The following is a 60,948-nucleotide window of genomic DNA, read 5'->3' as shown; positions in this document are numbered from 1 at the left end:
GATTGTATGGTTAGATTACCATACATGCTACTACCCTTTCGGCAGGGGTATTGAAGCCGATGACCCGTGATGACTATGATGTGACTAAAACTTTCTCATCCTACAGTGGTAGCCAGTCTGTGTGAATATTAAGTGGTCCATTGTTGATCGTGCATTGGTTAGGGTTGGGCTCATGGGAGTCCAAGGAGCGGCTAGGAGTCGTGAGGGGATATGAGAGCATCCGCCCTAACAATATGTGGATGAACATGGTTAGGGAATGGAGTCCAACAGAGGTAGCCAGTCCGTGAGGATTCTCATTCTTAGGACAATCAACCAGGGCTGGGGTTTAAGTCAACACTCTTTTACCACGACCATTGGCAATGAGTAGTGGTGCATGTCGGGGTTTTTAATCCAATGCAAGTCATCTTGGTAACATACTATATGAAGTCCATATACTTCCCCATTGGCACCAACCAACTCTGTTCCATATCCTTCGCAACCTAGGAATGAGAACCCTCACGGATTGGCTACCACTGTTGGGCTCCACTCCCTAACCCTATAGTCATCCACATATTATTGGGGCGGATGCTCTCACTACTCCTCATGTCACATAGGCCGCTCCTTAGACGTCCATGAGCCCAACCCCAACATATGCAACCCTACCATTGCATGAACAATAGTGGACCACTGAGTCTCCGCACGGATTGGTTACCTCTGAAGGATGAAACAAAGTCACATCACCATTGTCACGGGTCATTCGGCTTCAATTACCCTACCGAAAGGGTAATAGTATGTAGGGTACCTAGCCATACAATTATAGATTCCTAGGTATGTCATCTGTCATCCAGTAGTCATGATAGTGCTAGAGGCATTAGTGAACATGTGTCCCATACCACAACTCTCTGATATCTCAAGCAAAGATACCCAAATGGATACCCTTTCCATCATAACTACACCACATCAATCAAGACCATATCATGCTCAATTGTTCAATATCATAAAGCGATAAAGCATATAAAGACATCACAACAATAGGTGTACAATAGTATGATAATGAATTATAGAACTACAACAAGGTACATGATTAATGAAAATATAGGAAACAACTAATTTATCATATACAAATAATCAAGATAGTGCGTCCTTAATTATAATTAAGTAAAAGTTTAATAGAATGCAACCAAACCACAATTACAAGACCTTCAGTAGACTTAGAAGACACCTAAGCATAGGGTTACAAGAAAACATAAGAATCATGAGTCAAATCAGAGCAACCACAAATCACACACAGCTACTGTGACCCAGCTAGTCGCTTGGGTCAGACGACTGCCTTGAGCAACTGTCCCTGTTACAGACAGTTTCCAACTCCGAAATTCAGACCTTTGATCATCCGATTTCAATTCACTTTTGGGATGATCTTAATCCGAATTTCAATCTTAACAAGTCTATAACAAATGAGCAAAACAACAACCTAAAATTGACATTGATCTAACACCCAAAATATCTCCCTTTATTAGGTCCATCATTTATTTGAATGCAGGGATTCGTTTTCGGACAAGATCTTCTCAAGAACATTGAAAAGGGAATAGAACTAGTCACAAAAGGTTACCACCAACAAGAGGAGATGGATCTACATCATTTCAAAATCTAGAATAAGAGAATTGAGTGAAGGGGGTTCACTTACCTCAACCAGATTTGCAAATAGACGAGGGAAACAGATCCATATCTCAAACCATGCTTTCCTCACCTTCCGATACATGTTCTCTGCCTCCTAGACGTCCACAACAACAACCCCAAATATAATAGTGAGTTAAAAATACGAGATTTTTTATTTATAGAGGACGGGGGCAAATTATAGCTAAATCCCACAAGCAGACCATGGTGGTCGCTTGGGGTGGCTGATTGGCCCAATTAATTGCTTTAAGCAACAATCCCCTAGTATATTGTTGCACTTGGGTGTTTTGCTCAAGGGGTTGACTCCCTAACCTCAACCTAACCCTAAAAAACACATGGGGGAGGTCTTATCTTCATTTTAGACATCTCCAAAGTCCAAACACCATTTGCCTTCTACCAAATATCCAACTTCCCACAAAGGAAGGTTCTTCATCAAGAGAATCTAGATTCATGGGTTCAGAGTATGGAGCATAGACTTCTATTCGGACACTCCATAACTTAATCCGACTTGACCTTCGGTTATTGGACCTACAATATGGATTACAGGTTAAAATTACGGGATTGTTACACTTTGATCATTAAAATTAAAGGTAGATTTTATTTCAATAGATCTAAGTCATTTTTAATCCAAGTAAAATTACATTCTCATGAATGATGTTAAAAAAAGATCAACTAAGGACATACTATTATTTTTATGACAAAAAATCCCTTGGCCTTTATCGATTTCATTTATTCAATTTACTAAATATTGAATAGAGGCATGGGGTACCACAATTTGGTGTTGGAGTAATTTTCCTAGCTACTAGTTGATGGAATAAAATTAAAGAAATATAAAACATTTTGGTCATAAGAATGACAATGTGTTTACTGTTATTATATATCTATGTATATATTACAGATGGGACAAATGGAATATGTCAATTTTTTTTTTTAATTTAAAAATATATTGAATCAAACTTGAGAATTTTATCAGGTCCATTTATGTCAGGGGCATGTTCATTAGTTACATCAAAATGCTGATATTAGATTTAGAAGATAGACATTTTTTTTGTTTTAATTTAATCTTAACCATTTGATATGACTTATAGACACGTGTCACTGACCCAAAAGAAAATCGATGGTCTATTTCATTGTCAGAAATGAACCTAATAAAATTCCTAAACCTGATTGGTTCAAATGAAAATTACCTCAATAATTAGTTGGATTCAACATTGTATTAACACGTTTATGTTTTTTTTATGTTATCACATGGCAAAATTAGTTTAAGCTGAAACCTACACATTATTAGGAGATTCTTAATCTACTCTTTTTTTTTTTGGTAAACAATTCTTAGTCTACCCTGACCTCTATAATTTTTTCGAATACGTTTTAGTTGAACTTTATCACATGACAAGTATTTTTACATTTATGCTATGGATAATGGATTCAGGAATTTAAATTGTTATTCTAAGGTGACCGATGCTTGGGAATTATGTTTGTCATTATCAGCCCAACAATACATGTGACCTTATGGATTTCATCACTTGGCCTCAATGCAAACGTGGTTCCCATCTTCTATTGAAAAGTAACCTTTTTAGTTTAAGAAAATTACATATACCTCCTTTAAGATATTAGAAATTTTGTTTTCATCATGGATCAATCTTTAAAATTACATGCACTACTCCCTCATTTTATAATAATTAACATTTAAATACTAGGTGTTAGAATTATAATTTTGTTAATTGATACGTTCTTATTGCTAAAACAAACTTATTTTTCTTAAAATAATTTTATATTAATTAAAAAAATAGTCCATCCATTTTCAATCTCCCTTCCTCACCTTAGCCCCCAATCTTGGCCTCGGCACCAATTTATCTCAGTATTCAGAGGCATTTGATAATATCCAGCTGGAGTTAAATGCTAGGTATCTTGAAAAACAGAAGTGATATATGATTTTAAAACTTTGATGGAGGAAAATGTGATTAACTACTCTTCTGTAATGAGAATCCAATAAAGTCCGTTACTTGCAATACCAGCGTCCGAGTCGGATGCCAGCGTTACACCAAGCTTCATTCGTATTGGCTATCACTATCAACTGGAGATGGGTTCGGTTTACGTGTAAAACACCCATTGGCTGGTTGCCTTAAAAGTGACCCTAGGTCGCGTCACTGATGTTATATCCACAAATGGATTTAAGAAATTTCTGTAAGGTGTCTTATTTTTTTCCCCCAATTAGGTATTGTAGACGTGATAAACGGACGAAATAAACGTCAAATGACCAGAATATCCATAACATTGAAACAAATGACGCGTAAAGGCAAGGGCGTTATTACTCCATTGACCCGTCGCTTGTTGTACTTTCTGGTTCAGTCAGCAGATAATCCGGTCAGCCCAACTTACACCATGCGAAGAACAACGTTAATGTGTGCGATTCCGACATGCATCCTTTAAATGGTGGCGCCACTTGTTTTTCACACTAAAAATCGATCCCAACACATTTTAGAAATTTAGATATCGGGTTTCATACTAGAAATCGGTTCTTTCAACACGTTCAATAGGATTTAAATTGGTTGTTTCAACACGTCCAATTTAGAATCAGTTTCATACTAGAAATCGGGTCCACGAGGATTTAGATACCAGTTTCATACTTAAAATGGGTTCTTCCAACACATCGAACAAATTTATCAAGTTCATACTAGAAATTGGTTCCAACTTCCAACACACTGAAACGGATTTAATCGTCTTGTGGTTAAAAAGTGTGGTATTTTAACGAATAGAGATGGACCGGGTTGGCCACCAGGTCACCCAACCAACAAGGAAGAACAAGGAGGGTAGTTTGGTATTTTGAAGTCACGGTATATTCGGCTTTGTACTATTCTTCGGACGTGAACGCCAATTAAACCTAAATTGATAAGCGAACAAGATCCCGAAAGTTCCACTATATTATAAGCAGCGCCCGATTTACTCTACAGATCTCTGTGTCGTGGAGCGGTAATTCGTTCTCTGTTGTTGCAATGGCGACTCCGGCAAAAAGCCCTACTCTTTTCATTTTCGTCGCACTTACAATTCTCTCAGTTGTTGCCGCCGAAGTGTACTTTGAAGAACGCTTCAAAGGTATAACTGATCTCCGAAATGTCTGATCACTTCTGTTGTCCTCATTTGCTCCGATTTGTTGGCGCATTTTGATCTATCGATGGGTACTGAAATTTCGTGGTTCGTTCTAGTTCTACATTGATCTGGTTGATAGGATCAGTATTATACTTGTATATGGCTATAGCGTTGATTCGGTTTTTAGCTTTATATCTGCGGTACATTTCGTGAAAGCTGTGATTTTGATTTGGTGATCTATCAGGGTTTTGATCCGGTTTATCGTAGTCGACATCTAATTTTGCACTTGAGTTTATATTTCATGGTTGAAATGCAAGATTTAGCATTTATATGCAGACAAAATGTCTTCCGAAAAGAATTGTTCGTACAGAATCGAGAGTTTGTGGAGCAATGCTCTCCAGTTGGAAATTTCGAAGTTAATTTTGAACATTTATCTGTGTTTATATTCTGATTTCCAACTCATTCCATAGCTGCTATGTAGTTTGGTTTCACTTCAATGTTGTTAGCAATTGTGTATGCGTTGGTTCATAGTTTGCGATTGTTAACATTTTTCCGTTTTGTGTAATTAATAATGCTAATGATCTTTGTGAATTTAATGGTATTGGATTCTGGATTGTTTTGGCCATATCTCAAGTGGTACTTCTGATGGGGATTTCCGGATTTGTCTGAATTCTGATTTCCTTACCAATCTTATATTAATTCTTATATATTTCGTACGAAGATTAATTTGTGCATTAAAATTGTGCGGCATGAAGTGTAGGGCAATTAGGAGGCACTAGTAAATTTCATTGAATTAACATCTCCATCAGTACAAGTTGATTGTGTCCTCCATGTTCCTATGGCAGATTAGTATTTTCCAATTTGGTTTTTGTTTGAAAATGTAATATAGGTTTCTGTTTATTAGTTTTGAAAATTTTACTCTAATTGACTTGGATTCTGTATATTTTTACTGATATCGTGGATGAATATTAAGATGGATGGGAGAACAGATGGGTCAAATCTGATTGGAAGAAAGATGAAAACATGGCTGGGGAGTGGAACTACACGGCTGGAAAATGGAACGGAGACCCTAATGATAAAGGTATCCTTGTTACCCTTTTGCTCTAGTCTTTTGTTTTATGGTGTTTGAAGAATTTTATGGGTTCTTTAGTGCAGCCTCTTTAATACTCCTGGGTATTCATTGGCTCTGATATTTGATGCAGGTATCCAAACAAGTGAAGACTACCGGTTTTTTGCAATCTCAGCTGAGATTCCTGAGTTTAGCAACAAGGATAAGACTTTGGTTTTCCAGTTCTCTGTAAAACATGAGCAAAAACTTGATTGTGGTGGTGGCTACATGAAGCTGCTCAGTGGTGAAGTAGATCAAAAGAAATTTGGTGGTGACACACCCTATAGGTAATGAACAACTCTAAACTTTATTCTTATTTTCCCCCCTTCCCATACACAATAAGAATGACATAACTTGCTATTGTTTATACTGGTGAATGGCAGTATCATGTTTGGACCAGATATATGTGGTTACTCCACCAAGAAAGTTCATGCTATCCTCACACGCAATGAAACAAACCACTTGATCAAGAAGGATGTTCCTTGTGAGACTGACCAACTGACGCATGTTTACACTTTCATACTTAAGCCAGATGCAACATATAGCATCCTTATTGACAACGTGGAGAAACAATCTGGGAGTCTGTATAGTGACTGGAGTATTCTCCCACCAAAGAAAATCAAAGACCCTGAAGCCAAGAAAGTAAGTCCTCTTGTAGTTGTCCTGTAATTTTTTATTCCCAAATAAATCTTCACTTTTAGTTACTAGCCACATGTTAATCTGCAGCCAGAAGATTGGGATGACAAGGAGTATATTCCTGATCCTGAAGATAAGAAGCCCGAGGTATGCATTCCTTCTAAAGTCATATGGTTTTTGTGATATCTACTCTAATATATGAGTCAACTCTCTACTATATTGTACTCAAAAGCAGACTGATAAATTTTTTTTTGGGGTGTGCAAAGGGCTACGATGACATTCCAAAGGAGATTCCTGATACTGATGCGAAGAAGGTATCTGATCCACTGCTCTTGGTTTTCTATATATTTTTTAGTATTCGGGAAGCTCCTCTTATCTCTAGGCTTAAACTAAATACCGAATGTTGTGTTCCTCCTTGTAGCCAGAGGATTGGGATGATGAGGAAGATGGTGAATGGACAGCACCAACCATTCCAAACCCAGAGTACAAGGGTCCTTGGAATCCAAAGGTTTGTGTGATTCATTTTGAAATAACTCTAAGCATGACTTATGTTGTTACTGAGCTACAGTCTTTTTTACTGATACTCGTCATCTGCAGAAAATTAAGAACCCAAACTACAAGGGCAAATGGAAGGCACCTATGATTGACAACCCAGGTACTGACCAATCTATGTTATCAGTGTCATTACCTTTGAATGGTCACTTTCCTTGGCACTAACGTTTTCAATCCTTATGCTCCCAGATTTCAAGGATGACCCAGATATTTATGTTTTCCCCAATTTGAAATACGTTGGTATTGAATTGTGGCAGGTATAATAGTACTACTACTTCACAGCAATTCTTCATATTTTTAGAACTAAATAAATGCTAATGAGCAAGATATGTACATTTCAGGTAAAATCAGGAACATTGTTTAACAATGTTTTAATTTGCGATGATCCGGAATATGCCAAAAAGTTTGCTGAAGAAACATGGGGCAAAAGCAAAGATGTACTAAACTTCTACTCTATCTTTGTTTGTTCTTCAAAGTTGTCTCCAAAGAAAAATAGAAATTCACTCTTAAGATGCTTGGTTTTGTAGGCTGAGAAGGCAGCATTTGAGGAGGCTGAGAAAAAGAGAGAAGAGGAGGTATAGTGTTGCATTTAGCATTTGCTGTCTGCATTTCTTTGTGGGTTTTGCCTGTGGCTGCTGTGCCTGTGAATTTAATGAGCAGGAGAAACTTCTACTACCCTTGTTCTGGTTCTGCTGCTCATGCAATAAGTGTTGATACTGGAAACGTAAGTAGGCTAGGATTTGCTTTTAACTCGTTTACCTGACTTCTTTTGATCCATTCTGCAGGAATCAAAGAGTGATCCTCCTGTTGACTCCGACGTAAGCTCTGTTTCTCACTGAAGAAATTCTATTAATATTCTTAATGTATTCTATTTCTGATTGTACCACTGACTATTTTGCAGGATGATAATGAGGATGATGAATCTGATGATTCTGAAGGTGATAAAGCAGATAGCGATGAAGCTGAAGACAAGGCTGAGGATGATGAGGAGGGTGTGCATGTATGTAGCAACCTCCTATTTTGCAAACCTATGCTTATTTTGATCCAAGTTCGTCTTTGCTTGCTTCTGACTTTTGTTGCACATATGTATGCTCTTTTGCAGGATGAACTGTAGCGTGGATCTCTTGAGAAAAATAGTGAAGGCAGTTTATCCTAGGAATGACATCTGGCAACAAAAATTTTCCAGCTTATGATTTTTCTTTTTTTTTTGGTTGTAGTAGTCTTTATAGTGAAGAATGTTTACAGCAGCGTGCATTCATGTAGCTATCATAGCTAATATTTAGCTTTCATTCTTGTTTGCTATTACTATCTAAATTACCATTTAAAATTTCATTTTGATAACCATGTTATGTAGCTACCAAGTGAAATCGCTGCCCGCATATTTATTCCTCAACCCACACTGCCACGCCCTCGTGCCCAATTTGTCTGACAGGTCAGACAAAGGAGGGTCAAGTTCCACGGTCAAGACCTTCGATCAGTCATAAGAATCCATTTACCTCAGCTGAAAACAGTTTCTAGAGTATTTTTCAGAGAAGGTACCCAACCTAAGTAGCACGCAACCCTTCACGAATTACGCTGGTTATGGCTTCAGGTGTGTTCGGATCATCTATCTACAGGAAGAGAGAGGGATATTATAGCATATGGGTTAGCTAAAACGCATTGTATATGGTGTGGAGTTCTCCTTGCTGTATGATGCTGATGAAAGACATACGAGTCAGAATTTACATACCTATTACATTTATATTCCATAGTAATCCGAGATACTTAAATATTATATGCTCGTAAATAATATATCATGCAAAGCTGTAATACAATTCAATATTTTATACAATATATATAACAATAAAAATAATAGTTAGTGCGTATAATGGTTCATATATTTTCTTTCACCATACTGTTGGATCCACTGACTCACATTTTAAAATTTTCTTTCATTCTTTCAATCATGGATAAGAATTAAAAGGTCAAGTTTCTCACGCACTAGTGTTTTACTAGTTTTATGTAAATAATAAGTATAAATAAAAAGGCAGTAGGAATTAGAATGAAAAGTTAATAACAATGACACCTAATAGAATCACATTATCTATTTTTACTTAGCAACAATTAGGGTTTTTTTGATCGGGCAAATATTTAATCATAGAGTTGATAAATCTTTCTGCTTTACATTGAATTGGATTCATAACATAAATAACAATATCAAAGTTTTCTAATTGATTCACCATGAATTAAATATTGAATCCTATAGTAGAGGAAGAACTTTTTGCCCGAATCCAAAGTAGGATCCAATATAAATTTTGGTTGAATTCTGCATTAAGTGAATTTCATTAAAGATAACTTGAACTTCTTTCACCAAGCTTGCCCTATTGTGGGCGTTGAGCAAACAATTAAAAGATCCAACCTCTACAGTTTCATCAATCAAAGAATAACAATAGTCATAAATCTGAGGAGGCTGAAGTTCGTTAATATAACTTTTTAATCTAATCAAAGCATGGATGAAGCAGAGAAACTAAACGAGGTTCTGTGCAGAAATGGAGAAGAAAATTCTTCCCGGTTTTGAAAATAACCGGTTTCTCTTAGTTCAGACCAACTCAGAAGTTATCTTAGTTCAGACCAACTCGGTCCTTTGTGGCCATGGGGACGAGCGCTTCTGTGACTGACCAGAAAAAGTGAGGGTGCGTAGTACGCTCCCAAGTTCCCGCCATTCCTGAGCAACTGAAAGGCTTTCCATATTTCCTTGTATTTCCGTTTCAATTTCCCGCCACCAGTCAAATCGTATATTCTCATTTCGTTCGCCACAACTCGCAAGGCTACTGCTTCGATCTTCTGAAGCGACATTTTCTCATCTCTGCTTCCACAGTTCCTCTTACACCAGAAAAAGCTCCTCTCTGCTTACTGTCATCTGAATGGCGCCTTCACGTCGCCTCAGCAATGGCCGATCTGCGCTGGTTAATCAACAACGCCAAATCACCAGTTTCTTCTCCCCCACCAAGACCTCCACTTCTCCTTCTTCGACCTCTCCTGCTATATCAAAGCAAAACCCTAAGCCTGACCCTGCTAACCCTAAACCTAGCCCTTCTCCTACCACTACTCCACAGACGAAGGAGAAGAAACCCCTTTTAATCATTGGTCCTTCTACTAATCTTTCCCCCCTATGCCTCCTCCAGAGGTGGTGACGACGCCTGATTCTGGGAAAAGATTGTATGGCGATGAGGTTGTCGGGAAGAAACTCAAGGTTTATTGGCCATTGGACAAGTGCTGGTATGAAGGTTGTGTTAAGTCATTCGATATGCTATCTTGTAAACATTTGGTTCAGTATGAAGATGCTGAGGAGGAGGAATTGGATCTTCAGAAAGAAAAGATTGAGTGGGTAGAGGAAGTGCCAAGAAGCTTTCGCCGGTTGCGCCGAAACTCAGTTCCAGAAAATGTAGTATTGGATGCGGAGGAGAATTCGGAACGGATAAGCGTAGGGGATGATTCTACTGATGAAGTTTGGGGGAAGAATGCAGGGAAGGAGATGGTTGAAGATGATTCAGAAGAGATGGATTTTGTTGAAGAAGCAGAAGAAGATGGAGAAGTAAAGAGCTTGATAGTACCACACAGCAGGACTTTGGGGTCGACAAAGAGAAAAATGCTTAAACCGGAAAAGTTGGGTTCTGGTAAGAAGATTAAGGGTGGCGGGAATGTACAGAATAGTGCATCAAAACATTCTTTGGACGACAAGGGAACTAAATTAGCGGAGCCTGTGAATCGTAAGTGGGTTTGATATGGTTAGGATTATTGGGATTAAGTTAGACCATCTTGGAGTTGATTTAACTGTAAATAAGGGTTTGCTTTAGGTCTATTCAAAACAATATTGACATAAGTTCTGATACGAATAATTTTAGCTTTCATACCCCTAAATTTGTTCATGGGCAGTACATGTCGTTTTATTGCTTATGGTCTATGATAACAGTTTAGTGGGCTTGTTGCATGTGCCATCTTTCTCCAGGTTCAGTGTTTTAACCCGATTGTGTTTCAATGACTGGTGCTATATGATAAAAAACCATGATTAAGGCCAGTTGCTTCCCACTTGTATGTGTTAACTTGATTGTCTCATCTCATGTTGCACCTCCTTAACTTCTATGGTGAGGAGAAAACCCTAAGGAAGTCCCGAACAGTCATTCTCTGAAGATGATATAGAGATTCTTGTACAATATCAGACTAGAGAAGTAGATTTGGTATTCCAGCTTAGCTGGGAGAAAACTGCTCCTACTATTGAGAAAACAAAATTAAATTATGAAGAGATATTAGAAAATTCTAGCTTAGAAAATTAGTGCATATCCTTTATACCTTGAGCTGAGACGTCACTGAATTCCTTTTCAGATTTCTCTACTTGAATTAATGCATCCAATTAATTTGGTCATCCAAGTATCCTTTATACCTTGAGCTGAGAAGTCACTGAATTCCTTTTCAGATTTCTCTACTTGAATTAATGCATCCAATTAATTTGGTCATCCAAGTTACAAAATTTAATCTCTATGCTGTTGTTTTTTGTACTTGCCATCCTACAAAGCAAAAGATAAAAAAATGTATGGTGTTAAGGATCATAAAATGTGGTTCACTTTTGTTTGCGATGCACAGAGTTTTACACTTAGCATAATTAAAATACATGCCTTCATGTTTTGGAGAGCCCTTTTGGCATTGATAGAATGGGTGCACGTGCCCTCCGTTATTGGTCCACTTAATATGTAAATGTATCCATCCTTTTGGCATTGATGGAATGTGTGACTTGGCATCCATCATTGGTCCATGTAATCGTCTTTCTCTGTGACTGATTTTGAAATGCTTTACTGCAGGGGAACACATGCCTGATATCATTGACAACAAGTTAATAGGTGATGTTGCAGATCGATTTGGTGCAAGGGAGGCAGAAAAATTTCACTTCCTAGGGAAGTAAGTTTTATTTATCTTAACTACCCTTCCTGCGCCCCTTCCATGTTCTAAGGCTCTTGGATTCCTTATCTTTTCCCCCCTGTTGATATTTAATGTTTTCGTATTCTCATTTTTATGAAGGTTTTGAAATGGTAGTTAGACATCATTAATTCATTACTAGTCTATCAATTTAGCCTTAGGTTGCTTTGGTATTGCGGTAGCTTGAGGGTCATCAGTAGCAGTTATATCATTTGCGACCTGTCTGCAGAGGAAGCAGAGATGCTAAAAGGAGACTTCCGGGGGATGTAAATTATGATCCAAGGACTCTTTACTTGCCTCCGGATTTCTTGAAAGGTTTATCAGGTGGACAGGTAATTGATTTCCATAGAATTTTTTAGGTTCTTTTTAATTTTTTTTTTTCTAGTGGAGGAGGGAGGGTGAGGGGATGACGGGATTTTTGCTTTCTATTTTAATTTACCGTTTAACTTGTAGAGGCAATGGTGGGAATTCAAGTCAATGCATATGGGCAAAGTTCTTTTTTTCAAGGTATTGCCGTGCTTCATGTAGCTTGAATTGGATATGTTGTTTAGTCTTAACATAAGTTCTATTCAAATGGCAGTTATCTTAACTTTTCATCATTTTGGACCAGATGGGCAAATTTTATGAATTGTTTGAAATGGATGCACATAGAGGAGCAAAAGAACTTGATTTGCATACTGAGGTCACATGAGCATGTGACATATCCTTTTTGTTTCTGTGGTTTCCTCAATGATCTCTTGGGTGACAGTAATCGGTAATTAGCTATTTATGTGCTTTTCTATTTTCAATTCTTTGCTTCCGTGAAATTGACTCCATGGACTCCCCAGCTCTTTCTGTTTGGCTCTATCTCTTTCCGTTGTCCTCTTTCCCTCCCTTCGCAAATTCTGGTTATGTTGGAAGGGGGTTTGGAATGTTTTGTATGTAATTGCCTCTTGTTTTTAGCCCCCCCCCCCCAAAAAAAAAACCCTAATGTAGGTCTAGACCAGATGCTGCTGAATGAACCAAAGGGATTACCAAGGGCATTGCGATTCTCAGCAGTGGGATCTCAAGGATCTTTACCTCTCTTTGCTGTGCTGTTTGGTTCCTGGAGATGTGGCGTAGTCTCCAAGAAATCAATGGATAATCTGTTGAGGGAATCCCAAGTTTAGCCCCTGCTCAATTTGCTGATCTATGTAACCCAGGTTCTGGGCTTTTTTTGGGTTTTTTTTTTTGTTTTCGCTCTTAATACTTTTTTTTTTGATTTTTTTTAATTTTAGGGACCTTGAATGATGGGATAAGATTGGGAATTTGGGATTAGGTGTTTAGTTATAGCCAAGATGGGAAGGGTTAGGAAGAAAATGGGGAAAGTTTAGGTTAATACAAATTTGGATGGCTCGGAGAAAATCACATCTTGGTTATGAAAGGGTTAGGTAGAATTAGGGTTTTAACAAAACCCAAGATGAATGAGATGGGAAACTAAGGCTTTAGTTAGATAAATGGGATGGAGTGGGGTTTTAACAATTTAGGAAAAGGGTTGGGGAAAAGTTAGGGTTTTAACAAAACCTGAATGGGAAGAGCTTGATAGGTTTGTGGTGATGTGACCACGAGTCTTACCCTTGGTCGAAACCCTAAGTGGCACCCACTTGATAGCTCTAAGAAACCTCCATAGGCTGGCCGAACCCCTAGGAGGGGGTATTTTGGGCATTTTCAGCCCTATTTTATTGCGGGAATTAATTCCAGATTTAGTCCTAGAGTCCAATCTGGTTAATGCTTCTTCACTTGAGTTAGTAGTTAGTAGTTTAGTATCCTAAGGAGTTCTTTTTCAAGTAAACTTCCTTAGAGTTTTATCTAATCTTTCATTTTCAGCATGTGTCTTTTATTATTTAGATTCTATTTCAAGGGTCAAGATTATGTGGTGGGATCCTAATCTATAAAGAATGCCACTTAGACTCTAGTTCTTATAGTAGGCTATAAATAGCCTATTCTTTCTTTGTAGTTCTTCAAGTTTGATTGAATACAATTAAAGTATTTGCGAGGCATTGGGTCGTGGTTCTCTTTGGGTGGGTGAATGGCAGATTTTGAAGCATTCATCCCCTACAATCATGGTGGGAGATCTCGCAAGATATCTCAGTTTTTTCATAAATCGAGACTAGATCTGCAAAATGGGATATCTCGCTCGATATCTCGCCATATCTTGCCCCAGATATTGCCATATCTCGCTGGAACTCTCGATTTTTGCCTTTTTTTGCGGATTTCAGCCAAATTTTCACTTGCAACTACTTTTAGCACGTCTACAACATCAAAGGAAATCAATCATTCTCTACTTGTCTTATGAACTTATGCGTTAATGACTTGTATAGAACTTCTAACGGTTGTATAATTTTATCATTCTATTCTTGAAAGTCAAGATTGTAATACTCATATGGATGGAATCTTGATGATATTTAAGTTATTTGCTGTATTTGATACACTTGCCTTTTTATTTTTATGCCTTAATGGTTTTTTATTACATGATATATAACCTTGCATCCTCTAATCCTACAGCATTTTGGTTTCACACTTTGGGTAGATTTAGAAATCATACTTAGGGATGTTTTCTCACAACTCCAAGGCCACCAGTGTGTTCAAAATGCCTTAAATAGACTAAATACCAAGTTTTAGCCCAAATGGGACCTTAAAACCCACCGAGATGGGCTACCGAGTTGACGCCAAAAAATGGGCATATGTCGACGAGATCTCACTGAGATGGTCGAGATCTCGGTATTTATGGTGTTGAGATCTCGCTCGAGAGTGAGATTGATAGGTCCCTAGTATCACAAGTCTACACTCGACAGGGAAAGTAAATCCCTAAATTCTAGGGAAGGAAACGATTGGCAGATTTGAAGAGTCTTATTGTATTCAGGTTACTTTTTAGGATTAGATTGAAGAGTCATATTACATTCAGGTTACTTTTGAAGAGTCCTATTCGAATTCAGGTTACTTTTGAAGAGTCCTATTCGAATTGGGATGATTCTGTTAATTAATATTGTAGGAACGTAATTGCTATAAATAGGGGGAAGGAAGAGTAGAAGAGACATGTTTTGAGATATAGAGAAGTTTATGTGAGAGCCATTGCTCTTGGGTAGCCGTAGGAATCACCTACTGCTGGTAGAATGTATTGTTTCTTATTCAACTTTATTCAAATTCCCTTTTTTCTTCTTGAGTTATTCCACCTTGTTAAGTAACCTCATTCAGGTACCTAACAGAGATCTTCTACCATGCCTACAATCAGCAAGCATTCTCAAGTTCTAGCAGCTATTACACTATCACAGCAGCTCTCACCAAGTAAGTAAACACCCCAGCCACTTTCCCCCTCTTCTGTACCCACACAAGGATCCCCTGATCCCCTCCCCCTTGCTGCCACAACAGAGCAGCAGCCCCTGCAGCACCTCTTAGCCCCTGCCCCTGCCCCTGCCCCTCACCCCTCACCCCTCACCCCTCACCCCTACAACCCTCCCCAGTTCAATCCCCACTTCCCCCAGCATCTGCAAGCTTCCCCACGGCAACACTAAACCCCCACTCCCCGCAATTCCAATTCCCCAGCCCCTTGACCTTCTCCCTGTAGGATCGTGCCAACCCCTTGGCCATAGTCCTATTGTTAGTTTCCTAAATAAACCATATTCATCTTCTTCCCGAAATTTCTGCAATTCATCTTCAACATCTAGACCTAACTCTAATTCAACCTAAACCCTCACCAACACTCTAAATCCTTTAGGAATAAGTTGAAAGTACAAAACTTAACAGTCCCTTTCCCCCATCCACCTGAAACCCTAAACCCTTATTTTCAAACTTAAAATTCAGATCTGGAATCAACATTACAGCAAGGTTTCAAGTCCTAAAACCCTCTTCCCTTCCACCCTACCCTAAATCTCTTAGAGTATTAGTTTTCTTTGCTGGAAGATTCTGGGCAGCCCCTAGTTTTTGGGAAAATTCCACAAAATCCTTCCCTCAGCATCTGCAAGCTTCCCCACGGCAGCACTAAACCCCCATTCCCTGCAATTTCCAATTCCCCAGCCCTTCTCCCTATAGGATCGCGCCAACCCCTAGGCCATAGTCCTACTGTTAGTTTTCTAAATAAAACCATATTTCCCTAGGTCTGAAAAATTCCTGCAATTCATCTTCTTCCCTAAATTTCTGCAATTCATCTTCAACATCTAGACCTAACTCTAATTCAACCTAGACCCTCACCTTCACTCTAAATCCTTTAGGAATAAGTCTGAAAGTACAAAACTTAAACAGTCCCTTTCCCCATCCACCTGAAACCCTAAACCCTAATGTTCAAACTTAAAATTCAGATCTGGAATCAACATGACAGCAAGGTTTCAAGTCCTAAAACCCTCTCCCCTTTCGCCCTACCCTAAACCTCTTAGAATATTAGTTTTCTTTGCTGCAAGATTCTGGGCAGCCCTTAGTTTTTGGGAAAATTCCACAAAATCCTAACCCTAAAACTGGGTTTACATCATGCGGTTAAGGGGAAAAGGATAGGGAAGCTTGCGGTTGGTCTGGGAATGGTATGGAGGCTTTCTTGGCTTTTATGATCTTTCTTTCTTGGGGGTGGTTGCACAAGGGTTAGGGGAGGGAATGGGAATAGGGAAGGGCCTGGGTTTTCACTTACTTGTTGATAGAGTGGACTGGTTCACTCTGAGCTTGCTGTTGTTGCTCTCACAAGGTTGCTGCTACAAGAAGAAGAAGAAGAAGAAGAAGAAGAAGAAGAAGAAGAAGAAGAAGAAGAAGAAGAAGAAGCTTAAACATCCTCAGGTGTCGGGATCCCTCTTGGAACCCACTACTCCAATTCCTTAAATGGTAAAATTTTATTAATCCCGTCTAATTTTCATACAAGGTATGGGGGCTTTTAGATAGCCTCTTACATAGAAGGAAGACACTTGGACTTGGATTCTAACTAACAAACTTGGATTCTAATTTAGGAAACCAATTTGGATTGGAAATCCCTTCACAACTCAGCAAGTAATCAACAACTAACTAACAACTTGGAAAATGGTGCTCTTAAGGACCCGCAAAGTAATCCAAAGTAGAAGGAATCTACTATAAAATTGATTCTAACTAGGTCTCCGACATAAACAAAAACTCTTTATTAACTTGACCATGACGAGATCATCTTAAAAGTTTGAAATAGGTTTTGGCTCTTGACACCACAAGGGAACTAATTGGACCCATGAGACCCCAAGGAGGGGGTGTGAAAATGACCAAAATATCCCTTGGTTCATTTGGTGCCCTTGCTACTGCATGCCAGAGGGCTGTTTTGGGCCCAAATTTTGGGATAAAGTTGGCACAGGACATGGTATTGATATGCTGCTTAGGAATAAGGGTTCCTTAGTCACCTTTGGCGCCTTTTTGGTGTTTGCCTTGCATCCAGGCCCCTCCAATGCCTTTGGTTGCCTAGAGACCGTGATAACTATGCTCTGGTTCCACCCTAAGAAATGTTGCCCGATATAAGGAGCAATCTGGTAACTAACCAGGAATTACAACAGACCACTTTGTGGGTTAGTAGAACAAGGATATGAGTGAGATTTGTAATTTTTTAACAGGGATGAAGAGGGGCAAAAGTAGAAGGGGTTGGTAACTTGGTGGAGAAAAGAAGAAATAGTGCTTAGAAAACAACCTATGATTTGAGATTGTCTTCAACCTTTCAAGTCCTTTACCTGCAGTGAGTTGATTTAAAAAAAACTGAAAGATTTCTCCTCATTTGATCATTGAACGTTGTGAGATTTCTGGATTAGATAGCTGATCTGATGGACTCTAAAACTCAAGGAATGATACTTAGAAACAAATCTTTGGAGTTAGCAAACCAATTCTGAAACTAACTCAGGTGGACCAGATTGTGGGGTTTAGGATGCCTATTGAAAAAGGACTACTGCTGCCAAGCTATTGAACTATAGTAACCAGTGATAGTGTGCTGGAAATCAAGTTTTTCAAGTGCAGCAGTTGCAAGTTGCAGGAAATAAAAAGAATGATAACAGAAAGAAAATCTAGTACAAAGAACAGAGGGATTAAAGCAAGGAAGAGGGGAAGAGAGTGCAACATGAGTTAGAATTGCACAGGAAGGGTTTTTTTTTTTTTTGGGGCGGGGGGCGAAGGGGACTCCACAGCCAACTGCCTGCCCTCTGGCCTTACAGGATTCAACTAAACAAATAAACTCAATTTCTTCCAATCTTCCTTTACGTAGAAGTTACTTATATTTATAAATGAACTCAGAGAGAGAAGTAAAATCATTTCCTAGGTCTTAGTTTCTACTAACTTACCCAACTTCCTATCAAAATAACACAGAAATAAAATAATCTAAATACCCAACTCAACTGCTATAGCATCTAAAGTATGTTAATTTAACTAAAGATTGACCTTTTGCTTGTTTCACATGCTTGTATTCCTCCTTCCTGATTATCTTTTGAATTATGTTTCTAGGGAGAGCAACCTCATTGCGGATTTCCAGAAAAAAACTTCGGAATGAATCTGGAGAAATTGGCTAGAAAGGTTTGTGTAGATAGCTTTCCTACTTTTGTGTTTTATTCTATTACCTTTCCTGGGAACTCATTCTTATTAAGAATTTTCCTGGAGACCTAGCATTACTTTTCAATTTGATGGGACAACTTTGTGGACTAAATTGTACTACTGGGGGAGTGCTTTTACTTGAACTGTTTTGACAGAGCAGGGTTATCGAGTTCTTGTCCTAGACCACCGAAACGCCTGAACAGCTGGAACTCCGTCGCAAGGAAAAGGGTTCTAAAGAGTTCTTTTCTTCATATTTTATCATAAGGAATCTATAGATGCTTCCATGCACTGACCTTTCACCAAAACATAACTGGGCCATGCAGGTATATCTACGGTGTCTAATTAAAAGGCCCCCCCCCCCCCCCCCAAAAAAAAAAAAAATAAAATAAAATAAAAAATCACTGTATCAGATGATACATTATCTGAAGGTCACGGTTATTCATGATGTAAAGAATGTTGGATCACTATACGAGGTGATACATCATTCTAAGGTCACCATTATCCATTATTTAGAAAATATTTAATCTGGATCATGTTTTGGTTGTGAATGGACCTTTGTGCAACGGTAAATGAGGGCCATTGTGATCCAGTGGTTGCAGCTTTTAGCCGGAAGACAGCCTTTTGGCAAGGTGGGTGAGGCTAATGTATAGAGGACCCTCCGGACACCCTACAGTGCCTGGAACCTAGTGCACTGGGCAGGCCTGTTGTATATGTCTTGGTTTACGGAAAGTGTCCATAATTGGATAATTAGGATCACCTGCACAGTTCTGCTGCTCCTTACCAGTAGATTCAATGGCATGTGCAGGCCCAAAGCCCTTAAGTAGCTTTTTCCTCAATCACCTATTAGTATCACTCCTAAGTTACTTCAAGATTGTTCATTTCTTATTTAATCTTTTTGGTTTTTGTTATTCGTCCATCTCAGTGCTGTTGTCTTGATACTCATATTTCATTTATATGTGTTTTCATCATGTGCAATATGACCATAAGAAAGTTGAATGAAAAATCAGTTCAGCCAAACCATTTAGTTGGGCCTCGTTGAGTTGAGTTGTTTCTTTGTGAGCATATTCTCTACTGCAACTGTAGGGGCTCAATTTATTTTTATAGTTGATTCATGACCTAGTGTTGAAATATCTCGCTTGTGAGAAAGTTAATGTTCTGTCGTCTTTAAAGGTTGTGAAGCGTGAAATTTGTGCTGTGGTTACGAAAGGAACACTGACTGAAGGAGAGATGCTGTCAAACAGCTCTGATGCTTCTTACCTGATGGCAGTGACTGAAAGCCAAACTTTGGGGAACAAAGAGGGAATAATTATTGGTGTCTGTTTGGTTGATGTTTCGACAAGCAAGGTTATGATTGGACAGGTAGGCATTCTTCAGTTTTCTCTCATGTATTCCTTTTCTTACTCTTTTGCTATGACATATGGCATTCTTAACATGGAGTGGCAATATACTTATATGGTTCTGGAAACAAGAACTGCAGTGATGAGGTACGCTTGCCTGAAATAACAGATGCTATCTAAATCAGAATAATACTGAACCAGAGTTAGAATTAACCAACCTTACATTTGACGGAGGTGAAACTAGTATAGAATAGATTCCCTGATGGGGATGACCATGGTCAAAAATGTCAAAGCAAGATGATGGTGGGAGAACAAGCAAGGGCAGAAAATACAAACTATAAGTTCAAACTAAAATGAGCTCACAAGTGGCTTGTCGGATGAACACCAAACTTGGATTCAGCGTAGAGGGAAGGAAATCTAACAACAGATTAAAAGTTGAAGGTCAACCCATCATGGGTTAGAGAGAAGTGATCGTCTGAAGCAGGTTTTAAGGTATCTGCTGATATGATATGATATGATACGGGCTGATGCGGTACGATATGTAGGATGCATCTCGATAACATTGATACTTTCAATATGGGGTTCAGTTTCTGCATTATATGTATTGATAAGTACCGTTCTGTACATGCTTAGTATAACTCAATACATGTCAATACTATTGATTCATTCCATCTAAAACCATTTTTACTCACATACTCATTGCAACTCCTGTGCTCATCGGGAAATGAAGAAAAGCTCGCAACCAAGAGTCTAAATGTTCCATTTAATCTTGGTTTCACAACTTTAGACTACAAAACTAATTAAGGAGCTCCAGAATATCATCTTATGCATGATCAGAGCTTGTGACTAAGCTTCTAGGCAGACGTTGTCAATCCTTCTTTTTTTTGCCTTGCATAACGTAATGAAGACTGACTATCGCAAGGCCTAAGAGAGAGAAAGAAAGGCCAGTGACGGTAGAGCTTGAAGTAAGTAGAGGGGTTCTACTTCCTGGTTATTTTACCAGCCAGCCTATGGCACCTGAGCATCTGCACGACGTTCTTATATGATCCAACGACATTCTGTTATACAGCTACTTAATAGTACAACAATTTTCATACTGTACTACTACTTACCCAAGGATTAATGGTTCCCTTTGTTTGAATAAACGCTGCCTATTAGTTAGTTTACATTACAAAGTCTGTGAACTAGAGCGCGCGCGCTTATTTCCCCTTTTGTAGGCTATAAACTATCACAACATGTAAGAAATGTCCTCTTTTATAGCAATATCAATTTGATGAACTTGTTTGGTTATACGTTAATCTTCATCTTGGTGTTTTTGCATGAAACTTGTTATATGTCGTTTTTTGTTCCAGATGTGTATTTTTTTTTTTAATCATTTCCATGCGTTTTTTGCCCATTCAATACATAATCTGATACGGTATGATATGACACGTCTCTTAAAAACACAGGACTGACACGATGCTCGATACCAATATTTCAAACCTTTGTCTGAAGTTCTCTCGAGAGAATGGATGGAAGAGAATTCATATGATACTAAAATTAAATAAAACCTGCAGAATATTATGTGGAATTAGGCAACAGTATAATAACAGCGAAACACAAAAGAGAGATCAGAAGTGGTCCAGAATAGGGCTTGGTTTGACGAGGAAGCCTGCTGGAGAACTCTGCAGAATAATAAAGAAGGATCTGATTTGGTTGCACTTGCTTAATTAGAGAGCTACTCCTTTCTCTTTGTCTTTTTTTTGGGGGGTGGGGTGGGGAAGGGTTACGAGAACTGCTATTAGCATCACTACTGAAGAGAAACATTTAATTGAGCAATAACCAATATCTTTTGGGAGCATTGTGCCTCCCTTCTCCCTTTTATTACTATGATAGCAAATGAAGCAGCCACCTGAAATATACTCTAGTCGCTACTACGCTGCCAAGCAAACACTGAGATGGAATCTTTCTTGGAAGTATCCTTGGCTCTAAGTAAAATAGAAATTAAAAAAACTATAAATATAGACGATATCCTTCTAGAGGATCCATCTATATTACATGAAACAAAAGAAATAAGGAAACTAGAACATTACATGTAATTAGAAACAAACTCCTTGTAGAATGGGTCCATTACAATTGGAAATTCAAAATCACTTGTTCCATGACAATATAATCCATTGGGGACTTTTATTTGAGCACAACTTATTGAACTTGGTTTCCAACTTGGCCCAAAAAGTGTACCAAAACCAAATCCAAAAAGTTCTTTTCCAAGGGACATGAATTGTATCATAACGATTAAACATCCATTTGCACTATTGAGATAGTGTTAAGGCATGTCCCTCAATCCAATCTGATGTTCCAACACTTCGATTTTATAAGGTGGCTCTCATTTAGCTATGTAAAGTATAATTTTTAATTGAATCTTGTTATCATATGTGTATTAATTAATTAACAAATATTTTGGTTTGGATGGTTTTGTTTGTTACTTTTAATGAAGAAATGTTTGTATGTCTCTTTGTAGACCGGATGTGCTTTGACTAATTATCTTTTCTTTTCCAGTTTGGGGATGATTCAGAGCGCGGTTCCTTATCTTGTCTACTGTCTGAGCTAAGGCCTGTTGAAATTATAAAGCCTGCTAATTTTCTTAGTCCTGAGACTGAGACAGTTTTAATGAAACACACAAGGAGCCCCCTAGTCAACAATTTGGTGCCGATCCTGGAATTCTGGGATAGCGAGAAAACCATTGTAGAAGTCAGAAATACTTAAAAGCAATTTAATGATCAAACAACATTGGGATCTGGTTCTGATGGTGTAGAGGCATCAGATTGTTTACCAGTTGTGTTATCTGAGTTAGTGAGTGCAGGCGAGAATGGGAGCTGCGCAATTTCTGCTTTTGGAGGGTGTGTTTTCTATCTTAGGCAGGCTTTTCTGGATGAGTCATTGCTTAGATTTGCGAAGTTTGAGCTACTTCCGTGCTCCGGTTTTGGTGGTATTCTTCAAAAACCATATATGGTACTTGATGCAACTGCCCTTGAGAATCTTGAGATATTTGAAAACAACCGAAATGGAGGTTCCTCAGGGTAACTTCTCTGTTCTTATGAATAATATTTCCCTCTCTCCCTCTCTCACACACTCCCTCTTGTATGACCTTCTAAGATGATTATAATTGTCATGTAGGACACTTTATGCACAAATTAACCACTGTGTTATTGCATTTGGAAAACGGTTGCTCAAACATTGGCTTGCAAGGCCGCTGTATGATGCTGGCTCAATTAGGGATCGCCCGGATGCCCTAGCAGGCCTAAAGGTGAGTTGCATAGAAATGCTTTTGTTTCAACTATTGTTAAGCTTCATGGTGAATGAGCCTTTTGCAACAAATGCTTGTGGTCCTAAAATTCTCGTTGACCCCTTCCAGCATAATCCATGATATGAAACTGATAAGCTTGAGCATAGCTGTGGGTTCCTTCTACAAAATTTATACAAAAATGTGATGCTGGAAATGTTTTACTTTTTTTTCCTTCTGATTACTATGTTAGGCTCCCATATGGAGACCATGCTGCTAGTGTGTTGGCCTGCATAGTTTGTTAGATCACTCCTTCATGTAATTTTAGAGCGTTTAACCAAATTCTGTCCTGATTTTTATGAATGAGGTACGATAATTTGTTTGATGTCTCATGCTCAATGAATGACTTTTACCTACTTGTGAAAATTATGGCCTGGTATTTATATGAGTATTTGGATTAGATGGATATTTGCGTGATTTTCGCAAACTTGACGGTGCCTCCAAATGCCTCTTAAAAATTGTTAAGACTCTTGATATGCTCATTTTATCTCTGTGTCTCAATGGGTAATAATTTACTGACTGTGATATCTGCTAGTTTTTGAATTTCGTGTTCAGTTATTGGATTTGGAATTTTGTAGAGCTTTAATGCTTGATATAATTGTACTAAATGAGTTATGCTATACCGTGGAGGGAGTCAATTTGCCGTCTACGCTTGAATTTCTTAAAGAATTTTCTAAACTTCCAGATATGGAAAGGTTACTAGCACGCCTATTTGCTAGCAGGTAAATGAAGCAGAAAGACTGAAGGTCTTATTTGGACGGGCACCCAATTGAGTGGTTCAGCTAGCCAGTTGCTCTAGATGGAAGAAATGGGTGGAGGCAAAATCAATTTACTCTCAAAATGGAATTGCGACTTTTTTGAAATATTATTTTGATTCAGTTAAATTTGTCCAAATGAGTCAATGGAGGTCCTAGAAGAGTTTATTTTGGCCCATGGTTGGATCCTACAGGACTTAGGCTTGTTATTTTTGATTTTGTTAATGTAATGGGCCTTATTTATTGTTAGTACATGGGATTAGTAGTTACGAAGATATAATTTTTACTGCTCTTGATCCATTCAAGCTGTTATTCAAAGTGTCTCTGCAACAACTATAAGTTTACAACATATCTAGTCCCGTACTTTTCTTTCTAAACTATAATTCCTGTTTTTAAATTATTGTTTTCTATAAGCCCTAGCCACTAAAATCCTTCCACAGGCGTATTTCACTGGTAGAAACATTCAAATACTGACCACAACCCTCCCACACCAACCCACTTGATCCATGTTACTGCTCATTTCCTCTGTTAAAACCCTAGATTCTATCAACCTTAGCCTCAATTGGAAACTCTAATTTTCTGCCCAATCTTAACCACCGGTCCAGATTTTCTATACAGCCCATAGGCTCCTCGTCACTCAGCCCAAGCCCCACCCGAATTCAATCGCAAACATTAGTTTCACCCAGATTCTTTTCCAAAACTCGAAACCCTGACCGTTGTTTGCTGAAAACTTAAAGTTCAGCATTTGAAATTTTTCCATGGAAGTGTAAGACTTCATTGCTAGCCTACCCATCATCTAGTTGACTAGATATAACCTCCAAGCACATATAATAACCTAGCCCTAGACAGTGGCCCATGCCCTGCGTTGACCTACTTGAACTTGACTGCCTTGTAGTAGATCCTGGATATTGGATCCTAGTGTGTCTACCAATCTAGGACTAGATCAGGTACTTTGGTCCAAATGAACTGAGTGGGGAGTGGATTCTATAATTGCTACTGCACTGAATATCAAATCACAGTGGTAGCACATAAAAGATCACAGTTGATGAGTTGAATCCATTTGCATTAAGCCTAAACAGCAGTAATATTTTTTATAGATATATTTTCAGTAAGACGAGATATAAGTTGATGATGCCATTTTCTGATTATTTTTCTTCTTTGGGATCATCATTTGAATTCGACGCAGTGAAGCTAATGGAAGGAATGCCAATAAAGTAATTCTTTATGAAGATGCAGCAAAGAAACAACTTCAAGAGTTCCTTGCTACTCTTCGTGGTTGTGAAGTGATGATAGAAGCATGATCTTCTCTTAGTGTTGTATTGGAAAATGTCAAGTCTAGAGTACTCCATCTGTTAACACCTGGTATAGACATTTCTGTAGTCTTTATTTTTGGTATTTCTTTGATTGTGTATTTGTATCTTATGGTATTTGTCATTAAATGACAGGTAAAGGTCTTCCTGACTTGTATTCAGATCTAAAGCATTACAAAGATGCTTTTGGTTGGGCAGAAGCTGATTGTTCTGGACGCATTATACCTCATGAAGGAGTTGATATGGAATATGATTCTGCTTGCAAGCTAATTAAGGATATTGAATCTTGTTTGGCAAAGCACTTGAAAGAACAATGTAAAATACTTGGGGATGGTTCAGTAAGTACTGCTGGAGTAAAATGCATAATCTTATTACTGGGGTTGACGTGGCTTCAATGATAATATACCTCTGGTTCTTGTTATAGGTTGATTATGTTACAGTTGGAAAAGAGTCATATCTTCTTGAGGTACCTGAGAGCTTGCAAGGGAATTTCCCTCGGGATTATGAGTTGCGTTCATCAAAAAAGGTACCGGAATGTTAAGTGTAGATATGCCTCTTCTTACTGGAAGACTTCTTTTTGTACTCCCATCTAGTAGAACAAAGTGGTAGACTTCCCTTGCTTTATATGTCCTTAAGGTAGGGATTGAAAATTTTCACCTGAATTTGTAACTGTAACTATAGCAGCCGTCATTATTTGGAAATGGTTGGGAATTATCTGGGTATTTGCCTCTGAATGTACTCACATGCTTGTTCTATGTTACTTATTGTTTATTAAATGGGATCTCATGAAGATTTTAGTTAGATGTAACATGGGCATAAAGCATGTTTTGGTTGTTGGACTACTACTCTCAGTAGCTCAACATTTGTAAGGGAAGTGAGTCCAAGTGCAGAAGTTTTTTTTGGCATGGGTGAGTAAGGGAAATAAATCTAAGAGCACAGTAATTATTAGGTTGTAGTTTGTAAGGGAAATGAATTGGTAATATCTCACTTTTTTTGGTGATCCCAAGAATATCTTGGATTTCTTGGTCCTCTATGATTGCATGGGTTCCCCAAAACATGGTTTTGATTTAACCATAAGAAAGCGCACCAGCTAGGCGAGATCTGGGTCGGATCTAGATATTTTGGCTGGCCAGGTTGGTTATCTAATCTGAGTTCTCAAACTATGAGTCTCTTGGTTTGTAGCTTAGAAGAGGGTTATTTGGTAGAGATGATTTAGAGATTGGTTGCATTTGAAGCTTTGGAAGGTGTTGAAAAAACTAATAGTGGTAGAATGGCTTATTGATTAATGTGATCACAAGCCCTCTATTTATAATTAAGTAGAAAGTACACTATTACATGAATACCCTTACTTGGGTAATAAGAACTTGACATGAATAAAAACTCTAATAGAGTTGGACTCCTTGTAGAACTCAACCAACACTCCCCCTCAAGTGGAGGCATAGATATTAGTCATGCCCAACTTGCCTACAATAGGAAGGAAATCTCCTTCTTTCAAACCCTTAGTGAAAACATCTGCCACTTGGTCTCCGGACCTCACAAAAGGCATGCAAAAAGCCTTTGTTCCAACTTTCCTTTGACAAAAAACCTGTCAATTTCAATGTGTTTAGTTCGATCATGTTGTACTGGATTATTAGCAATACTAGTAGCATCCTTGTTGTCACAATATAACATTATAGGGTTTGGAACTTGGACTCCAATATCTTGTAGCAAGCCTTTCAGCCATAGTAGCTCACAGACTCCACGAACCATAGCTCTTTATTTAGCTTCGGTACTGGATAAAGCTACCACATTCTGTTTCTTACTTCTCCAAGTAACAAGATTACCTCCAACAAAGGTACAGTAACCTGAAATTGACTTTCTGTCTGGAGATCCTGCCCAGACAACATCAGTGTATGCTTCTACTCTTAGATTATCTGTGGGTGACAAAAGTATTCCTTTTCCAGGAGTTCCCTTCAAATAATGTAGTATTCTAGTAACAACTTTCATATGAGATGAATATGGATCATGCATGAATTGGCTCACTATCCCCACGGCATAAGCGATGTTTGGCTTGGTGTGGGACAAGTAAATAAGCTTCCCTACTGGCCTTTGGTATCTTCCTTTGTCCATTGGTTCTCTCTGTTTTTCTTTAAGTTTAGCTTCAGCTTCAATAGGGGTATCAACAGCTTTACACCCCATATTATAAACAATGTTTGGAGTTAGTGGGAAACAAGAACATGTCTTCTGGTTGCCTTTTCGTTTCACATGATATTAGCCTTGTAAGGTACACTCATTTTTGCTTACTGTTACAAGAAAAAACTGAAATCTTCTCTGATTCACTGTGACTCAAGGATAACTTGCCATATTGTGTTTGCCACTCTAAACAAATTTTCTTCTTCCTTATTATATGACTAATTTAATTTTAAGTGTGCATTCATGCTTATTCTTGCTGTCATTTAAATCTCAAGTGGTTTTCATTAGTTAATTTCTGTTTGATGATATGTTTGTGTATTTGTGGGTCCAAAATGTACACACCAACATTGGAAATGCAGGGATTCTTCAGGTATTGGACTCCAAAAATTAAGAAATTACTGGGAGAGCTTTCTCAAGCCGAAACTGAGAAGGAAACTAAATTGAGAAGCATCCTACAGCAGCTAATTGAAAAATTCTGTGTGCATCATATACAGTGGAGGCAGTTGATTTCTGTAACTGCAGGTATTTCTATCCTGTCTTGGACATTCTGCAGTCCCAACCTGTTCTTACATTCATTTGGTATTCTCTTTGCTGACCATATAGCTACATCTGGTACAGTTTTGTAATATGCAATTAGAATACTATATGTGTGTTTGTTGCAAGGCCTTGATCCTCAAATTTTGTATTGTTTTCCTAGTTCAGGTACTTCCTTAAGGCTTTGAAATAATAATAATAATAATAATAATAATCTCTGACCGTCACTATCTGCATTCTCAGACCTGTGTTTCCCCTATTGATTTAACAATTCTATTTCAGAAAATTACAAGTTTGATGTGATGTTGAGAATGGAAAGTAATGTCTTGCATTTAAGATTCAATATTTCACTTTTACTGTTTTATTATATTGTTGCATCACGGTTTTTATCCCACATCGGTTGTTTCTGAAAGTTAATATATATTTTAAATTCTCCTGTTATACAACAGTTGTCTTGGCTGTATGGACAAGGAAGGTATACGTCACATAGGTGCTGTCTCTTTAGTGCTGGAGACTTTTGGTTTTATTTCCTTTTGTCCCCATGCTTTTATGGCATGGTATTATGTCACATGATGCTTTTGGTATTGCAACCTGTTGATTGCAGGTTTGAGACTCAGAAATAGCCTCTCCTTTATGCAGGGGGTAACTCTGCTAGAGTTCTGTTCCAGACCCTTCAACAGTTGGAGCCTCATGAACTAGGATGCTCTTTTTATTTCCTTTTGGGATTATAAAAATAAAATAATATCTTGACCATGGTTTAGAGTATGAGTGTTGGTTATTATGTCATTTTGTTTTTTTAACAGACATATTATACCATATTGGAGAATATGTTTGAGCTCAATTGATATACCTAGGAATGGTCAATATACATGAAATACATTTTTGGAATAAAAAGCAATATAAATGGGCAATATTTAACAAATATAATGTATAAACACTAAATGAAGAGTAATGTACTACCAGGCAAGTGCGTTAAATTGAAATCGTTATAAAGATTAGGTTTCTTACATGTTGTAGTATTCTGTAGTCATGAAAAGTGTTTGATTATGTTTTTGTTTTCCTTCATTCCTTTTTGAATTTGAAGTGTAAAAATCAAGATTAAATTCCAGATTTTAGACTTTTGATTTGAAGTTTTCCTTCATTTTTCTGCCAGAACGGTAGTTGTGTTGAGTCTGATATAATTTTTTGCTTTCCCTCTCTCTCTCTCTCACTTGTCAGTGGTATCAAACTATCAATGGTTACAGTATGTATCAATATTATCAAGCCATATGGGCTGATACATCTTTATTACCAATAATGCACCCTCAAATCCATCTATCAATCATATCAAGGTATTGATGGCCAATGTGATCTGATACAATATAATTACATATACTTCTAAAAAGAGATGGATACTACTGATACGATATGGTCTGATATCATAAATGCTGATATTAACAGTATGTTCTTGTGAGGAAGGAATCTACTGATTGAGTAGTTAGAGATATGGTATAATTTTTTGTGCCTCCTTGTTTTCTTTGTTGATGTACTTAGAAGATATATGTAGCTTGAAGTTTAGATGGACCAATTAAAAGAGGTAACTGCTGATGCGGAAACAGGTATTCCCTATCTACTTATCTTGGATGACTGACGTTGCATTGGCATTTTGTACAGAACTGGATGTTTTGATCAGTCTAGCTGTTGCAAGTGACTATTATGAAGGAAATGTTTGCCGGCCAGTTATTTTAGCTTCATCATGCTCAAGTCAGTCTCCAAGCTTGTCTGCAAAGAGTTTGGGACATCTTGTTCTTAGAAGTGATACTCTAGGCAAGGGTACATTTGTACCTAATGATGTTACTATTGGTGGTTCTGAACATGCTAGCTTTATCCTTCTCATGGGTCCTAACATGGGTGGAAAGTCAACTCTTCTTCGTCAAGTCTGCATGGCTGTGATATTGGCACAAGTAATGTTCTTTGCTCTTCTGGAACAAAAGCAGAAATGGATTTCTCTGCATGATTCTGTATGGTTTATGTATCATCAATCATTTTCATACTTGGTTGTTCTATGACAGCTGGGAGCAGATGTCCCTGCCGAAAGCTTTCAACTGTCTCCTGCTGATCGAATCTTTGTTCGAATGGGTGCTAAAGACCATATTATGGCAGGACAAAGTACATTCTTTACAGAACTTTCATAAACTGCTTCTATGCTGGTAAGTTTTGGAGGAACACATTTTTGAAAACCTATGGCTTTTGCTTTAATTTTTTTTGGGGGGGGGGGGGGGGGGGGTTTGCCTCCCATTTTGATTGGTCTGGCGTTGGTTCACTTACATTAAAAAAAGGAAGAAATTATGAGATATGTTAACGAAAACCTATTTATAAGTATGATACATGCAGCTCCTATTGAACCAGGGTGCTTATTTTAATCCATCTTTAATGGATGGGTAGTTTTCTTTATAGCTTATTCAAGATGGCCCACCAAGTGTTCATGTCCAAAATTTCAGGTGGGTCAAGATTTAAAATACAAGGACACAACTTGTATCTTCATTTCAAAAATAGAGTTAGCAGTATATATTTAGTAGACCTATATGTCACAAACTTAGTAGGTGTAATCCAAGGGTGATTCCTCTGTTTTTTATCCATTGGGAAAGATGTAACATTGTTCTTATGTTATTGTTTTCCAATTTATGCAAGATGGAAATGCTTCTTTAAAAGACAAATTTACTGAAATAGAGTCTCCATTACCACATGGAATCAACTCTTCAATGGTCTCAACAATTGATAAAAAGGAGGATTCAAATAGATTCAAAATGAGACAAACAAGGTGAAATGGAGATGTCTCAATAAATAAAATACCTAAGCATTTTCTTTTCAGCTCTTTGAGAATTATCAAACTTGAGTTATGAGTACAAATGGTTTTCTTTTCTTTTTTCTTTATTTTTCTTTTTCAGGAAGGAAGAATTAAAATAATAACTCAAAGCATTGTGGACTCCTAATACTCTTCTCCTTTTTATGCGTAGCATAATCCTTATATATTGCATAAATAATTTTTTCCTTGAATTGCTTTTTGCAAGTACCCCTCACATCTCTGTGCTTGGATAGAATACGTCTCTTAAAATCACCCTTTTGATTTGATGACTGATATAATAACTTTACAAAACCCCCATTTCGTTATTGCTTGGATGAAAAATAATAATAAAAAAAAGTAAGAAATTTCTCATTTTGTTCAATGTTATGAGCTTCTTTTCCATTGATTACCACAGTCATCAGCAACCCGAGATTCATTAGTTGCATTGGATGAACTTGGACGTGGATCTTCAACTTCAGATGGGCAAGCCATTGCGTGAGTGTCATTGCTTGAGAATGTTCCTGCAATGCATTCATTTGTTTACTTTCATGGCCTCCTTCAAGTCCTCTCTTTTTTGATGCTTCTGTTTAGTTGTTTGTGAGCCCTCTCAGGAAATATCATGCTTATTCAAGCTATCCATCTCAGGGAATCGGTTCTGGAGCATTTCATCCATGGGGTAAATTGTAGAGGACTATTTTCCACTCATTATCATCGTTTGTCAGTGGACTATCAGAAAGATTCCAAGGTACTATGCTACTTCTTGTTTTGCATAGTTGGTTATCTATTTGCATAGATGATATTAATGTCTGGGTGCATGCGGTCACACATTGCAATGTTTCTATGTTTGGAATGCATCTAATATCCCAAAGGTTTCAGAATATGGATCTATTCATAGCCTATTTCAGGGAATTAGTTCTATAGTACAACTTTTGATAGGTCACTGTGTCTATTGCTGGTAACATATGGGAACTAACATCCTCTTAGAGAGGGAATGACCATTAGCCCTAAGCTTGGTGTTGCTATGCAGTTTTAAATAGACTGTGTGCTCCCTCTCAAGTGAAGTGTGTATTCTTTGATAATTTGGTGATGTTTTTTTCACTTGTTCTTTCTTTCTGCTGTCCGGGTTGTTATAATTTTAGGCCCCGTCATGGTAAAGTGAGTTCTAGATTGTGACATGGCCCCAAACTTTTATATGACCTCTGAGTTTGTGATTGTGGCTTGTGGATGACAACATACCAGAGATTATGGTGTAGAGGGAACCCTAGGGACTAGGGATCCTACAAGGGTAGGTTAGGTGTACTCTAGGTGGGAGTAAGCCTTCATAAGAAAATTTCAAAGAGAGTAGAATTGCAGCAGCAAATAAAAGATCGACATGCAACTTGTAAGAAATCAGAATCTATAACCAGCCAACAGTAGAAAGCTCGAAGAAGAGAAAGCAAGAGATGAGAAGGAACAGAGTCACAGTTTTTTCCAGAAAAAGAAAATAGTCGACAGCAACTCACCAAACAATCTTCATGTTGAACAAACCATCCAACACTACGAAAAATAGGTAGCAGTGAAGAGGAACCATATCCATTAGTATAGCAGCAACAATTAACATCGAGGGCACTATCCAAATAATGCCAGTATGGGGAAAATGCAGCTCCTTAGAACTTGAAAGGCCAATTGTTGAGTAAGAGAGGGGGGGGGGGGGGGGAGAAAGAAGACCCAGGATTGAGAGGCCAGCCAAGTCAATTGGGGAATAGAGGAGGCGAAAGAAGAGGAGTTGAAGCAGGAGGAGATCTTGGAGATTCCATAGCTGTATAAGAATCAAATAAGGAGTCCACTGCTAATCTCAAGGGAATCACGAGATGGAAGGAACACTCAGAGCTAAGGGTAGCTAGGATTGGCCACATAACTGCACAAGTAGGTAAAATTGCAGCTCCAACATCTGAACTAGTAGGTAAAAAGTGCAGCTCCAATGTGCGCGCAAGTTGGTAGAAAATCCAACTCCAATCTTTGCACAAGTTGGTAAAATTGCAGCTTCAACATCTGCACAAGTAGGTAAAAAGTGCAGCTGCAATGCTACGCAAGAAATTTCATAGAAGTGTAGCTCCAATGACTACACAAAAGCCGGAAGGCACTCCAACAATTCGACTCACTATTGACTCAAAAGATCTAGACAAAATCTGTTGCAGTAGACATCTTCAATCTCCAATCAGGGAAGACCAAAGAGATGGCAGAGGAGCAATTGAATGGGCCTATGATAAAACCTAGGAAGGGTAATAGAGAAAGCCAAGTGAACCATTTTCCCGAATTTCGATACAGAAAATTAGAAATTATAGAAGCAAATCAACCATTGGATCAAACCAGCAAAGCAGAAGAATGTGAAGAAACCAGCAGTTAATACCTCGTGACAGAACTTTCTCATTCGGCTCACAATCAACCAGATATTTAGGCGGCGAATCACAATCCAATACCATCTTGAATGTAAAAGACAATCAGCGGAATCAGCAAAGTGACATTGAAAAAGAAAGCCCTGAAAGAAGAGCTCAGATATGTAGGCCAGATCTGGAACTCAAATAGGCACGTCTTCAACCACTGGACTGATGTGGAAATAGTAGCAGATTAAATACCAAAAAGAAAAAATCTTTCAGTTCAGAATCTTGATTCAGCAAGTCAAAATCCAAATGGACAAACAACACATAAGAGCAGCCTTTGGGTCTGTAAGACAGGGTGAATTGATATCAGCCACTGTTCAATTTATAACTTCATCGACCTTCTTCAAAACCCTAGTTCTTTTTATATGAACTAAGGTTTCACCACAAAGAGAGGACCTTGAGACGACTCTCAAATTGGCAGGTGAAAAATAGAAACCCAGGAATTAGATTAATGCTCTGATACCATGTTAGAAATCAGAATTCTATAAATCTGCCAGTAATAGGAAGATCGAAGAAGATAAAGCAAGAGAAAACAAAAGGAAGAGAGTTGTAGTTTTTTTTCCAGAAAAAGGAGATCCCTGCAATTGTGTATGTCCCAACCACAGGTCTAAGATTTTATAATTTTTAAGAATAATAAAAAATGATAGACATGCCCCTTATTGAACTGGCGGCAGAGCATACATAGTAAACAAAAAGGAAAAATCAGACAACCTAATGCGACACTAAGACAAAAGTACCCCTAGTGTTGCTGCTATTTCTTAACACAGCTAAGGCAAAAATAAATGAGTAACACTCAATAACAGCCTAAACTAACATACTAAGCCAAAACTGAATGGGGATCATAGCAAACTACTAGTTGAGTGCAAATTTATCAAAAGTTCCAAAAGTGTATTTGCTGTCCGAGTCCAAAAAATCCTACAACCATAGTTGTCAAAGCGGCAAAGCGACCAAAGCGATTGGGGCTCCGCCTAGGCAATTAGGTGACAAAGCGGCGATTAGGCGACCAAAGCAGTTGGGTCAAAATTGTTTAATATAACTACTTTTAAATTATTTTCAATACAATTATTTTCTATAATAAGCTAAACAAATATTCAATTGTCACATTTATCCAAAAAAAAGCATTCAAGAATCATAATTATGAAAAATTATTCAAAAAAAGAACACAAACATAAGTTCATCTCATCAAACCATGGTTGCCAAAGCGTTCGCCTAGGCATTTACTGATTCATTGATTCTTGATGTTGAGTATGGGTTATGCTTCACATTCTGTTGCCGACGGGCATGGGGTCACGCTCCGGCTGGGGTGTGGAGGCAGCATCCCCGAAGCAAAAAATAGGTTCTATGTCACTATCCTTGGAGTTCCTTTGCAGATTGGGCGTCAATTAAGTGGTTCAAAACAAAGCGGTTGAAAAACCGCTATGTCGCCTAGGCGGACGCTTTGACAACTATGCCTACAACCAATAATAAAAATCAGCAAATAACAATGTGAGAGGATCCTATAATTTAATGCAAATAAATCTACTGGAAGAAGAGAGAGAAACAAGCTGGTTTAAGGTAGAAAAGTTAAATCTTTTAAACAGCAGCATGTGCAAGTTACCTTATCAAAACAGGGGCAGGGGTTTGGAAACAAAACGGAGAAATAAGTACCTGCTGGACCTGGTATGGCTACATAACATGAGTTAGAAAGATAACTGAAAAAGGAAACAAAGGGTGTGGTTAAAGGAACCACAATAACCAGGTGGGATTTTGGCTGTGAGAATAAGTAGAAAAAATTGCGGCAGACATTGTTGAACAGAAAAGAAAAGAGAGAAAAAAAGAAAGGGAAGAGGAGGGAGCAAGGAGCTGCCCCAAAGAATGCAGGGGATGTGCTTCTGCCAGGAAAAAGGCTTGGGAAATGGAGAAGAAGAGAAGAAGACGGACACCGGGGGGCTGTTGACAGGGAGAAGAAAAAAAATGAAAGGAAAAGAAAAGAAGGAAGAGGGTGGGTGGGTGGTTGGGGCAGCAAAGACTGCCGGACATTAGAGGAGAGGGCATAGGATTTAGTTTCACGGAAAGAAGAGAGAGGAGGAAGGAGGGAATGTCTTTTGCAGAAAAAAACCTTCACTTTTCATTCATTGTTTTCCATTACGATTACAGTTCTTATGAGAAAATTCAAAATAAAAAACCTGAATAATCTTCCTACTAATATTCTAATACTAGGTTCAAACTGGAAATCCAAAACAGGTACAGTTAAGCAATCCATGGCTATCAGCCCAAAGCCTATTTAATGTTAGGTAAGCCAAATAAGAACCCAAATGAACCAAATAAAACCCAAAAAAGACAAAATAAACGCAAATAAAAGACTATTAACCCAATAAAAGACAAATAAGCCACATTATTAGCAGTGCTTCTAGTCAAACGAATGGAATACGATAGTCTCTGAACTCGTCGTCTATCCATATAATTACTGCAGTAGGCTGATCTCTACACTGGTGCCGCTGGTAAACTTGAAATTGTCGCTCCATAAGAATAATGTCCTCATCAAGTTAAGAGCAAACTGATGGGGCCATTGCATCTCTTTTCTAGTGAATCGAATGACAATAGCCATCCAATGGTTAGTTTTGATCTTGTCATTACATTGATTTTTACCTAACGAATCATATTCTGTGACCTTTTTTTATGAATTAATTTCCCTGGCATTTGATCTATGGTCATCTACATTTTTCCATTTCATACTCATCCGTTGTGAATTTCTGAAATTCTTTCTGATACCTTTGATCTTACAATTTTCTAGGTCTTCCTTTTCCATATGGCATGTCGAGTTGGAAAAAGAGATGGAGTTGAAGAAGTGACTTTTCTTTACAGGCTAACCCCTGGAGCATGCCCTAAAAGTTATGGTGTCAATGTTGCACGGTTGGCGAGTTAGTCTCTTCATTATATTATGTTTTTCTTTAGGACAGAAACCAATTACTAACCCAGTGGTACTGAACCTTGTAACCTAATTGAGTTGGTAATGCAATTCTAGTCACCTAAAATCACTAGGTCACTGAAATCCAAGGAACAACAGAATTAGGACCCAGTATAAGAGAAGTTTGATATTAGAAATTCAAGGGCCCTGACTTGGTTAAAAGAATGGTTAGCTGCCTTATTCCAAGTGATGACTGTCCTTATAAATCCAGATGGAATTTGACGGTTGGATTGGAAGGTATGAAGATTTCTGACTTGAAGTAGGAAACTAAAATTGTGCACTAAATGCAGCCATTCAATGGCTATTTTTTAAGCTGCTTTCTATCTTTTTATTTTATTATATTTTTATTGTTTTTATTTTATTATTTTTTTAGGTGGTGGTGGTGGGGAAGGATGGTGTTAGGTGGGGTGGGAGAATGCCAATGTGGCACTTACAAAATTTCCACCCCAGCCTTTTCTTATTCCCACCAGATTAATGGAAGTTTGAATAATATTCATGGTGAACTAGCTTTCCCTCAACTTTTCCTCCCACTTACATGTGGATGTCATCTTCCCAACACTCCCACCTCCCTTCACCTATAGATGAACAAAGCCTTAATGACTTCTGTTGAAGTATACGTAAATTTGGGAGTTTTACTGTTCACGTGAACAATATTATGCTATTGTTTTTATTATATTTTCTATTTCTAATGTGGGAGTCTTGCTACATAAGTTTTGGGAGTTTTTAGAAAGCATAGTTTCTATTTTCAGAACTTTCTATTTTAGGAGTTAGGAAGTTACTAAAGCTGTAATATTTTGTTTCCTTTTTCTAGAGGACAATTACTTGTCTCTCAAGTTGAATTAGATTCATTAGAAGCTATAAATAAAAGTGCTCTGTAATTCTAGACTATTTAAGCAAGAATCACAGGCCTTCTTCTACTTGTTCTTCATCTCTCTTCTCTTCTTCTTCTTCTCTCTTTTCTTTTTTCTAGTTCAGCTGTTGTTTTGATTATTTAATTCTTGTTTTCTAACATGGCATCAGAGCATGTTTAATCAACCTAGGGATTGTTTTCTCTCTCTTGGCTGCCCAGTTTTTTTTCTTCCTTTTTTTTCTCTTATCTAGTTCAGCCCCAACCTTCGCTGCAGTAATTGTGAATGGCTGTCCTTCTTCTTTGACTTTTGAAGCACCACGTATCTATATATTAATACTACAAAAGGCTCCAAGCTTTCTGGGGATATGTCTACCTATTTGATTCAACTGAGGTTGCTACTACCTTGTTTTTTTTGTGCAAATCTGAAGTTTGATCTGCACTATACTGATGTCCTAGGATTCCTTTTGATTCTTGCGAAGATATGCCAATAATTCGGATTGTAAGACCTAAGTATTGTCTTCTATTGTTTGTGCTATAAGTTCTGCTGCAAGTCGTATACTAGTACCCTGTTTCAATGAATTTCTCTATTCTGAAAAATTCTGCTGCTATCGTCTTGCTTTACTACTGCTTCCGTTGTTTATTTCAGAATCAAGTATAGCCTTCTTTTTATCTAAAACTTCTACAAAGACCTAGATGACTATTTTTCCTTCATATCAAGATCTGTTAGAGTTTCAAATCTAGCAGAAGTTTGTTGCTATGGTCCGAGATCTGATATTATTTGCTACTGTAACTACTGTTATTGCACTTCTTCTGAGTGGATTGCTGCAGCGACTACTGCAATTTTGAGATTCCAAGCTGGTTCAATATTTTTTTTTTCCTGATCTAATTTGCTCCTGCGTAAGGGTTAGCAGTGGTCCAGAGTTTTTTTCCCCCTTGGTGCACAAGGCTGTCCTTTGAGACGATTTTCTGCTACTTGATCAACTTTATTGGTGAATAATACATTGCTCTGTGGCTGCTACTTTTCCTTCTTGGGTTTCTTTTCTGTTCATATTTTAAGATGCTTGTCACTGGTCATCATTAATAGTCCACGTGTAATGCTACACGTGAGGGGGAGAATGGTACATTATTCTATATCTACTCAAGATGTGCTGATGGATATTATTTGTGAAGATCTTTGTCCTCAACTTATGGCATTCTACAGCGATATCATTACATGTCTTTACCTATATTGTCCTTTACCTAACTACTTGGGCCGTAGTAACCCATACTACCTTACCTACTTAGTCCGCAGTAACCCATATTGTCTTTTACCTTACCTACTTGGTCCGCAGTAACCCATACTGTCTTTTACCTTATCTATTTGGTCCACAGTAACTCATACCGTCTTTTACCTTACCTACTTGGTCCGCAGTAACCCATACTGTTTTTTATCTTACCTACTTAGTCCGCAGTAACACATACTGTCTTTTACCTTATCTATTTGGTCCATAGTAACCCATACTACCTTACCTACTTGGTCCACAGTAACCTATACTGTCTTTTACCTACCTACTTGGTCCACAGTAATCAATATTGCATTTTACCTACCTATACTTTGCCTATTACTTGCCTTCTTGTAAAGCATTTATATGGACATTGGAGTTGTAATTTTGAAGATTTAGCATGGATATTTCTCTCGACTACCGGCATTATGTGGATGGTGTCTTTGATCCTGCTATACTTATGGACATTGGAGTTACAATTTTGAAGATCTAGTGTGGATATTTCTCCCTACTACCGGCATTATATGGATAGTGTCTTTGATCCTGTTATACTTGTGGACTTTGTTCGTCTTCAACATCGTCGATTGTTCTCAATATTGGATGGTTCTATTGACATGAAGAATTAAAGTTTTTTTTAAGTTGGTGATTGATTATCTCCTGGGTGAGGTTTTCTCAGTGTTTATTGACATCTGCCATTGCTACACGATTCAAGATTGGTGCTACTTTTCAAGTTTATTCTTATTATGCAAGCTAAGTTTTCTTTGTGTACACTTCAGCTTGAGGGGGAGTGTTGAAGTATATGTAAATTTGGGAGTTTTACTGTTCACGTGAACAATATTATGCTATTGTTTTTATTATATTTTCTATTTCTAATGTGGGAGTTTTGCTACATAAGTTTTGGGAATTTTTAGAAAGCATAACTTCTATTTTGATGGTAGTTTCTATTTTCAGAACTTTCTATTTTAGGAGTTAGGAAGTTACTAAAGCTGTAATATTTTGTTTCCTTTTTCTAGAGGACAATTACTTGTCTCTCAAGTTGTATTAGATTCATTAGAAGCTATAAATAAAAATGCTCTGTAATTCTAGACTCTTTAAGCAAGAATCACAGGCCTTCTTCTACTTGTTCTTCATCTCTCTTCTCTTCTTCTTCTTCTCTCTTTTCTTTTTTCTAGTTCAGCTCTTGTTTTGATTATTTAATTCTTGTTTTCACCTCTAGATGAACAAAGCCTTAATGACTTCAAACAGAATCTAAGGTGGAGTTTATGTAATGTAACAGTAGCAATATGAAAGCTTATAGTGTTCTTAATTCATAACTTGAAAATAGAACATCTGAAGTTATAAACTTATAATTATTTCAGGTGGAAAACCTGACAATTGAAACAGGAAAACTGGGTTTCCAGAACTGTAATAAATTAGAAATTAAGGATTTTAAGACTAGAACAGAAACTAGAAGATACAAGGGAAAAATATACGAAAAGAAACCTGCAAACTGCAGGTAAGGAACAGAAAAGAAGCTGGGAAAATCTCAGGAAGAGATGAGAGAAGATAAATCATGGGGAGGAGAGAGAAAACTGAAAACTTGTAACAACCAATGATTCAATATTAATTTCTATCCATTTATCAAAATTCAGGTAGGAGTGGAATACTACTTATAAAGACCAAATAAACTAATTTTAGGACTCAATCTGATAAGCAACTTTACTTCAACAAATATTTGGTCTAGAAGACTACGGAGAAAAAAGAAACTTTCAAAACCCAATTAAACAACTTATTTGCATTGGTTAGGCTTCATTGAAGGATGATGAGCTGGCTCCAATTCTGGTCATCTTTATGATTTATGTATATGCGATTCGACATCCTCAATGCAAATCTTAAAACTTTGAATGCCACTGTAGAGCTGAATTCTTGAATTCACCCCCCCCCCAAAAAAAAAAGAAAAAAGAAAAAGAAAAGGCATTTATTACTTTTGTTTGCTCAACAATACGTTCATCAAGCCGTATGTGCTTCCCATAACTAGCATCGGTAACGCCATGTGGGCCTAGGGAATAGGTGCCATCATGATGATTTTAAGCTCAAACCGTCGTTCATCCTCGTCCGTTGATTTAGATTAATCTGGTTCGTTGGATTAGGCCTCCAAACGTCGCTCGAGCTCAACCATTGATTTGAATGCATCTCATCCATACATGATCTTACCTATGGTCTATTTAAACCCTTTCACTCTTTAGTTCTAACTTTAACTGCCATTTTCGTGAACTCTCCTGCGATTGAAGTCCTCGGAACTGTAAGTATTCCAGCTTCGATTCACAACTGCCAAACCTCATCCGCAACTCGCTCTAGAATCACGTCAGTCTCCTGTTCTTCTACTTTGATTCTTCTCAATTCCCCTCTTTCTTTTCTTTTTTGGTTTTCGGGATCTCTACCATAGGATTTTAGCATTCTTGTTTTCCTTAGAAATCTGTAGAAGCCCTTCCTTCCTCTTCAATGGGTAGCGACAAAACATCAGACGATGATTCTGTTAATCATATCGTTGAAAGGGAAGATTCTGGTAACCAACCTACCCCCTTAAGTTTTGGTTGAGCTATCGGGTGACAAGGGTGAGAGGATAACCGATCGTTGGTTATCCTCCATCCGCTCAAACCCTAGGAAACAACCTAGTAATGAGATGGAGAGTAGAAAAACTACTTCTCCTTCAATTTTCCGAAAGCAAAAGGCCTCCGAACAGGATGTTGCAGGAAGTTTGCAACCGTCAAAGAGACCAGCCAAGGGCCCTGGTTTATTTGTCTCTCACTTTAATGGTGATGAGTTACCCTCTGCTTCGGATTTCTATTCCATGCCCTTCTCCTATCTCCTTAAGGTTCCCAACCCGAACGAGAGGGTTAATTCCAACCATCCCGAAGAGCTTTCCATGTATCTTGACACTTTAAAAAGTGGCGTCAGTTTCCCTTTTTACTCTCCCTTGTTTTCTAAAATTCTGAATCACTGGGAAATTTGTCCAAAGATGCTTCTCCCGAATAGTTGGTGTCACACCCCACCAGCCGGTCTCGGTTATCCGCCCGATAACCCGTGGGAGTGAACCATCACAGGTTCCACGGTCTTACCCATCAATAATAATAAACACAAATATAGACAATCAAGAGCAAGAATAAGTGCAATAATTAATAAAAAGGTTACAGGAGTCCAAATACTCTAATAAATATTCAAGAAAGAATTAAGAATCAAATGTAATATCGAGTTCAACAGAAGCAAGATAAATAAACTAAATAATCATCTTTCCGGTTTTCTTTTCTAAATCTAAAAATTGGTTTTTTACATTAGCAAGCAAAGGGGTCCCCCAATCTTTCTCCATACGATCATCAAAATCCTGGCAATCTGCCTTCTTCAGTCATCAATGGGAGCTATAAGCGCACTCCAAGCATCCACAAGAAACTTCGTACAAGCCATCTTCATCTCCCACTGACGGTGCCTAGCCTTCTTCATAGCTGAACTGGACCCATACGGGTACTCTCTAATTTCCGATGTCGTGCCACCATCTGTACAGCTCATATAATATATGCAATGAAAGGAATGATTTCTGACGAACTCAGTAAGGAACAGACAATTCTCATATATATGTCAATACAATCCACAAATGCACATATGAAATGATATGGATGAAATGCAGAAATATGAATGTTACTAAGATCTAACTATGCAAGTCTCTAACAACTGACATGCTTTAAGATATACACCAGCCCTCCTCTAGGTAGGTCTAGTCACTCTGATCTGGCAAGGACTGGTTACCTCTGTAGGGATCCCGGGCAAAGGGGTAAGTCCACACTGGCTCTCAAACCATGGCTGGGGGTTAGTCAACACTCTCTCACCACCACCATTGGCAATGAGTACTGGCGCATGTCGGGGTTTCTAATCCAATGCAAGTCATAATGGTAACATACTATATGAAGTCCAGATACTTCCCCTATGGCACCAACCAACTCGGTTCAGTATCCTTCGCAACCTAGGAGTGAACCCTCACGGACTGGCTACCGCTGTTGGACTCCACTCCTTAACCCTATGGTCATCCACATATTGTTGGGGCGGATGCTCTCACGACTCCTCACGACACCCGGTCCACTCCTTGGACGTCCATGAGCCCAACCCTACCATTTCATGACCAATAGTGGACCACTGAGTCTCCTCACGGGACTGGTTACCGCTGTAGGATGAAACAGAGTCACGTCACCATTGTCACGGGTTACCCGGCTTCAATTCCCCTGCTGAAAGGGTAATAGTATGTGGGGGTACCTAGCCATGCAATTCTAGACTCTCCTAGGTATGTCATCCAGTAATCATGATAATGCTAGAGGTATTAGTGAGCATGTGTCCCATACCACAACTCTCTGATATCTCCAGCCAAGGTATCCCAATGGAATACCCCTTCCATCACAACTACACTACATCACTCTTTATCATACCATGAACAATTGTGCAATATCATAAAAGATGAAGTACATCAAGGAACACCACAAACAACAAGTATACAATAAGATTCACATTCTTTATACAATTACAGCAAGTTACATGATCAAAGAATAGTAAATAGAACAGCTGAATCATCATGTATATGTAATTGCATATAAATAAGAATGTATGTCCTTACCTTGTAATTTAGTAGAACCTCTTTAAGTTGCAATCCAATAATAATTATAAGACTTTTAGTAGAAACAAAGGACACCTAGACATAGGGTTACAAGAATGTATAAGAGTCAAGAGTCAAAACAAATCCAAAATCAAACCTACACAGTCACTGGAAACCAGCCGGTCGCTTAGGTTGAGCGACCACCACTAGTGACAGCCCAAAAAACAAAGAATTTCCAACTCCGAAAATCAGACTTTTGATCATCCGATTTCAATCCGTTTTGGGATGATCTTAGTCCGAATTTCAATCTGAATAGGTCTATAACAAAGGGGTGAAACGAAACCCTAAAATTATCAAAGATCAACCACCCAAAATTCCCCTTGATTAGATCCATCCATTTAACAAATGCGGGGATTCATCAGACACCTCATGCCTTGATCCAGAGATCCAACTTCCCAGCAAGGCAGGTTCTTCAACAGGAGAATCCAGATCCATGGGTTTAGGGTATGGATCATGGACTTCTATCCGGACACTCCATAAATTAATCCGACTTGACCTTCGGGTTCTCGGACCTGCAATACGGATCCCGGGTTAGAAATACGGGGGTTTTTACAGCTGGTGTCACATCGTCGGCTTCCTTGGGCTCTGCTTTGAGCTTGAAATCAATCCTTCTCTTCGGCTTTTTCCTCGTTTCTATTACATCAGTAAATCCAACCCTTTAGGTTGGGTTTTTCTTTCCAAAGGCCCCAAAATGGAATTGGGGTGGTCCGGCTATATCCTTGCTGAGGGTACTTGCCCCTATAACCATAATGGGTGGCGCCACTGGAACTTTTTCTGGCAAGCGCCCCCATTCGAACTCAGCTTCTTGATCGCCTGGAATCAGTTTGATTCCTACACCCAGGCGAATCGTGCTCTACCATTGTCTCCCGACAAAGAAAGCGTCGTCAAGAAGATAAAATATATCAAGGCATGTCAGGAGATCCATAGTCTAACCATCTTGAACCTATTCTTTGTTAAAGTGAACATGATAATCTTGTCAATGCACTGCAACAAGGTTAAAAAGGCATATCAGTTACTGCAAACAATTTACTTTTGTATCTTCAATATATTTGTGGACATAAACTAACCTAAAATACATTGTTGCAGTTGTAAAAGAACTTTGCAATAGGTCTTGCATGAGCTGACTTCATATGTTGGTCGAGAGAGATGTATAGTGAAGCAAAAAAAAAATTGCATTAAGTATGCATGTTTGTCATTAATACGAGATTTTCTAGTTGTCATTCCCATGAAAATAAAAAGCAAAATACCAGTTAATATAATAAAAGGAAAGAAGAGTAAGGATATTTCTTTTATTGGTAAAAGGATATTACTTTTATTGGTAAACAAAAGATTTAGAAAATGAATAAACTTAAACTTTGATTAAAGTAGTAGAAAAGTATAAAAATTTGAAACCGTAGAGGGGTGAATAAAATACTAAAAGAAAAATTTCCAAGAAATGGTTAGATTTGGTGAACATTAACTTTTAAAGAAGGTTACTGAAACTTTCTATGACGATTCTTAAAAAAATATTAAAAACTAAGTTACCAAGAAAATCTTTAAAAAAAATAGTAACTAAAATATGAAGATTGTGATTAAAAAAAATTAATGTAATAAGAAAATAAAATTAATTAAAATACATTTTTTTGGGTAGAAATTAAAATACATTTTAAACAAATTTAATCAAAGTTATCTTAATATTTTTAATATAAAAATTAGATTTTAACAGTATAAAAGAAGAAACTAAATTCACAAGAGTTGGATAAAATTTAGGAAATTCTTTTTAAGGAAATATGAACTAAAATACCAATGAGGATTTTTTTTTTAAAATTGGGGAACAATAAATATGATTAGAATTTAGTTAAAAAAAAGAAGAAGCTAAAATCGTGGAAATGGTATAAAATTTTGAGAAATTTTTTTCTTAAAGAATAAAATAAGCTAATAAGAAAATAAAAGTAATTAAATTATATTTAGAAAGAAAATTATGCAATGTACCAAAAAAGAAGAAGTTATTCAAAGTTCTCGTAAGAATTTTTCCATATCTATAAAATTTTAGAATTTGAAGGAAACTAAATTCACGAGAGTTGGATAAAATTTTGAAATTTTAAAGAAAATTGAACTAAAACACCAATGAGGATTTTTATTTTTTTGCTAAATTAGGAAACAATAAATATGATTAGAATTTCAATTAAAAAAAAAAAAAGAAAACTAAAATCGTGGAAAGTATAAAATTTGATTAACCAAAAAAGGAAAGTATAAAATTTGAAGAAAACATTCTCTTAAAAGGTTGGCATAAAATTTTGAAAATTTTGTTTTTCTAAAAAGGAAATTATTAATTACTTGGGTTTTATAAATTTAAAAAAGAAAAGAAAATAATTAAATAAATACAAATAATAAGTTAATGAAGGTACAATTTTTGTGACTCCATATTTTTTCCTAGTTATTCTTTCTTCTGCTCTCTCTTTTATTATTTTAGTTAACTTCTCACTGTATTGTTATTCTTTCATAAATATTCTATTAGAATGCCAAATTATTTTTTTGTTGGGTCCTGCTTGATCCCGTCCTTTTTACCCAAAAAAAAAGAGAGATTCTACTAGAACAAATGGAAACAAAAACCATTGAAGGAATGATAGAATTTAAGAGAAGATTTTATTCAACTTCTTTTGATAAATAGTGATTTATAATTTTTAAATAATAAGTAGACAATTTTTTTTTTAAATACGATTTTTTTTTTTTTAATATGAGACAAGTTATGAATGATTTTATTCAACTTCTTTTTCTAAGTTGTGATTTATAATTTCTATAAAATTATTTAGTTTATTTTTCAGATTGGATTTTATAAATTTTATAAAATCAAAATATCATTTATGATATTTACAAATAGGAAAACTTAAACGGACTTTTTTTTTTTGATTTCCTAATTCCTAACCTGTGATTTGTAGTTTATTCGAAATTAATTATAAAAATTATTTTTCCTATTTTTATTTTATAAATTTAAAAAATAAATAAAATACAAATGGTACCAACCAGACAAAAGAATAAAATGGTAAAAAAACTAATACAAAAAAGATGTCATTTAAATAAAAACAAGATACAATAGCCAAGAAAAAGATTTGCGACAAAAAAGGAGTAGATGATTTTATATAATAGTATAATATATATAGGCTTTTTCTTTTAGAAAATTTTTTTTGTTTATTATTATTATTATTATTTTATCTCTATTCTATTATATATATATATATATATATATATATATATAGTAATATATATATATATATATATATATATATATATATATATATATATATATATATATATATATATATATATATATATATATATATATACTAGTAAAAATGCACGTGTTTTGTGATTTTCTAATATAACATTAACCATAATTTTTTTGTCAAATATTTAGTTGCATTTTGGAGAACATACTTATTTCTATAAAAAGTTTAGCATATTGAGATCTTAGATAATAGTTGTAGTTTTATGAAGAGCAAGTTAGTGTCAACAACCACAGTTTTGCATCAATCAGGACCAAGTATCAATTTATTATTATTTTCATTATGATATATATGATTTGGTAAGAATGATTCTAATGGAATGTTGGAATATGAACATCAATTGAAACATGTAGCGGATTCAATGATTCAGGACACAATTGGTTTATATGTCCTCAAATTTGACAAGAAAGTTCAGCAGAATAATGGCTATAGACTAAAAGCAGGTTTCATGTTATGATATATTATTGAAGGGCACTCCTCCATATCCAGCTTGAATGATATTACTTGACTTCTGAGATAAACTGTCAACATTTATTTTGAACCAGCTACTGATAAGATGATCTCATTTTATATGAGATAGACTGCGGATCCTATTCGCTGATGTACTGCCCAAATTAAAATTTTCATATTCTACTGCTTGTATTCGAGATAAATATACAATTTGGTGAGCTGTCAAAGCATTTCTTCCATAAGATTTTTAATTGAAACTTTTCTAAATTAACCACATTGCGTTGGAGATTATAGCAATGATAAAATTCCTCTGATCTTGATTGGAGCTTGAATAACTCAATAAATCTTGAATGTGTTATTGAGTTGGTCTATGGTCTACCAACAGACCAGGTAATAGACAAAAGAAACCAAATCTTTTCTCAAAGGGCATTTAAAAATGATGTGACCTGGGGTGGTTATTTAGAGTTTGCAAAGAGCACACATATCTCAAACGTTACAACATTTTCTAGCCAAAGGATTTAAATATTGTAAATTCCGTAGCATAATTTTCCATAGAAGCTAGATCCAAGGGTAGGCTTTTGTATTCAAGCTATCCAATCTATAGGTTGAAGCCACTGAAAAGTTACATGAAAGAAGTGAGATGACAAATAACTTGATCTTCTTGATAAGAAAAAGGTATTTGAATATTTCAAATTGTTGTGATATAGTCAGGTGGCCACCACTTCATAAGCATATCTCTTTTTCATTTCTCATTGCTATATGTGTTCAATGAACTTTGTTACAATGTTGGGTACTGATGATGAACTTTGAGCTGGTATAGGGATTTGAGAAAGGTTGGGAGTCCACCATTTTAGCCAAGGTGGATATTTCCGCCATTGCCCGGGCAACAGCTTAAGTATATCATTTTTAATGAAGTGACAAGCCATCTGAATAGATTCTCAGGCCCAAGATCTTGTTGACTTGGATGTAACTAAGGTAAAAGATTCACTCTTTTAGATATTTTTGACGCGTCAACCTACATAAAGATTGAGAATGAGTGTAATTTGAGTATAACTCCCGAGCTTTTTAGATAGTAAGGCTAAATCCATCCTACACAAGCTCTTAAGATTAAGCCTCCACTTCTCTTTGATGAAAGTACAGATCATATTACAATTAACAGCATGAACAAGGGATTTGTCATTGGACGACCCGGAAATGTTTCTTTCAAAAGAAACATAAAATAGAGATCACTCATTTTTGTCTCAATAAATGCATGATTAGTTTTTAAAATAATAATAATAAATAACCAAAAAAACTAATCGTGCAAAAAGAATGTCACTTTTATGCTTATGTCTAAGCCACTAAATTGAGTTATGAAATATTCCAAAAGCAAAAAATTCGATCAAGAAATGAATCGTGCATTAAAATCAGCTTACTACTTTAAATATTCTTATTTAATAATCAAATATTAAACAATTGAAATGGATAGGTTTTAGGGTAGTTGTGCTGCCATGAATTAATGAAATCATTAAATGATGGAGAAGAAGCAGGGGGTGGCACAAAACTTAGATTACTTCAAGGGGTGAAGATTAGTTACGTCTTAAAGAGTGGTAGAATTCAAAAAGTAGAAAAATTGAAGAGACCGAGAAGATAATTTAGAATTCAAAATATATCTAATTAGTTTGAATCTCCAAAAAAAACAAAGAGACATCCAATAACATATTAAGTAATTAATGATTTCTTAAAAAAATGAGTAGAGTAGAAATTGAGAATTAAAATTAATTCAATAATTTGAATTACATTTCTAGATATCATTTATTAATGAATAGGGTATTTGTGGAAAACAAAATGTAGCCGTGTCCCGTGTCCCTTGAGTTCATACCTTGTATGATAATAGTATGATAGCATGATATATATATTAATTAGTTTTCAAATATTTGTGTAATTCATATATAATAGATCTCATAATACTCTGCCTATAGAGTTCGAACATTCGATAAAACTTGTCAAAAACTAAATTGGATCAGCTCTTAACCAAATAAACCAATTACAATAAATACTAATATATGACATTAGTTATAAGGTTGTTGGATGTATCATGAAGTCAAATAATTTTTCGAACTTTATAATGTGAAATAGTGAATTAAATGAACACAATAAAATGTTTAAAATTGTGATATTATAAATGCTAATCACGTGAGACATTTTAAGAATATATCATTTTTTTTTTATTGTTTCTTAGTAATTTTGAACTACTTTGTTCATACATTATGCATGATATTTATTGAAAAAATTTTAGGGACACTCCAAGGTAATTGGCGAAAAGCATAATACCCCAAAACTATGCCAAATTGGCAATGACTTTTTTTTTTTTCTTCTTTCATTAGAAACATTGATTAGTTAAAATAAATGACAAATATACCTTAGTTGTATTGTTCTAGATCTTATAATATAAAATGAAGAATTAAAGATAAATCGACAAGATGAAATTAATGATTCAATCTTTTTGGGGGCAACATTGTAAAGTAGCAAGATATTAATAGTAATGCATGAATTATGAGATTATCTAAGGATGACTTAACGAAATTCGCTAAAGGGAGTGTACCATTGTGAAAATTTAAGAAACATCTTTGGTTGTTTTTGTCAAGTTGATATCTTTTTAGGGTGTCCATCATTTTTGCGAAATATTTTGAGGTTTCTCTTAATTATTTATTTATTTATTTATTATTATTTTTTAAAGAAATAGATTATGCATGATTGAAGATAATAAACAATCATACAAGAATCATATTGATAATCAAAATGTTTGCGGCTATTTTATTTAGTTATAATTCAACACAATGATTTTTCATTTATCTTTTTTTGAATGATATGATTGACATACTGGAGGAAATTGAAATACTACTAACCTATAAGAAAAAAATCTCAGGTAAGTTTTTATTTCTAATGTCATAACAATATGAATTAAATTATACTATTTATTTTCATTAGTTGAACAATTTTTCAAATTCTTCAATTACAAAGTAATGTATTTCAATATATATATATTAGGTGCTTTTAGCCTATTCTTTTTATGATGAATTATAACTTTGAAGTTTAACTAAAATAGAAAAATAACTATAATTTAAAGTATTATTATAGAAATTTGATGAATAAAGTTAAAAATTTGCAATTGTGGAGTAAAGTTATATTGAAATTGTTGTGGTATAAAATTAATTTGATATATATATATATATATATGGAGTAAAAATTTATACGTGCAACTATATATATATATATATATATATATATATATATATTTTTGGAGTAAATATTTGTACGTGCAACTAATATAAGAAATATTTGACTCTACCAACTCTATAAAATCAAAAGCCAGTTCATTAATCAAATTTCTCTACGTGAATTCTTACTCAGATGGGGACAATTTCATGTCTGAATCAGACAGATGGGGCGAAGATTTATCAATCAAGCCGCCGGATAGCGTGGACAACCGCCCGGAGAATCTTGATTTGCGCTCTTCATTGACTCTGCAGCAGCTCAATAACAATGAAGAGAATAATCTTGATTCTCAAGTACCTTCTCTGTTCGACAACCGCCCATGAATCTGGATTCTCGACCTTCATTGACTCTCTAGCAGCACAGTAGTAGAGAAGAGGGCCTCCGTATTCTTGATTGTGGCCCTTCTCTGATTCTTCGGCGCAGTAACAGCGACCAGAACCTCCATAAGCTTCATCCTCTGCGGTCTTCTTTCGTCGACGATAGTGGCCTGAATATTCCTTCTTAGCCACATTCCAAAAGCAGCGACCAAGATCCAGCATCCTGGTTTGCAGGTATGTTCTGTAGCCAGTTTTGTTTCTCTTTTCATTTGAATATTTTTCTTGCTAAATCTTGAGTTTTGTATTTGTCTGTGACTTTTATCTTTTCTAACCTCCAAGTTTCTATTATGTTTAGCATTTATATTATTCCTTAGTTAAATAGAAGACTATTGTGGCATTAATCAATGTGATTTCAATTAAATGTCATGGTTAGGTTCATCTGCATATGTGAATTTTGTTTCTCTTTTCATTTGAATAATTTTCTTGCTAAATCATGAGTTTTTTTATTTGTCTGTGACTTCTTTTCTTGCTTTAATTCTCTTTTTTCATATGGGAATGGGGTTCTATCATCTTCTGAATTTTACCTGTACTATATTTAAAGTACGGTTTTTGATGTTATGATGAACACTTGTATTAGAAACAATTAACACGAATCTTAGAGATATCTATATATTTTGTCAATCAATTTGTATTTTGTTCCAAAAGAAGTATTTGCTAGCTCACACACAGTCAATTCACTCACTGCAGGCACCTGGGCCATCTGTTGTTCGTAAGTTCTGTGATCACTGCAAAACCATCAGCGGCACACATGAACACTGGCGCCGGCACACATGAACACTGGCGCCTCTCGCCTGGAAAAACGGTAATCTCCAAACAAATAACTTCTTTTAATTAATTAACTAAAAAAAAGTATTGACTACTGATATAATTGAATTCGTTTCTTCTATATATTCTAGCATAGGTACTGCAATGCGTGTGGTCTACACCTGAATAAGGATCGCCAGGGCAGCTCATGAAGACCTCTAGTGTCTAGTCAGTGAATGTTTTTTTTTTTTTAAACCGTAATGGGGGTGAATGTATTTTGGTGTGGTGTAGTTTTATAAACTTGTATTTTGTTCCAAAATAGCTGATACTATCGGTCCCTTGTGGTCCCTGACGATTTGGCCCAGTACACCAATTTCATTACATCCCTTAAAAGAAGCATACTTGTGACCATTCGACATGAATTCTTACAAAGTGATTGCATGCCTGCCTCGTCGTTAGTAAGAGGCTACGGCAAAAACCTTGTAGCTCCTTGGAGGTATCATGGTCTACGTACTTTTTACAATGATGAATTGTAAATCAAAGTTGAATCTACACAAAACAAAAATCATCCCATACGTCGTGCTCGACGGATTATTTTCAATCAAAGTTAGAATGAATTGACTGGTTTAATAGTTATATTTGAGGGGGGAAATCTGATATAGAGTGACATGTATCACTGTTGCTTATATCCAATCTGTTACTATCAACCAAATAAATCTAGGCTTACCTAGTATCTCATTATCTAGGCAACTCTCTGGATCTTCCATTAAGATCTAACCATTCCCATTAGATTAGCCTGTCCATATTATAATTATATTTCACATATCCGACGAATTTAAAAATCCAATAAGAACCCCACTTTCTGTGAAATATTCTAACAATTCAAACTTGACCACAATAAATTTCACAGGGGAAAGACCAAAAAAAAAAAAAGTCATCTGACTTGGTATGACTTCCACTCCAAATTGAGGTATGGGCTCCACCACTCTGAAAGCCCCTGAGCACTCAAACTCTGTTGGTGGGCTCAAGTTAACGGCGAGACTTGAAATGTTGCGCATTTGACGTGCAACATCTGCTGCCGACGATGGCAGCACAATGATGCGTATCAAATGCGTAGCACTGAAGTTGAACCGCAAGTTAACTGTAAGCTAGATTAGCAGACGGGAGGAAGTGCAAAGGTTTGAATTCTCTCTAAAAAAGGTCCCTTTATAATTCTAGGCTGCCAGTTTTCCTATTGTAAAACCCAGCCCTAACCTTGACCCGGAAACCTTGTTATTTGTAGGTCCGATGACCCGTAAGTAAGAAGTCGCTTTGGGCCATCCCGGGGCTTGGTGTCGGCTTTGAATCCATGAAGTTGATGATGAGGTTCTATTTATGGCTGAATCCGTGGATCTATTGTTGATGGTTGGGTGCTCTCTTCTTGGTTTGAGGATTTCTACCTATTAGGTAGTCCTTGCTTGTGTGAAACCTTTGGTTGGTTTGATCCGGACCTTCAATTCCCGTTTGGTCTTCTTGCGCATTGGTCGATCGATTGGTCGACTGGACCAGCGACCAATCCACTCGACCAATGAGTGCCGTCTTTGGCAATTAGGTTGTTCTTGCTCTATTTAAGTCCAATCTCGAGTCCACTTCGTATTTGCTGCCTCCAAACCCTCCGGAGCGAACCAAAGACCTCTCGCAAGTCATCTCTCTTGCATCCTTGGTGTTTTCTTGACGGATCTTCGTCGAAACTCTTCTTTTGCATCAAAGGTATGTCTACTCTCTCTTCTTCTCCTCCATCTTTGTTTTTCTTTCCTTTTGAGTTGAGACAGAGAAGAGATGCTGCATTCTCTCGTTGCAAACATCTCCGAACAAGTTCTCATGATCATCCTAAGGATTTGAGGCTAGAACAATGATCTTAACCATGATCATTGCAAGCTTTTGAAGGAATCATGATCAAACCATGATTTAATCTCTGTTAAACTTCTAATCTGAATTCTGATCTCTTTGGATCATCTTTGATTGATCATGTTAGTAGTTAATTACTGTGTTTTCTTTCCATGATCCATAATCTATAGATTCCTAGTTGTTCTCTTCTACCATACTATGTGTTCTTCATGATGCATGATAGTTACATATATGGTAGGTTTTATTTCCTTATTTAGATTTATGCTTCTAAGCCTTATGCCATGAAGACCTATGTATGTTTTCATGTTTCATTACCGAAAGCAATGATCCATCCTCCTATTGTTCTTGTCTTTGTTTTCTATTTCAAATTCATCAAGATCCATGGTTGATTTATTTATGGTAACTTTTTGTTTCCTAATTTGGATCTTGATACCTTGATTTGATTAGTGTTTTGAGGTCCCCTAATTGTTAGAATACTACTGATGTAGTCTACCCCTTGATTAGTATCCTTTTGAACCACCAAATTCGGATTTCATATCTTAAAACTCTGATTTTATAGGCTTCTGTCCTGATTGGTCGACGGCCACTCGACCAATCCACTCGACCAATGAGTCAGCAACTCCGTTTGGTCTGTTTCGGATGTTTTGATATCTTTTCTGTAGGGATCTTTCCTAATATGTTGTATATACTTGTTTAGGACCTTCTTCTCAAGTTTGCCAAGATCTTACTTGATTTCTTGGGATTCCTTGCGAGTTATAAAGGTAAGGATGGTTATTTCCTTAATTACATAGATAGCATGAATCTAGTTTCTATATTTGAATATCATTAATATGTTTCCTAAATTAGATTCTTACAATGATATTCTATTGTTGCATAACTTTGATTACAGTAGCATTACTTATTCATATTAAATTGATTCATGTATGATTTACTTACCAATGTTATACAAGTGATTGTAATTACGATTTCTTTCCATATATGAAGATTACCATATATATGATGATATGAATTGATGCATGTGTATGCTTATGTATGGTTTGGAAAGGAGAGGTGTCCTTTCGACACTTCGTCCTTGGACTACTACGGGAATATTATGGGATGTTTCCGGAGATGCCCTCTGGACACCTTCCTAAACCGTTGGATGACATATCTAGGATTGTCTAGTAGTGTTTGGCTAGGAAGTCCTGTTATGTCGGACCCTAATCGGAGGGGCATTGAGACCGACGACCCGTGGTAGCAATGGGGATTCATGGGCGTTCAAGCCGGTAACCAACCCGTGAGAGGCGGATCACATTGTGGGGGCCATTTATTGGTAGGGTTGCATATGGTTAGACTTGGGCTCACGGGCGCTAAGACCGGTAACCACCCGTGAGGGCGTGAGAGCTTCCCGTTTACCATTGTGGATGATCAATGGGTTGATGGTCCGTGTCCGGTTGGTCGGTGCCATAGGATACGCCGACTCTGTGTGAAGGATACCGGAAGGATCGTCGGTGGAGTATCTGGATCGACTTGATGTAACTAAGTAGAAGACTTGCATTTGGCTAGGTTTACCTTGACATGCGCCGCTTATCCAAATGGTTGTGAGAGGTGTGTTGCTTAACCCCCGCCATGGTTTGTCCCGGGATGAGGACCCTTCCTCGGCTGCTCAAGCCGGTGAAATGATCCGTGAGAGATCCGAGATATCTTAATGGTTGAGGATGTGAGTGGACTTTCCTAAAGAAGTCGGTGCTATGCTTAAGCATGTCCGCCATAGAGACCGCATACATAGGTTAGATTCATTCATTCTTGTTTGTCTCATATCATTTGCATTTATGTTTGTTCGTCCCGCCATTTATGTTATTATGGATTTTACGCCTTCCGGTTTCTTTGAAACTCATTCCTTTTTGTACAATGTTGTTAGCTATCCCGGCTGCTATGCGGTCCCTATGAGAGCGCGCAGGGCATATCTCCGGAGGTGTTGCGGTTCCACAATTACTCGAGTCCCGCGTGGTTTGCTCCGTCGTGCTTGTCCGCCTTGGTGGGCGTCCTTGTGCTATTTATGAGTTTACACTTACAGGTGTTGTCTATAGTGGAGAACTTTAGTTCCCAATGTACTTGTTTTGGGATTAGATTTTGTCTGTTTATTCTTTTAGAGCTACTTTTCCGCTGGTTGTGTGTTTTGACTCGCTTTACTTATCGTTGTCTCGTTATATCTATTATTCGATTCATTTATGATTCATTCTTTCTTTGTTGGATCTATGATTTATCTTCCGCACTCTTGTTATGTTGTTCTGTTTGTTTTGTTTTGTGGGAGGTTGTCACTCGATCCGATCTTGGGCGTGGATCACACTCTCGGGTATGCCGGTAGGGTCCGCGGGGGCGTGCCCTATGGCTCCGGCTCCATGTTAGAAATGTATCATATGCTAATGAATCAGAAAGACAAGAAATTAGCTACCAAGGCTTCCTCATTGAAGGTAAGGGGGTGGGATCTAGTGAGGGATGAGACGTGGGAGGAATATATGGCACTATCCCATGTTACCGTGGACGGCACGTTGTGAAGCTTTGGCCATAGGGAGGAATTGTGCCCAAAAGGGGTATGAACACTGAGGCTAATTGCCAACGTTGTGAGGCAGAAGAGGAGGATGTGGACCATATTTTTGTACACTGCTTGTTTACAAAAGCAGTGTGGTTAAGCTCTCCTCTTGGATTTCGCTTCACAACCGGGAATAACTCATCCTTAGCACTTTGGATTAGCTCATGGGGGATCTTTGCAAGCTCAGAAAAGAAAGAGATCGAGAAGATGATTCTGTGCCTCATCAGTTTCTTACTCTGGTATTTGTGGTGCTCTAGGAACTAAGAATTGTTTGGTGAAGATGGTTGGAGTCCTGTGATAGTCATAGAGAGGGTGAAGGAGGCATCCAAAGAATTTCTTTCCTTTTCGTGGCCTGAACAAGGTTTATCAACAAGGCATGCTGAGATAGCTCAGGAGGTGTGGCGACCACCTCCAAGCAGTGGACGGTCAGATATTAATTTTGAAGCTTGGATTAGATATGCACCGTTGATTATTAGCATGTGCAACAAAAGTTATTTTAAGTGGATGTGACTCGGTTTAAGTGGTTTTAACTCGGACCGTAGGGTCTGTTCATTCCGAATAACCAAACGAATCATATGCTTCCCTACGAGACCGTTAGCTGAACAGAAACCATTCTTTCTTTCTTCATACGCCAAAGACGATCTATACTCCCCTGCAACCTTCACATCTCTGTTCATATCTGTAAAAGCTTCAAGAGAACACAAGGGACCAAACTCACCATTACCAAACCTTAGAATACGCATCACTCTCCAAAAGCCAGATGGGGAATAATCTCCATGGTTATGAGCGTGATCAAGATGACAAATTGAAAGAATGCAAAGAAAACTCTGTTTTTGATAAGTAGGTTATTTACCTTGATGGGTAAGTCTTATGTATTTATAAATAAACATGGCTGTTGTACAAGATTCGTTTACAATATTCAAATTTGAATTCAAAATTAAAAACTTGAATTCAAATTTAAAAATGAATTCAAAACTTGAATTCAAAAATCAAATTCAAACCATAACAGATTCGTTATGGTCTTTCATCCCCCCTCAAACTCTGCATTGGCAGGTGCAAGAGTTTGTCTCTATGCTTGAAGAAAGTTTGTGATGTTAAGCCCTTAGTAAACACATCTGCAATTTGATCATCTGACCGAACAAAGTGCACTTTTATGGTGTTGTTCTGAACCAAGTCTCGGACAAAATGATAATCCACTTCTATATGTTTTGTGCGAGCATGTAGCACTGGATTTGCAGCCATTTGTGTTGCGGACACATTATCACAATAAATGTCCATTACTCTTGGAAGTTGTACTTGCAAATCACGTAGAACATAAGAAAGCCATAGTAACTCAGATGCTGTGACAGCAAGGGATTTGTACTCAGCTTCCGTACTTGATCTAGATACTGTAGGTTGTTTCTTGGAAGACCATGATAACAAATTATCCCCAAGAAAAGTGCAAAACCCACTAGTTGATCGGCGTGTGTCTGGACATCCTGCCCAATCTGCATTAGTGTAAGTAGTTATGAAAGAAAGTTGGGTTGGTTTCAAGAGAACACCAGCTCCAATAGTGTACTTGACATAACATAAAATACGTTTTGCTGCTTGTAGATGATCTTCTGTGGGAGATTGCATGAACTGACACACATGATTGACTGCATAGGAGATATCTGGTCTAGTGATCGTCAGATATTGTAAGGCTCCTACTAATTGTCTGTATGGTGTTGGATCAGGTAGAGGATAACCTGTTGTTGATGATAACTTTGTTCCAACTGCAATTGGGGTTGTGCATGGCTTTGAAATCTCCATTCCTGTAGACTTTAATAAATCAATGGAGTATTTACTTTGAGTGAGTAAAAGACCATCTGAACTTCGATTAGCCTCAATTCCCAATAAGTAATGCAAGTGTCCCAAATCTGTCATTGCAAATTCTTTGCTCAGGCTTTGAATAACCTCTTGAATTGCAGCTTCATTGGCTCCTGTCAATATTATATCATCTACATATAACAACAATACTATCATTGTACCTTGGGTTTTGCGTGTAAACATGGAAGAATCTGCCACACTTTGCTTGAAACCTTCTCTTTGTAGGTATGTTTTGAATCTGTGAAACCAAGCTCGTGAAGCTTGCTTGAGACCATAAATTGCTTTTCGTAGATGACAAACATGTGTTGGTTTAGATGTGGAAACAAACCCCTGTGGTTGTTCCATGTAAACATCTTCTGCTAAGTTGCCATTCAAGAAAGCATTTTTCACATCAAGTTGATGTATTGGCCATGACTTTGAGAGTGCAATGGTTAATACTGTCCGAATGGTGGCTGGCTTTACAACTGGACTAAATGTTTCATGAAAGTCCACTCCTGCCTGCTGGTTGAACCCCTTGGCAACTAATCGTGCCTTGTATCTCTCAATGGAACCATCACTTTTTGTCTTAATCCTGTACACCCACTTACAGCCTACAATATTCATACCCTTGGAATAAGGCACCAAGTTCCAAGTTTGATTATCCATCAAGGCTTTGTATTCTTTTGGCATTGCATCAATCCACTTTGGGTCTTTTGAGGCTGATTTGTAGGTTTTAGGTTCAGTTGGGATGTTGGAGATGGTGGTAAGAAAGGTTTGAGGTATTGGGTGTCTAATAGTGAGTAAAGAGAGAGGGGTTTTTGGTTTGGTGGAATTTGTTTTACTCCTAGTAATCATAGGATGAGATGGTTGGGGCTGTGGTTGGGGCTGTGGTTGGTCTATTGTTGGTGGAGATTGATTAACATCTTGGGTTGGATTTGCCATTGATATGGCTGTTGATGATGTTGTAGGGGTTGTTTGTGATGGTTGGTTGTTTGAAATAGGTGAAGAAGAATGAGAAGTGAGTGGAGGCACATTTGGTGGGGTGTGTGGGATGAAAACAGGTAGAGAAATAAGTTCAACTGGTGGTTTGTTTGATGATTGGTGTGATGGGTGATTTGAAAAGGGAAATTCCTTTTCTTCAAAAATAACATGTCTGGATAAATATACCTTGCCAGTGTCCTTATCTAAGCATCTATAACCCTTGTGATAGAGACTGTAACCAAGAAAGACACAAGCCTTGGACTTTGGCGATAATTTGTCTTCTCTGTAGGGTGTTAAGTTGGGGTAAGAAAGGCAGCCAAAAACTCTCAATAAGCAATAATCTGGTTTGAAGCCAAACAGTGCTTCATGAGGAGATTTTCCCTGCAATACTGGTGTAGGTAACTGGTTTATTAAATAAACAACAACAGTAAAGGCTTCTAACCAATATTCTTTAGGCATGTGAGCTTGGAATAGAAGGGATAAACCCATCTCTGTAATGTGTCTGTGTTTTCTTTCTGAAACTCCATTTTATTCTGGAGTATGAGGACATGAAATCCTAGATACAATGCCACATTCATCAAGATAGTTTTTGAAAGCTCCCCTTGTTAACTCTAAAGCTCCATCACTTTGAAAAAAATTAATAGAAGTAGAAAGCAATTTTTAGCCATATTTTTAAAATGCTTGAAACAATAAATTGCATCAGATTTAAATCGCAAATGATAAAACCAAGTAAATCGACTGAAATCATCAATAAAAATAATATATGAATTGAATCCACTAATTGACAAGTTTTAGTGGGACCCCACAAATCACAATGAATAAGCTGTAATGGTTGAGTAGTTCTACTAATTGAAATAGAAAAGGGTAATTTGTGATGTTTCCCAAGTTGGCAAGCGTCACAAATTTTATTGGATCTAAGTATTTCAAAAGAATTAAATAAGACACTATTTCTCAAATGAGTAAGTACTGCAGAAGAAGGATGACCAAGCCGGCGATGCCAAATATCAGAAGGAGCTTTATTTCCATAAAGAGCCAAAGGAGGCACAACATTGGCCGAGAAAGAATACAATTTATCTTTGACTGGACCCTTCAGGAGAGTGATGCCTGACTCCAAATCCTTAACACAAAAACTCCATGGAAAAAATTCAACAGAACAATTATTGTCAGATGTAAGTTGAGAAATGGAAATTAAATTCTTTGACAATTGGGGAACGATGAATATGTCATTAAGAAATAAATGATTTCAATTTGTTTTCAAAGTTGAGGAGCCTATATGAGTTATAGGGAGTTTCTTACCATCACCAACTGAAACCTGGTCTTCTCCTTTGTAAGTGGCAGATCGCTGTAGCATGGCTGGATCAAATGACATATGGTTGGTAGCACCTGAATCCGATATCCACTGTGCATCATTCTGTGGTGTAATGTGTTGGGTATTTTGGGACATGTAAGCCAGCATAAGGAATGTGAGGTGGTGGATTAGGATTATTTCGGTTCTGGGCATAACAGAAATAGCATCTATTGGCCGAATGGCCTCGCTTAGCACATATTTGACATTTGAAGGAATTAGTGTTAAAGGTGTTTTGGTTTGGTCGGTTATAGGAATTTTGAGATCTTGGAGAGCCATTTGATGAATTTCGGAAGTCAGATCTAGGTGGGTTTCGGTTGTTGGGTGGATAGGAATTAATACTATTATTAGGCCGATTAAATTTAGGCTGCTCTGTAACAAGTAATGCAGTAGGAGAGTGGGAATCAGTTAAGATTGATTGAGTGTTCCCATAGCCACGGCGTAACCGTTGCTCATGAGTAAGTAGTTTGGCTCTTAGGTCGGGAAAGGTAACGGGTGGGGTAATATTTTCCACAGTGATGATGAAAGTGAGATAATTCGAACCAAGACCATTTAATGTATATGCTACCAAGTCAGAGTCATTTACCTTGCCATTAATTGCTGCTAAAGAATCAGCGATGGACTTAATTTTGTGAAGATAGTCCGTAATTGTGCTCGTTCCTTTATTGATCATCTGCAATTCACTGCGAAGATAAGTCCTTCGAGCAGTGGACTGTTGTTGGAAAAGTTGTGCAAGGGAATCCCATACATCTTTCGCTGTTTGAAGGCCAAGAATATGAGAAGAAAGAGACGGTGTGAGGGTGGCATTGATGCATGCTCGAACAAAATGATTCATTCTTTCTGCAGGTTTGAAATGCTGGATTCGGCGTTTGAGTTCCTCCAGTAGTGATAGTTTGATTTGGCATTGATCTAGTACCATCAAGATGATCCATAAGATCACAGGTAATAAAAATGGATTCTAATTGTTCTCTCCACATGAGATGATTTTCTCCATCAACATTAACAGAAACAAGGTTGGAGAGATTGGTAATGAGGAATGGAGTGTTAGCAGTGGCCATTGAAAATATAGTGTTTTGGGGGGGAAAAAATCTCAAAACCATAGCTCTGATACCATGAAAGAATGCAAATAAAACTCTGTTTTTGATAAGTAGGTTACTTACCTTGATGGGTAAGTCTTATGTATTTATAAATAAACATGGCTATTGTACAAGATTCGTTTACAATATTCAAATTTGAATTCAAAATTAAAAACATGAATTTAAATTTAAAAAACTTGAATTCAAAATTTAAAAAACTTGAATTCTAAAATCAAATTCAAACCATAA

General features: G+C 37.1%; 1 protein-coding gene and 1 pseudogene across 2 annotated transcripts; both read left to right on the top strand.

Moving 5' to 3' along the window:
• Positions 1-4,594: 4,594 nt before the first annotated feature.
• LOC149011153 (calreticulin-like) lies at positions 4,595-8,329 on the top strand. The gene is made up of 14 exons (XM_089162155.1): positions 4,595-4,746; positions 5,714-5,821; positions 5,943-6,135; positions 6,232-6,490; positions 6,575-6,631; positions 6,751-6,798; positions 6,906-6,992; positions 7,082-7,139; positions 7,226-7,293; positions 7,378-7,473; positions 7,564-7,611; positions 7,822-7,854; positions 7,938-8,036; positions 8,139-8,329. Exons 1-14 carry the CDS (start codon positions 4,647-4,649, stop codon positions 8,148-8,150), a joined length of 1,266 nt encoding a protein of 421 aa, XP_089018281.1. The 5' UTR covers positions 4,595-4,646; the 3' UTR covers positions 8,151-8,329.
• A 1,285-nt stretch (positions 8,330-9,614) lies between these two features.
• LOC149011152 (DNA mismatch repair protein MSH6-like) lies at positions 9,615-45,308 on the top strand (annotated as a pseudogene). Its single transcript, XR_016174553.1, has 21 exons — positions 9,615-10,785; positions 11,872-11,968; positions 12,216-12,318; positions 12,440-12,493; positions 12,597-12,668; positions 18,425-18,493; positions 18,672-18,749; positions 19,434-19,437; positions 19,616-19,870; positions 22,387-22,907; positions 23,005-23,134; positions 23,801-23,892; positions 25,112-25,287; positions 25,371-25,573; positions 25,660-25,761; positions 27,767-27,929; positions 29,595-29,884; positions 29,993-30,130; positions 31,181-31,260; positions 31,411-31,510; positions 35,959-45,308. The product of XR_016174553.1 is annotated as a DNA mismatch repair protein MSH6-like (transcript).
• Positions 45,309-60,948: the final 15,640 nt, after the last annotated feature.

Source organism: Hakea prostrata, chromosome 7, assembly GCF_041222555.1.
Source record: "Hakea prostrata isolate BN-2017 chromosome 7, UWA_Hpros_2, whole genome shotgun sequence".
NCBI classification, from domain to species: Eukaryota; Viridiplantae; Streptophyta; class Magnoliopsida; order Proteales; family Proteaceae; genus Hakea; species Hakea prostrata.
The sequence above is the reverse complement of the archived record's forward strand: the minus strand, read 5'-3'. Positions and strand labels throughout refer to the sequence as shown.

Excerpts from the sequence above, each read along its gene's own strand:
- LOC149011153 (XM_089162155.1), top strand. The coding sequence starts at position 4,647 with ATGGCGACTCCGGCAAAAAGCCCTACTCTTTTCATTTTCGTCGCACTT. Across the intron at positions 4,747-5,713 it reads CTTTGAAGAACGCTTCAAAG|ATGGATGGGAGAACAGATGG; the intron begins GTATAACTGATC and ends ATGAATATTAAG. Across the intron at positions 5,822-5,942 it reads CGGAGACCCTAATGATAAAG|GTATCCAAACAAGTGAAGAC; the intron begins GTATCCTTGTTA and ends TATTTGATGCAG.